At 46.8% G+C, this 72,089-nt stretch overlaps 2 protein-coding genes across 2 annotated transcripts in view; both read left to right on the top strand.

Moving 5' to 3' along the window:
• LOC141154279 (5-aminolevulinate synthase, erythroid-specific, mitochondrial-like) overlaps positions 1–15,555 on the top strand; it is a 22,040-nt gene extending 6,485 nt beyond the window's left edge. The window contains exons 2-11 of the mRNA XM_073639925.1: positions 3,087–3,282; positions 3,431–3,598; positions 7,015–7,155; positions 7,235–7,457; positions 8,373–8,557; positions 11,339–11,518; positions 11,849–12,013; positions 12,328–12,596; positions 12,684–12,846; positions 14,499–15,555. Of these exons, the coding sequence (XP_073496026.1) occupies positions 3,105–3,282; positions 3,431–3,598; positions 7,015–7,155; positions 7,235–7,457; positions 8,373–8,557; positions 11,339–11,518; positions 11,849–12,013; positions 12,328–12,596; positions 12,684–12,846; positions 14,499–14,662 (1,836 nt within the window). The 5' untranslated portion in view covers positions 3,087–3,104 and the 3' untranslated portion in view covers positions 14,663–15,555. The remainder of the gene's footprint in view (positions 1–3,086; positions 3,283–3,430; positions 3,599–7,014; positions 7,156–7,234; positions 7,458–8,372; positions 8,558–11,338; positions 11,519–11,848; positions 12,014–12,327; positions 12,597–12,683; positions 12,847–14,498) is intronic.
• Positions 15,556–21,404: 5,849 nt separating this feature from the next.
• Positions 21,405–68,382, top strand: ABCD1 (ATP binding cassette subfamily D member 1). The gene is made up of 10 exons (XM_073639924.1): positions 21,405–24,370; positions 38,762–38,942; positions 41,013–41,155; positions 42,176–42,344; positions 44,345–44,439; positions 47,771–47,916; positions 49,360–49,505; positions 50,902–50,986; positions 56,985–57,110; positions 61,295–68,382. The coding sequence occupies exons 1-10, from the start codon at positions 23,453–23,455 to the stop codon at positions 61,521–61,523; spliced, it is 2,238 nt and encodes a 745-aa protein (XP_073496025.1). The 5' UTR covers positions 21,405–23,452; the 3' UTR covers positions 61,524–68,382.
• The last annotated feature ends 3,707 nt before the right edge of the window (positions 68,383–72,089 follow it).

The raw sequence follows: 72,089 nt of genomic DNA, 5'->3' as shown, positions 1-72,089 counted from the left end.
ATAAAAATACCGAGAACCATTTCTTCTCCTCTAGTCACACAGACTCTTGTACAGGACAGCCTGTGATCTGCCCCATGATCTGCTGGGTGTGACATGGTAGCACCACAGATAACACACTCTATTGGTGTTATCTCTTATGAACACTCTCATCACCCCAGTGAAAACTGCTGCCTCTGTCACTAAGATAGTCCCAGCCCAAAGATCTATTGCCACCTAAATAGCAAGGAAAGCATTTTGTCATACAGATTGTTTACATGGTGAACTGAGAACAACATTGATTTGTTGCTTCTTTGTGCCCATTTTGGTGCTGCTGAAGATAAACTTTGGACAGAATCAGTCTCCAACCCCTTCTGGCAGCAAACCATATAGTCTTATCTTATTTCCTTTGCAGAAGAAGTGTTCTTAGCTATACGGCCATGCTACTGCAGAGGCTGTGCTCCTTCTCTGATAATCATGGCAGAAGATTATATCTCTTGCCTACTCTGTAGTGAACAGAGTATCATTATTTAGGTACCTGGCTGTAAGGAGAATGACCATGTGTGACCAGCACTCAGCTCATTAGGTGGACGTGCACATTGCTCAACACTTTACACAGCAGGTGGCGCCATACTACACTGACCAGCAAAAGGGTAACAATGTTTTGAACTTTTGACTTTCAGGCTCCATATTTCACAATCTTCTACAGGTTTGAACGTGAGACTACCATCATTTTATAGACTTTTATCTTGGCTATCTCATACATAAATTTGACTTGCAACTATTTTGCATATGATTCTTGTCATGTCATTGTATTGTTACTGTTTTGCTCCATGGTGGTGGAAAAATCTTTTTCTACCTGTATACTACAAATTACAACCTGTTCTCACATTCCCTAGTAGCTCAGTGTGTTATTAGGTTGATTCCCAAGCGAAAGGTCACTGGCGCAAATTGAGGAGCAGCCATGAAGAAGATTTCCCAAGAAAAGAGAAACCGCATTATCCGGCTCATCGATAGCGGTCTCTCAGTCAAGAAAATTGCCAAACTGCGTCATGTGAGCGTCATGACAGTAGGAACAATATGAAATTAAGTCCATCCATTCAAAACCCAAGAGGTGGACAGCTAGGCAAAATATCGGAGTCAACAAGTCGGCTCATCACAAGGTCTCTCAGTTCTGGGGAGACAAACACAGCAGTGGAGGAGGCTTGTAAGCTTTGTAATAGTGAAATCACAGACGTCCATACAAGCACCATCTGACGCACGTTACACAAGTCTGGAATGGTGGCCCGAAAAAAAGGTGAAGAAGCCTCAACTTCAATATCGTCATAAGAAGCGTCGGCTCGAGTGTGTAAATAAGTAAGAAAAGTGGAAAGTGGAAGATTGGAAACGGGTGATTTGGAGCAATGAGACAAAAGTCAATAGACAAGGCTCTGATGGGTGCAAATGGGTCTGGAAGAAACAAGGGAAAAAAGGGGCTAATGGATCAAGAAATTTAAGGAACGGTCAAGTATGGTGGAGGAAGCCTGATGATATGGGGTTGTATCACAGCCAAAGGCGTTGGATACTTGACCAGGATCGATGGTGGTCTCAATGCTGAGCTATATGTGAGTATCCCACAAGACGAGTTACTTCATAAACTCGAGTACTATGGGTATGAAAAGGACGACATAGTGTTCCAGCAGGACAACGACCCGAAGCATATGTCGAGATTGGTGAGGAAATGGTTCAATGATAATAAAGTAGAGGTGCTGGATTGGCCACCACTGTCCCCAAACCTCAACCCAATCAAACACATGTGGGTAGAGTTAAAGGAAAAACTGTATACATATCCAAGTGAGTCGACCAGTTTGCACCAATTGTGGGAAGATGTAGAAGAGACCAGGGATCGGATTTCGGTCGAGACAAGCTTGAATCTAATTGAGAGCAAGAAGGATTCAGGCAGGGTTGAAAGCCAAAGGTGATTTACAAAATACTAACAAAAATTAAAATTTAGATTTTCAGGAGCAAAACAGTAACACTGCAGTGACATGACAAGAATCTGCATCATTAATCATATGCTAAATAGTTGCAAGTCAAATTTATGTATGAGATAGCCAAGATGATTGTCTATAAAACGATGGTAGTCTCACGTTGGAAGCAGTAGTAGATGATGAGATATGGAGCCGGAAAACCAAAGGTTCAAAACATTGTTACCCTTTTGCTCGTCAGTGTATGTAAGTAAATGTCATAACTCCATAATGAGTAAATCCATTACAGAGCGTTATGCAGCCCTCAATCGTCTCACAAAACATGATTGAACCTTTAAGATCACCCAACAATCTAATATATACAGTAGGTGTCACAATTTTACACTGACAGCAGATATTGGGGGAAAGAACGATGGAGCATGTTGTATTTTAGCATACATAATCCATACTTGCCAACTTTTGAAAATTGCCTAGTAATGCAGCCAAATGTTGGTGATCTTTGGTTGACCACAGACATATCGCTACCAGAGTAAGAGACAGAGCAGGGAGCCGATGGCTCTCTGTCCCACAACACTTTCCAACTGTATCCGCGTCCATGGATGCAGATAGAGTTGAAAGTCCGGGAGATTTGACAACTCCTTCAGGAAGAAATAAATAGTTGGCAAGTATTGCATAATCCTTTATACCAATGGGAAAAATAACTGCTTCTAGGGGCTGCCATTTTAATTTATTCAGAGAAGAGCAGGAGAATCTAGTCGGTACGTGAGTGTAAGTATACGAATTGAATAAATGCAGTCATGTGACTTCCCAATCGTGGAGCGAATACATTGCACATTGTCACGATTCTGCTGTCACATGCAGTGACTGCAAACTTTTCTTTTCAGACCACAAAACCCTTTAAAAGAACACTGTAAGCACAACCTGTACACTGTGTTATGCCCAATACAAGACATCTCTAATAGCCAAAATGTGTAACCACAAGCTGCTATGGAGCAATGGAGGTATTTCCTCTACTGTTTGTGTTTTCTCAATGGTTGTCATTTCAAAAAAACTCAAAACTATTACTCAAGGCTCCACACAACACGTGTAAGACACTAGAGGATTTGTTGTAATATCTAATGCTGTCACTGCTTCTTATTGCAGACACCGTAACGTGTGAACATGGCTTCTCTCATCAAACTCTGTCCCTTCTACACCCGGGACCCCTCGGTGTTCCTGCGGGTCGCTCAACCAATGATCCTGCGCAGTGCGGAGCGTTGTCCAGTCATGGTGACCCGTGCCTTGGCTACTTCTGCCACTAACCAGCAGAAGGTCAAGGACACTACATTGTCCCCTGGAGGTAAGGCATCTATCTTTGACAGTTATATTGTGACTTTCTTCAGTCCATGGACTTTACTTATGCTGTCCTATTGTACTTTATTAACTGAAATGTGCCCATCCAAATTTATATTGTCCATGATCGATAACATCAACTTTTAACGTTTCAGTCTCTTCCGGAGCCTCCAACCGGCGCACTCTGGCACAAGCGGCTCCTCAAGCTGCCACTGCCAATGCCAAGTGTCCTTTCATCGAGACAGAGATGGAGAAAGAAGACAGTTTCATCGTCCAGAAGGCCGGTCTGGAAGTTCAGGAGGATCTAAAGGCTTTCAAGACAGGTACAAACATTGCAAATGGAGATTGGATGGATGTCATAAAATGAGTTATGGCTAGGACGGAAAATATGGAAAGAAAATGTTCAAGATGAGATTTAGTATAGTGAGTGACCATGCCAAGACTCCACAGGTGCATGGATATTAGGTGGTGCCACCTAATCTCTATAGTGTCAGGTTACATCAGGAACCATTCTTGGTGCCATCCATGTTGGAATGAAGGGGTTACTTTATTAGATTGACATTGTTTTTTGAGGGGAGGCTTGTATATTTTGGATCCTAGGTGTCGTTAGTCTATGACCCCAGATCTAAATCTACAAACACGGTCAAACTGAGATGATATTAATTAATACGACTGTACCAGAGGTAGATGGACTGGCCCGCCAAATAAACTTATGGTGGGCCCAGTCTTTGACACAATAATGGATCCCAAAGATCCATCAGAAGACAACACCATTTGTAACTGACTTTAGAGCCAATCGTTTTCCAGTATGGTGAATTCATAAATAATCTACTATATGTTATGAATTGTACATGTTCTTTATAGAGGATAGACCCTCAGATTTATTTCCTCTGGTGGAGCTAGAAAGTATTTACCTACCTACAGGGCCGGATCCAGGTTTTTGTGGGCCCAGAGCGGAAGAGTCTCAGTGGCCCCTTTAACACATATCACGATTCATGATGCACAGATAAAGCGGACAAATATAGGTATACAACACAGGGCCCAGCCTGCCCCCTCATCCTTCACATATGCAGACATGCACGCACACACAGTACGCAGACATGCACGCACACACAGTACGCAGACATGCACACGCACACACACACAGTACACAGACATGCACACACAGTACGCAGACATGCACACGCACACACACACAGTACAGACATGCACACACAGTACGCAGGCATGCACATGCACACACACACAGTACACAGACATGCACACACAGTACGCAGACATGCACACGCACACACACACAGTACAGACATGCACACACAGTACGCAGGCATGCACATGCACACACACACAGTACACAGACATGCACACACAGTACGCAGACATGCACACGCACACACACACAGTACACAGACATGCACACACGCACAGTACGCAGACATGCACATGCACACACACACAGTACGCAGACATGCACATGCACACACACACAGTACGCAGACATGCACGCACACACAGTACGCAGACATGCACGCACACACAGTACGCAGACATGCACACGCACACACACACAGTACACAGACATGCACACACAGTACGCAGACATGCACACACACACAGTACAGACATGCACACACAGTACGCAGGCATGCACATGCACACACACACAGTACACAGACATGCACACACAGTACGCAGACATGCACACGCACACACACACAGTACACAGACATGCAGACATGCACATACACAGTACGCAGACATGCACACGCACACACACACAGTACGCAGACATGCACATGCACACACACACAGTATACAGACATGCACACACACAGTACGCAGACATGCACACGCATACACACACAGTACACAGACATGCAGACATGCACACACACAGTACGCAGACATGCACACGCACACACACACAGTATACAGACATGCAGACATGCACACACACAGTACGCAGACATGCACACGCACACACACACACAGTATACAGACATGCAGACATGCACACGCACACACACAGTATACAGACATGCACACACACAGTACGCAGACATGCACACGCACACACACACAGTATACAGACATGCAGACATGCACACACACAGTACGCAGACATGCACACGCACACACACACACAGTATACAGACATGCAGACATGCACACGCACACACACAGTATACAGACATGCAGACATGCACACACACAGTACGCAGACATGCACATGCACACACACAGTACACATACATGCGCACACAGTACGTAGACATGCACACGCACACACACACAGTACACAGACATGCACACACAGTACGCAGACATGCACACCCACACACACACAGTACACAGACATGCACACACAGTACGCAGGCATGCACACGCACACACACACAGTACACAGACATTCACACACAGTACGCAGACATGCACACGCACACACACACAGTACACAGACATGCAGACATGCACACACACAGTACGCAGACATGCACACGCACACACACACAGTATACAGACATGCAGACATGCACACACACAGTACGCAGACATGCACACACACACAGTACGCAGACATGCACACACACAGTACGCAGACATGCACACGCACACACACACAGTATACAGACATGCAGACATGCACACACACAGTACGCAGACATGCACACGCACACACACACAGTATACAGACATGCAGACATGCACACACACAGTACGCAGACATGCACACACACACACAGTATACAGACATGCAGACAAGCACACACATGCACAGTACGCAAACATGCACACACATACGTTATGCAGACATGCTCAAACACAGTACACAGACGTGCACACTCAAGCAGGCATGCACACACATACACAAATGCACATGGGACACAAATATTCACAAATACAATACGCAGACACGCACATACACAAACATATACACAAATACGTACACATACAGACATATATACATATTTGAACACAAATTCTTAAAAACACATATAAAATAGACATAAATATATATACACAGTCATACACACTGACATACACAGACATTCACATCACACATGCACACACACACACACACTAGAAATATTTTTAATATGGGGATTGGGGAACCTGGCAACAAGCCTCGCTCACCTGCCCCCCACCTGTGTCCCATCCAGCTCCTCAGGCATGTGGCTGTGCAGGGCCGCCGGCGCATGTTTGATGGCTGTTACAGACATGGCCCTGGTCCATCAGGGGGGCCTGCTCACCGTTGGGGCCCGGGCCGCTCCCCCGGCATCTGTGCAGGACCGCCGGCGCTGTTTGAGTGCTGTCACTTTACCAGACATGGCCGTGCGCAGTGCGCTGTGCGGCTGTGGCTGGTAGTAATGACGCAGTAGGGGCGACACACAAGCAAAATTAGAGGTGAAGTGCCGACCCTGCCGTATCATTACTACCAAACACAGCCGCACTGCGCGCAGCCATGTCTGGTGAAGTGACAGCACTCAAACAGCACCAGAGCTCCAGCACAGATGCTTGGAGAGCAGCCCGGCCCTCGACGGCAAGTGGACCCCCCTGATGGTCCAGGGCCCAGCACTTGCCCGGGTGCACCGGGTGCTGATGCCGGCCCTGCTTACTTATAAAAGTCTGATAGTCAGCTGTTAAAAAAGGTATGGTAATAGATAAAGAATCAATAAAATGATCTATACTTCGATGAGCAGATCAAAACGTAGTTTAACCCTATTTATCTGTTCACCAGATGTTCTAAGTTCTCTGCTGTATGAAGTCAAGTCAAACTTGAAGAAGAAGTTCTATGGTGACTTGGACTCCCCCAAAAAAGTGAACCTTGGAACTGGGGCTCCTCTCATCCCAACTCATCTGATTAAAGAAAACATGTCAGGTATACTAATAGTGTTCTCAAAAAAGTTGTCGGTAAATCAGAATAACCGAGTATTGATGACGTTTCATTTGCTCATCAGGTGGAGCTGCCTTTGGCTACGATGAGTTCTTTAACCGGAGGATTGAGGAGAAGAAACAGGACTACACGTATCGGGTGTTCAAGACTGTGAACCGTAAGGCCAATGCCTACCCGTTTGCTGAGGATTTCTCTGACCTCCAGGGAAAAAAGAAGGAAGTGTCCGTTTGGTGCAGCAATGATTACCTGGGCATGAGCAGGCACCCTCGGGTGCTTAAAGCTATTTCGTAAGTACAGAAAGGCATTAGCATTTGTCCAGGAGGACTGTACATAAAAAGGTGATTGTGTATTGTAGTCCATTCACACTTTTGCTTGACAAGCTCGTTGTCAGATGGAAATCTATGGGTCACACAGGTTGTTTTTCTTGCAAATTTTGGAGGACATTCCAATTCCAAAATTTTCCCTCCCATTCAACTCGCTGTTCAAATGACACAGAATTTTCAGCAACTTATTTAATATCTGCAACGAAAAAAAGAAACAGTCTGTCATTTTTTGACCCGGATTTCATGCAAATCTTTCCCATTTAACACAGGGATCTAAGGAGTAAGGTTTCTCCTTGTGGAGAGTGACAAGTCAGATCTGGCATGCCAGTATGAGGAGACTTAAACGCCTTCCTTGCTCCTTTGGGAAATTAAATATACAAATTGTCTCTTCAGAGAGGAAGAGGACTTAAACTCCTATAGCGCCATCTATTGGAAGCAGCAATCAATATCAACCCTTTAACGAGCCTTGCCATATGACTTAGGATAACAGCCAAACCAGAATCCCAATTTGCAGACACAGTGTTTCGGGGTATTGCCCCTCATCAGTGCAAAGTAGATCACCTAGCCAAGTTAAGTCTCATATTTTGCACTGACGAGGGGCAATACCCCGAAACAGTGTCTGTTTTTAGCCCCTATTAGATCAATTGGAAAATCTTGTTAAATATCCACTTGTGAATGCTTGTTTTTTTATGCTGATTCCCAGTTGGAAGAGCACAATCTGTTGCACTAACAAGTGAAATATGGTGCACTCCGGAACACGTCTGTTTCCGTATGGGTAGAGGCACTTGATTAACTATTATATGCCATCTTGCTGGAAAACTAGTGATTAGTTCATAATGATAATTGTAATATTATGAAATCTCATTGTTTTCTCACCAGGGAGACTCTTAAGGAGCACGGAGCTGGAGCAGGTGGAACTAGGAACATTTCTGGCACCAGCAAATACCATGTGGACCTGGAATGTGAATTAGCGGATCTGCACCACAAGGACGCAGCGCTGCTCTTCTCCTCCTGCTTTGTAGCCAACGACTCCACTCTGTTCACTTTGGCAAAGATGTTACCAGGTTGGTAAAATGCGTCTGCAGACTTCACTACTATGAATGTTCCCCAGTCATCATATTATTGCACAAGATAAGGTAAACTGAGTCCTTTACAGCAATTTGCAAAATTAAAAGTGGTAAACTCCAGCATGGTTAATCTGTTGCCTTCATGATAGTAAGAAATAATGAAAAGGGAAAGGGAGGAGAAAGAAGAAGAATTGAGGGAAGAGTAGAAGGTAAGGGAAAAGAAAACAGACGAGAGAAGAAACGACAACAGAAGGGAGATGGGGAGAAAGGAGAAGGGCTGTGTGGAGAAGAGAGGAGAACTAGAGGATAAGAAGGGGAAAAGAGGGAAGAAGAATTGAGGGAAGAGTAGATAGTAAGAGAGAAGGCAGAGGAGAGAAGAGGAGAAGGGATGTGTGGAGAAGAGAGGAGAACCAGAGGATGAGAAGGGGAAAAGAGGGAAGATGGATTGAGGGAAGAGTAGATGATAAGAGAGAAGGCAGAGGAGAGAAGAGGAGAAGGAATGTGTGGAGAAGAGAGGAGAACCAGAGGATAAGAAGGGGAAAAGAGGGAAGAAGAATTGAGGGAAGAGTAGATGGTAAGAGAGAAGGCAGAGGAGAGAAGAGGAGAAGGGATGTGTGGATAAGAGAGGAGAACCAGAGGATATGAAGGGGAAAAGAGGGAAGATGGATTGAGGGAAGAGTTTATGGTAAGAGAGAAGGCAGAGGAGAGAGGAGGAGAAGGGATGTGTGGAGAAGAGAGGAGAACCAGAGGATAAGAAGGGGAAAAGAGGGAAGATGGATTGAGGGAAGAGTAGATGGTAAGAGAGAAGGCAGAGGAGAGAAGAGGAGAAGGAATGTGTGGAGAAGAGAGGAGAACCAGAGGATAAGAAGGGGAAAAGAGGGAAGAAGAATTGAGGGAAGAGTAGATGGTAAGAGAGAAGGCAGAGGAGAGAAGAGGAGAAGGGATGTGTGGATAAGAGAGGAGAACCAGAGGATATGAAGGGGAAAAGAGGGAAGATGGATTGAGGGAAGAGTAGATGATAAGAGAGAAGGCAGAGGAGAGAAGAGGAGAAGGGATGTATGGAGAAGAGAGGAGAACCAGAGGATGAGAAGGGGAAAAGAGGGAAGATGGATTGAGGGAAGAGTAGATGGTAAGAGAGAAGGCAGAGGAGAGAAGAGGAGAAGGAATGTGTGGAGAAGAGAGGAGAACCAGATGATAAGAAGGGGAAAAGAGGGAAGAAGAATTGAGGGAAGAGTAGATGGTAAGAGAGAAGGCAGAGGAGAGAAGAGGAGAAGGGATGTGTGGATAAGAGAGGAGAACCAGAGGATATGAAGGGCAAAAGAGGGAAGATGGATTGAGGGGAGAGTAGATGATAAGAGAGAAGGCAGAGGAGAGAAGAGGAGAAGGAATGTGTGGAGAAGAGAGGAGAACCAGAGGATGAGAAGGGGAAAAGAGGGAAGATGGATTGAGGGAAGAGTAGATGGTAAGAGAGAAGGCAGAGGAGAGAAGAGGAGAAGGAATGTGTGGAGAAGAGTGAAGAGCAGAAGATAAGAATGGGGGGAGAGGAAAAATGGATTGAGGGAAGAGTAGAGAATAAGAGAGGATAAGTCAGATGAGAGAAGTAACCACAGCAGAAGGGAGAGGGGGAGAGAGGAGAAAGGATGTGTGGATAAGAGACAGAGCAGAGGATAAGGAGGGGAGAAGAGGGAATAAGGATTGATGGAAGAGTAGAGGGTAACAGAGGAGAAGGCCAACAAGAAAAGAGACAACAGCAGAAAGGGGAGAGAGGAGAGAAGAGGAGAAGGGATGTGTAGATAAGAAAGGAGAGCAGAGGATAAGAAGGTGAGGAGAGGGAAGAAGAGGGATGAAGAGTGAAATAAGGAATGGAGAAGAGAGATGGGAGAGCTGGAGAGAAAAAAAAGAAAGGAAGGAGAAAAAATGGGAAGTACTGTAGATTAAAGGATAATGGAGAGGATAAGGGAATAAATGGATGAGGAAAGGAGAGGATAAAGGAAATGAGGTGAAGGGTGGATATAAAGTCAGAGGAGAGGAGAGAAAAGGGAACTAGAGGGGTGGAGAACAGGAGGGAATGTAGGAGAGTTGGGAGGAAGAGAGAAGAATGGAAGAGAAAAGGGGAATAAAAGAGGGAAGTAGAGAAAAGGAGAATGGAGAGGAGAAGAAAAGGGAAGGAAGAAGAGTGAGTGAGGAGTGGAGAGGATCTGTCAGTATCTTCCGCACATTATGAGGCTGGAGTCCCACGTAGCAGTTCACTAGCACGGATCCGAGATGTGACTGCTACATAAAAGTCGCAGGAGCCTTCCGCTGTATCATTAGAAATTAATTGTAAATTGTTTGCTCATCGTTAATAGCCAAACGAATCTGCAGAAACCACGTGGCCATTACCAGTAAGCCAGCCATCTGTAATTCATTCCTAACAATACAGCGGAAAGCCTTTATAAAGTAGCCACATCTTAGACGCGTGCATCCACCGCTGCATGGGACCCCAGCTTCGAGACGCTTCTGCTCCCCCCAAACACAGGTGCAGTAGAAGGCTGCCCATATAATGTTAGTTTGATCTGCAAATAAAATGGTCACTAAACAAAAACGTGAATGTTTATAATTACAAAACAGGTAAAATATCCAGTAAAGCCGCTAATATAATCCTGGGAGCAATAGCCACAGTCAGGTGAACAGCACAAGAAAGGAAACGATCCGCTTTAGTTTTTGTTGTTCTCATTTGTCCCTTTCCATTTCGGAGATTGTACTAAAATAAAAACTCGTGTTTGTCTTTGTTTTCAGGCTGTGAGATTTACTCTGATGCTGGAAACCATGCGTCTATGATCCAGGGCATCCGAAACAGCGGGGTGACAAAATACGTCTTCCGCCATAATGACCCCGCACATCTTGAAGAACTGCTCCGTAAATCTGACCCTAAAACGCCCAAGATTGTCGCCTTTGAGACTGTCCACTCTATGGACGGTATGTTCTCAATACAATGACAAATTATGCTTTCTATTTCAATGCCAGTGAATACATATTTAATTTCTCAGATATTTATCAGCTTTCCTGTGAATAGGAGATAATAATGCATTATGAGATATCCCCTTTTAATTACTGCAATATCACAAAAGTGCAATGTGGTCGTATTTCTGCACCTCAATTACAGCAGCAGATCCCGGACCAACCGCTGGTTTGATCACCCAAAATACCATCATCAGATTTCTTTACGATGCCGTTGATCCCTCTGTCGGACCAGGATTCGTAATAATCTATTTATTGCTTAACCATCATTTCTTACATGACTTCCAGGAGCGATCTGCCCCCTGGAGGAGATGTGTGATGTAGCGCACAAATATGGCGCCTTGACATTTGTGGATGAAGTGCACGCGGTGGGGCTTTACGGGGTGCGGGGTGCAGGAGTGGGAGAAAGAGACGGCGTCATGCACAAGATGGACATCATCTCGGGAACACTGGGTAAGTTAAAGTGTAATTCCTAAAGTATTAACTTACTGATCGCTGACCACTGGGACCCCCAATGATCCTGAGATTGGGGCCCCAAACCCAGACTCTGCAGAGCCCAGTCTTGAATGGAGCAGAGGTGCGCATGTTCGATGTACTCCTCTCCATTCATTGTCTATGGGACTGTGGGAAATAGCACTGCACTCGGCTTTCTCCGACAGTCCCATAGACAATGAATAGAGACAATTGCTTGCAATACAATTCCATACAGCTTCTGTATAGACTTGACCCTCATTGCTACCACTAACGCTCTACTGTTCCTCCTCCAGGGAAGGCATTTGGCTGTGTCGGTGGCTATGTGGCTAGTACAGCTTCCCTCATAGATACAGTGCGCTCTTACGCTGCCGGATTCATTTTTACAACCTCTCTGCCCCCAATGGTGCTCGCCGGAGCTGTGGAGTCTGTGCGCGTACTGAAAAGTGAGGAGGGACAAGCTCTGCGCCGTGCCCACCAGCGCAATGTCAAGCACATGCGCCAACTGCTCATGGATGCTGGGCTGCCTGTCATCAACTGCCCCAGCCACATCATCCCCATACGGGTAAGAGGGCGCCCCTACAGGTACGGCTCTGTATAGCACTATCATACGGGGATGAGTGGATGGATAACTCATTCTGTTCCACACCAGGTTGGAAATGCCGCGGTGAACACCAGGATCTGTGACATCCTTCTGTCTGAGTACAACATTTACGTCCAGGCCATCAATTACCCGACCGTTCCCCGTGGAGAAGAGTTGTTGCGGCTGGCTCCTTCCCCGCACCACACTCCTGACATGATGACTTATTTTGTGGGTAAGAAAATAGTCACCAGTAGGAGTGCGAGATCAGACTACACAGTTTTGTTTTAACCTACACCTGGATATTGAGTATCTAAAAACCACTCGCAGAAAAGTCTAAAATCAATTATATTTTATTGACAACACTACACTAAAAATCATGCATCCCAAAAAATGATACATGTATAGAGATGAGGATTATTCAAGTCAAGAAACAAGTAGTGATGGTAACCAAGGTAAGTTTCCAAATATACTGACAGTCAAATTTGCTTATATCCGTACAAAATCTGAAAAGTAGCCACCAGCAGACTATAATGATTGTTTAATCTCTAGTGGACATCAGTCGATCAGGCGTAATTACTTATAAGCAATGGGTACATCAATATCCAACTTACCCATAGTGGTATGTGCGACCACCACAACCATCCCGACGCACGTTTCGCACTCAATGCTTTCTCAACAATATATACGTTTTGAATATTTGCATAAGTACACAGTTTTGTTTGTAGTCTGTAACCATGGAAACTTATAAGTCTGCAGCTGTATACACAAAACGGCAGTTGTTTTCTTGAATAACTCAAGGCTATTTGTGTACACACTCTTTAACCCTTTAAGGACCCAAATATTTTTAATTTTTGTCCCTTCGTTCCTTTCATCTCCTTCTTTTTAGGGACCTTTTCGAAAAAAAAATTGTGTTTTATCTTGACATTTTCTGAAAACCGGAACCTTTTTATTTTCCCATTGACAAAGCGAGGTTTTGGGGTTTTATTTGTGTACTGAGCTGAAGCTTTTACCGATACCATTTTGGGATATACATTACATTTTCATTGCTTTTTATTGTATTTTTTTCAGGGAAATATGAAGATCAAGAAAAGCAGCAATTCTGTAATTTTGATCTTTGTTTTTTCTTTTAAGTGTTTGATGTGCAGTTTAAATAATTTTATATTTTTATAGATCGGACTTTTTTGGGCTCAACTATACCAAATATGTTTTTTTAAGTATTATTTTTTTAATGTCTTTAGTTTTTTAATGTGGAAAATGGATGCGATCTAAACTACCGTATATATTTTTTATTTTAGTTTTTTTTACTTTATTTTTATTTTTACTTCCTTTCTTTTTTTTTAGTCTCCCTAGAATACTTGAACCTGTGATTGTTTGATCGCTTATACTATATGCTGCAATACCGTAGTACATGCAGTATATAGTTAAATCAACATTCTCCTATGAAGCCCTGGCACACATTTGGCTTCATAGCAGGACCAAGGTGGCAGCCATGGGGGCCTTCAGCAGACCCCTAGCTTCAAAGGGAATTCATCTGAACCAAAGGACCTCCTCCTCACAGGGGCCGATGAGTGCCAGTGCAGAGTGATTGACAGCAATGGTTAAACAGCAGTGATCTGAGTTGGATCTTGTTGCTGCTGTTACATGCAGATGCAGCCTATCTAACACAGCCCGCATCTGCTGGATTTAGTGCAGGCTCAGTTCCTGAGCCTTCACCGTAAACCCCCTGCAACCATATGACATAAATTTATGTTATTTGGTCATGAGGGGATTATTGTGGTGCTGCCAAAATATCATCTGTCAGGAAAGACCCCATAAATAATAGATGTTCGTCCTACAATAACCCGATGTGCATAGTGGCCTAAACTTTTTCATTAATTTCCACAGAGCGTCTGGTTGAAACTTGGAAGGAAGCCGGGATGCCGCTACAGTCACCATCTGCTGCTGAGTGCAACTTCTGCCACCGCCCCCTACACTTTGACCTGATGAGCGAGTGGGAACGTACATACTTTGGAAACATGGAGCCTAAATACATCACTATGTATGCATAAGCCTGCACGGAGAGCCTCTACACACCGATGCTAGCAGTCCTTCTACAAAACTGCCCCTACCTACGTACACAGTCCCATTGGCTAATCAAAGTATTGAAATCTGAGATACTCAGCTGACTGACGTGGCTATACTGCAACATAATCTGTTAGGTGGCTTAAAGGGGACCTGTCACGTGCCAAAAATATGTATATTTTTTTACTCGGTGTAAATGCCGCTGTTCTCCTGAATCTGGCGATGTTTTTCTTTTCTTCCTGCGCCTCTCCATTCCTGAGATATGGTTTCCTCTTCTCCTTATATACATTTACTCTTGTTAGCTAAGTGGGCGTGGTCATCCACTATTCTCTGTGGGCGTCTTCTTGAGTGTCACGCCCACTTTACTTACATGGAAGAAGGGGTCATATCTCAGGATCGAAGAGGCGCAGGAACAAAAGAAAAACAGCACCGGATTCAGGAGAACAGCGGCATTTACACCAGGTCAAACAATTACATAATTATGGCAAGCGACAGATCCCCTTTAACACTTAGTGGACTCGTTTAGTCTAACATAATTGCTATTTTTTACCTTCTATCACCACAAATACCAAAATATTACAATCTAGCGTCAGTAGTAAGGTATTTGCATATAGTGCGGCCGATTTATCAAAACTCACAGCTGCCCATGGTAACCAATCACTGTGCAGCTTTCATTTTTACTAGCAATATATAAATTGAAAGCTGAGCTCTGATTGGTTACAATGAGCAATAGAGAGACCTTTTTTTTTTTTTAGACAGTTTTGATAAATGAGTTTTGATATGAATCAACAGCATATAATAGATGGATCGCCACGTCTGGGCTGCGGGTGTGTTTGAGATGTTCACACGTCAACTGACAATAAAGTTTTCTGCAACATTATTGTGATTGTGTGTGATAAGGGATTATATAAAGGGAAACACCTCTTATATGTCATATCATTATAATAGCCTTAGTGAAAAGGAAACCGTCAGCAAGATTGTGCTGCCCTATCTCTGAGGGATTCAGAGTTTCATGTTCTGTGATCAGAGAATGTGGGAGATCAGGTGATTAGAGATAAGCTGGTTGGGAACCCCAGGAACAAACTAAAACCAACCATTATTAGTTAGCACTGTATGGTGGTATTATTTTGGAACTCATGTCAGTAATATGTGGGCTCTTTAAGGGTGTATTATTTGCTGCAGTGTAAAATTTGGGCACTAATTGGCGATATTATGCCGGCTGCATATTTAGTAGGATTTTTTTAGGACTAAATGGCAGCATTATGTGAGCTGTATGTTTACTTGTATTTTCATGGCACTAATTGCAGTATTATATTAGCTGTGTGTTTAGTAGTATTTTCTTGACACTCAGTGGCGGTATTATGTGGGACATATTTTTACAAGTATTTTCTTGACACTCAACGGTGATATCATATGGGCTGTATATTTAGTAGTGTTTTATTGGCACTGATGGATGAAAAATGTGTACTTAAGGGTGTATTAGTTGGATCCAGCTTAAAATTTGACTACTAAATGGCAGTATTACGTGGGCTGAATATTTAGTAGTATTATCTTGGCACTAATTGGTGGTATTATATGCGCTGAATATTTACTACTATTTTTTTGCACTAAATGGCAACATCATGTGAGCTGTATATTTAGTCGTTTTTTTGCCACTATATGGAGGTATTATCTGAACTGTATATTTCGTAGTAGTTTCTTGGCATTATATGAAAGTACTTTGCAGGCTGTACACTTTGTTGTATTTTCTTGGTACTTATGGAAGTAGTATGTGTACTCTTTAATGGATTCCTTGGTCTCAGCTTTAAGTTGGAAACTAAGTGGCAGTACTACGTGGGCTGTATATTTACTAGTATTTATTGGGACACTAAATGGTGGTATTATTGGCTGTTTACTTAGAAGTATTTTTCAGCACTAAACAGTAGTATTATGTGGGCTGAATATTTACTTAGTATTAAATGGTGAAGTTATGTGTATTGTTTATTTCAAAATATTTTCTTGGCACTAAATGGCGGTATTATGTGGGTTGAGTATATACAAGTGTTTTCTTGGCACTAAATGGCGGTATTATATGGGCTGTATATTTAGCAGCACTAGACCCTCCCCACTCCACACCCTGCACATAGCTATACTTAGTCATGCTACATAGTTTTTGCATTATCTGCAACAGCCACAAGCCTCCTACAAATGATTTCCATCACGGGCCGGGGGGATCAGTGGGGACATTCAGCGCCGACACTAGCAGATAAAATGTGAGCAGAACCTGCCACTGAGGCTTCCTGACATTGTCATTTCCAACACACCAAGCTGGATTTAGGACAACCCTTTTAATAAATTACAGTAAATAATTCTCAGCTAACCACCAGATGGCGTTCTAAGATTTAATGGAAAAAAAAACACACAAAAAAACGAGACCCTTCCAAACACATACAGCAAAGTCTGATCCCCTCGATGAAGAACAATAAACTTTTTTTGTTTGTCATTTTCTTCTAAATAGAAGCCAGAATGAGAGAAGAAGGCACGAGGTGTCAGCGGTGCTATGGGGACTCACAGAGACCCCCCACAAGGTCCACAACATTTGCTGTTCAAACATTTCTAGAAAAAGTTATATCTAGAGTAGTTGTCAGAGGGGCCCAGACACTGATATACAGGGTCACTAGGGCGCAGGTGTTTTAGTAGAAGAAAAGCACATAGTTTGCGATTTTCAATTCATCAAATCTTAGAATATTGAGATATGAGAGAGATGAAGACATCAAATGCAGAAACAGCAGGAACACAATGGAAAAGGACTTTGGGAGGCATCTGTACATATACATTATTATAGGGATATCAGGGGCAGGCTCATTATTATGGAGATATCAGGGGCAGGAGCCAGTTATGGAGATATCGGGGGCAGGAGAACAGTTATGGGGATATCGGGGGCAGGAGCCAGTTATGGAGATATCGGGGGCAGGAGAACAGTTATGGGGATATCGGGGGCAGGAGCCAGTTATGGAGATATCGGGGGCAGGAGCACAGTTATGGAGATATCGGGGGCAGGAGCACAGTTATGGGGATATCGGGGGCAGGAGCACAGTTATGGAGATATCGGGGGCAGGAGCACAGTTATGGGGATATCGGGGGCAGGAGCCAGTTATGGAGATATCGGGGGCAGGAGCACAGTTATGGGGATATCGGGGGCAGGAGCACAGTTATGGAGATATCGGGGGCAGGAGCACAGTTATGGGGATATCGGGGGCAGGAGCACAGTTATGGGGATATCAGGGGCAGGTGCATTATTATGGGGATATTGGGGCAGGCGCATTATTATGGAGATATCGGGGGCAGGAGCACAGTTATGGAGATATCGGGGGCAGGAGCACAGTTATGGAGATATCAGGGGGCAGGAGAACAGTTATGGAGATATCGGGGGCAGGAGCACAGTTATGGAGATATCGGGGGGCAGGAGAACAGTTATGGAGATATCAGGGGCAGGAGCACAGTTATGGGGATAGTGGGGGCAGGAGCACAGTTATGGAGATATCTGGGGCAGGAGCACAGTTATGGAGATATCGGGGGCCAGAGCCAGTTATGAGGATAGCGGGGGCAGGAGCACAGTTATGGGGATAGTGGGGGCAGGAGCACAGTTATGGAGATATCGGGGGCAGGAAAACAGTTATGGGGATATCGGAGGTGGGAGCACAGTTATGGAGATATCGGGGGCAGGAGAACAGTTATGGAGATATCGGGGGCAGGAGCCAGTTATGGAGATATCGGGGGCAGGAGCACAGTTATGGAGATATCGGGGGCAGGAGCACAGTTATGGAGATATCGGGGGCAGGAGCTAGTTATGGAGATATCGGGGGCAGGAGCACAGTTATGGAGATATCGGGGGCAGGAGCACAGTTATGGAGATATCGGGGGCAGGAGCCAGTTATGGAGATATCGGGGGCAGGAGCACAGTTATGGAGATATCGGGGGCAGGAGCCAGTTATGGGGATATCGGGGGCAGGAGCACAGTTATGGGGATAGTGGGGGCAGGAGCACAGTTATGGGGATAGCGGGGGCAGGAGCACAGCTATGGAGATATCGGGGGCAAGAGCTAGTTATGGAGATATCGGGGCAGAAGCACAGTTATGGAGATATCGGGGGCAGGAGCACAGTTATGGAGATATCGGGGGCAGGAGAACAGTTATGGAGATATCGGGGGCAGGAGCACAGTTATGGAGATATCGGGGGCAGGAGCCAGTTATGGGGATATCGGAGGCAGGAGCACAGTTATGGAGATATTGGGGGCAGGAGAACAGTTATGGAGATATTGGGGGCAGGAGCACAGTTATGGAGATATCGGGGGCAGGAGCCAGTTATGGAGATATCGGGGGCAGGAGCACAGTTATGGAGATATCGGGGCAGGAGCACAGTTATGGAGATATCGGGGGCAGGAGCACAGTTATGGAGATATCGGGGGCAGGAGCACAGTTATGGGGATAGCGGGGGCAGGAGCTAGTTATGGAGATATCGGGGGCAGGAGCACAGTTATGGAGATATCGGGGGCAGGAGCACAGTTATGGAGATATCGGGGGCAGGAGCCAGTTATGGAGATATCGGGGGCAGGAGCACAGTTATGGAGATATCGGGGGCAGGAGCCAGTTATGGGGATATCGGGGGCAGGAGCACAGTTATGGGGATAGTGGGGGCAGGAGCACAGTTATGGGGATAGCGAGGGCAGGAGCACAGCTATGGAGATATCGGGGGCAAGAGCTAGTTATGGAGATATCGGGGCAGGAGCACAGTTATGGAGATATCGGGGGCAGGAGCACAGTTATGGGGATAGCCGGGGCAGGAGCACAGTTATAGGGATAGCGGGGGCAGGAGCTAGTTATGGAAATATCAGGAGCAGGAGCACAGTTATGGAGATATCGGGGGCAGGAGCACAGTTATGGAGATATCGGGGGCAGGAGCACAGTTATGGCGATATCGGGGGCAGGAGCACAGTTATGGGGATAGCGGGGGGCAGGAGCACAGTTATGGGGATATCGGGGGCAGGAGCTAGTTATGGAGATATCGGGGGCAGGAGCACAGTTATGGAGATATCGGGGGCAGGAGCCAGTTATGGAGATATCGGGGGCAGGAGCCAGTTATGGGGATATCGGGGCAGGAGCACAGTTATGGAGATATCGGGGGAGTGCCAGTTATGGAGATATCGGGGGCAGGAGCACAGTTATGGAGATATCGGGGGCAGGAGCACAGTTATGGAGATATTGGGGGCAGGAGCCAGTTATGGAGATATCGGGGGCAGGATTACAGTTATGGAGATATCGGGGGCAGGAGCACAGTTATGGGGATAGCGGGGGCAGGAGCACAGTTATGGGGATATCGGGGACAGGAGCACAGTTATGGAGATATCGGGGGCAGGCTCATTATTATGGGGATATCGGGGGCAGGAGCACAGTTATGGGGATAGCGGGGGCAGGGGCACAGTTATGGGGATATCGGGGCAGGAGCTAGTTATGGGGATAGCGGGGGCAGGAGCACAGTTATAGAGATATCGGGGGCAGGAGCACATTTATGGAGATATCGGGGGCAGGCGCATTATTATGGGGATATCGGGGGCAGGAGCACAGTTATGGGGATAGTAGGGGCAGGAGCAAGTTATGGGGATAGTGGGGGCAGGCGCATTATTATGGAGATATCGGGGGCAGGAGCACAGTTATGGGGATAGCGGGGGCAGGCGCATTATTATGGGGATATCGGGGGCAGGAGCACAGTTATGGGGATAGTGGGGGCAGGAGCTAGTTATGGAGATATCGGGGGCAGGAGCACAGTTATGGGGATAGTGGGGGCAGGAGCTAGTTATGGGGATAGCGGGGGCAGGCGCATTATTATGGGGATATCGGGGGCAGGAGCACAGTTATGGGGATAGTGGGGGCAGGAGCTAGTTATGGGGATAGCGGGGGCAGGCGCATTATTATGGGGATATCGGGGGCATGAGCACAGTTATGGAGATATCGGGAGCAGGAGCTAGTTATGGAGATATCGGGGGCAGGAGCACAGTTATGGGGATAGCGGGGGCAGGAGCACAGTTATGGGGATAGCGGGGGCAGGCGCATTATTATGGGGATATCGGGGGCAGGAGCACAGTTATGGAGATATCGGGGGCAGGAGCACAGTTATGGAGATATCGGGGGCAGGAGCACAGTTATGGGGATAGTGGGGGCAGGAGCTAGTTATGGAGATATCGGGGGCAGACACTTTTATTTTTACTTTTGTATTTCTATATATTTCTGTAACTTACAGGAATTTTCTGAAAGTGTAAAAAAGAGTGCTCCTGAAAAATGAAAGCTGTGCTGTGATTGGTTGCTATTGGTTACAGACATTTTTTTTAGAGTTTTATAAACTTTCCCTGAGCTCCAAAAGCTATGAGAGAGTTACAGAACTTTACACCTTTAAATCAATCTTCCCCATTACAACCCCTTTCTGTTTTTTTTTTCTCACCACTCCATAAACACCGCCTACAGTGCGTGACGTCACCTGTTGCTCAACGTTCTTTTCAATAAAGTTAAGCGACATGTTCCCCCAGAAGTGGAACTAAGTGGGCGGAGCCTTCGAAGCCAAACACGACACCATGTTGCCTGGCAAATCCTCGTTATTAGTAGCCCAGGCACACGTAGGTCACCGAAGCTCCGCCCACTTGTGGTTCTGACTCCTCCCTTCGACGCCTCCTATTCGTCCGTACTGCTGTCAGCTGTCTGTGTGGGCGGGGCTAGCCGCCGGCTCCGTTACCAGCAGTGAGTGACGGTGACAGTTGCTCAGGGGACAAAAACGGGAAGTAGTGACACCTGAGGCTCTGGACAGCGGCTGCTGCGAGCAGGAGGGCGGCAGGGGACAGGTACCGAGGAGGGACAAATACACTCACACACACGCTGCATACACACTTATACATATAGGAGCAATAGAAGTAATCGTGCAGCAGTGCTGGCGGCTGACGTGACTGCTTCCAGCGGCAGCGGTGCCCTTCTGTGAGCCCTCCATAGCCAGGCACGTGTGCTGTGTATAGAAGCACAAGGCGGAGCTGACTGCAAGCTCCTCGGCCCAGGAGAAGCCTATATACACGTATATGTATACACATACACCTGGTCATGGCTGTGCATAGTGCACACAGGGTGGTACATACACCTATAGTGCACACAGGGTGGTACATACACCTATAGTGCACACATAGATCTGTATATACATCTATAGTGCACACAGGGTGGTACATACACCTATAGTGCACACATAGATCTGTATATACATCTATAGCGCACAGATAGATCTGAATATACACCTATAGTGCACACAGGGTGGTACATACACCTATAGTGCACACAGGGTGGTACATACACCTATAGTGCACACAGGGTGGTACATACACCTATAGTGCACACAGGGTGGTACATACACCTATAGTGCACACAGGGTGATATATACACCTATAGTGCACACATAGATCTGTATATACATCTATAGTGCACACAGGGTGGTACATACACCTATAGTGCACACATAGATCTGTATATACATCTATAGCGCACACACTGATGAATATACACATATAGTGCACAGATAGATCTGAATATACACCTATAGTGCACACAGGGTGGTACATACACCTATAGTGCACACAGGGTGGTACATACACCTATAGTGCACACATAGATCTGTATATACATCTATAGCGCACACACTGATGAATATACACATATAGAGCACAGATAGATCTGAATATACACCTATAGTGCACACAGGGTGGTACATACACCTATAGTGCACACAGGGGGGTACATACATCAATAGTGCACACATAGATCTGAATATACATCTATAGCGCACACACTGATGAATATACACATATAGTGCACAGATAGATCTGAATATACACCTATAGTGCACACAGGGTGGTACATACACCTATAGTGCACACAGGGTGGTACATACACCTATAGTGCACACATAGATCTGTATATACATCTATAGCGCACACACTGATGAATATACACATATAGAGCACAGATAGATCTGAATATACACCTATAGTGCACACAGGGTGGTACATACACCTATAGTGCACACAGGGGGGTACATACATCAATAGTGCACACATAGATCTGAATATACATCTATAGCGCACACACTGATGAATATACACATATAGTGCACACATAGATCTGAATATACACCTATAGTGCACACAGGGTGGTACATACACCTATAGTGCACACAGGGTGGTACATACACCTATAGTGCACACATAGATCTGAATATACATCTATAGCGCACACACTGATGAATATACACATATAGTGCACACATAGATCTGAATATACACCTATAGTGCACACAGGGTGGTACATACACCTATAGTGCACACAGGGGGGTACATACATCAATAGTGCACACATAGATCTGAATATACATCTATAGCGCACACACTGATGAATATACACATATAGTGCACACATAGATCTGAATATACATCTATAGTGCACACAGGGTGGTACATACACCTATAGTGCACACATAGATCTGCATATACATCTATAGCGCACACACAGGTATATAGATCCATATATATCTGCCTTTGCACAGGATATAGTGACTGACGCCTACATTTCCTATGTAAAACCTCTGGGCTCGGACTCTCGGAGGATTTCCATATCCACAGGCTTTCTTGTACAATATGTATACACACCCAGCCCTGTAGTGTGGAGAGCGCCCCCTCCTGCTCATACACCCCAGGGGATACCCACACACTTACAATGATCCAGGTGTGTCCATCCCCTGTTACCCGGGCTGCGGTCCTGAAGCGAGTTGCAGCGCTGGCAGTGGCAGCCTATGGTGCCCGCCGGCTGTACCCCGTGTTGAGACATCTCTACCTTCACTCCTCAAAAAAACATAAAACTCCTAATGGACTCCAGAAAAGTGAAGGCGCCTTGTCTCCTGCCCCTGGCCAGTCCGGGTATGAGAGGACCGGGGTGAATCGGGTGTTTTTCCGTAGACTCATCCGTCTGCTCCGGCTGCTGTTCCCCAAGTTGGCGTGCAAAGAGTTTGGGTTGCTGGTGTTGCACTCGGCCGCCCTGATCTCCAGGACCTTCCTCTCGGTGTACGTGGCTCAGCTGGACGGACGTCTGACCCGATGTATTGTAAAGAAGCGGCCGGCAAGTTTTGTTTTTCAGCTGCTAAAATGGTTGTTGATCGCCTTGCCCGCCACCTTCATCAACAGCGCCATCCGCTACTTGGAGGGTCAGCTCAGCCTGGCCTTCCGCACCCGCTTGGTGGCCCACGCTTACAAGCTGTACTTTGGAAACCAGACTTACTACAGGGTGAGCAACATGGACGGACGACTGCGTAACCCTGACCAGTCTTTGACAGAAGACGTGGTGGCTTTTGCCAGCTCCGTGGCCCATCTGTACTCCAACCTGACCAAACCGGTGCTGGACGTCGTAGTGACTACTTACACATTGCTTAGTACGGCCAAATCCAAGGGAGCCAATACGGGCTGGCCGTCTACCATAGCAGGACTCGTGGTGGTCATCACAGCTAAAGTGTTGAGGGGCTGCTCCCCGAAGTTTGGGAAGCTCGTAGCAGAAGAAGCGAGAAGGAAAGGAGAGCTGCGGTACATGCATTCGCGAGTGGTGGCCAACTCCGAAGAGATTGCCTTCTATGGAGGTCACAAGGTGAGGTGGGCAACCTGTGATGGGGTATGTTGGACTTACAATATGCACACCTGCCCACAGCAGAATATGGGCTTTTTTTTTTGTTTGTTTCACCTGTTTTACAGCCAATTGTCTTAGCCATAGCTATAATCCGGGTTTTCAAGACCCAAACTGAAAGCTTGGATCATTAAGGAGGTTGTCCGGTGAAATCAATTTATCACCTATGTGCAGAGTAGGTGATAACTGTCTGATCGGTTGTGGTCCGACCACTGGGACCGGCACAAAATGGCAAAACGGGGAATTGTTATCCCTGACGGGGAACTTCTATCCCTGTTATAATGGAGCGGCAGGTCGGACACCCGACCACCTTGGTGATCATTCTCTACTGGGCTGCCGGAAAAAGCTATGCACAGCACACCGATAGCAAATGAAATGAGCGGCGGTTAAGTATTTGCACTGTCGCTCCGCGGTGGGTCGTAGCCCCGCGTCTCCGCGGTGGGTCGTAGCCCCGCGTCTCCGCGGTGGGTCGTAGCCCCTCTGATCCCTGTGGATAAGTGATGTATTGCTTTCACCGGACAACCCCTTTAAAGAGGTTTTTTGGTTATCACAAATGGGCACCTAGTCACAAGATAGGTGATAATGACTAGATGGGACTCCTGTGACCTCTTTGTGAATGGAGCCTCTGCGTTCAAGCGCTGTACCCATCCATCCCGGCCAGACCCACAGACACTGATGAGGAAGCTCATGTGTAAATACTGCTTCTCTCAGAGACATAAAGCACAAGTCCTGCGCTCTGGCAATCTATAGGGGGTCTCAGCAGTTAGACCCTAACATATTAGTAGTTCCTGCGTGTCCTGTATATATCTGCTTTCTTTCAACCTGTCACCAGGCAGGGGCCATTAGCTGTATTATAGGAGCAAAAATATGTCCGTGCTGCTGCTGCTGTGAGACCAGGTAAAGCATAGACGCAGGGGGAAATGTCCAAATTAACAGATCAGCGGATCATCCTGGCACATATTATAAAGGTTGTGTCGGTGCTTTTTGGAATATAAATTAAGGGGAAAATATATATATTACGTGTTGTCTTTCTGTGTCTGCTACACCAGTGACAGTGGTTTATAGCAGGGTGGCGGGATTATTTTACTTTTTTCATAACTTGGTCATCGTTTTGTCTTATCAAGACATTCTTCTAAGTTTGAAGATGATACCCCCCTCAAATTATTTATTTTCCATCCCCTAAGCATGATGCTGCCACCACCATGTTTGATGGTGGGATGGTGTTTTCAGGGTGATGTGCAGTATTAGGTTTTCCACCATACATAGCGTTTTGCATTTATCCCAAAAAGTTCTACTTTGATCTCATCTGACCAGAGCACCTTCTTCCACATACTCCCTGTGTCCCCTTCATGGCTTTTTGCAAATTGAAAACAGGACTTCTTATGACTTGCTTTCTTCTTGTCACTCTTCAATAAAGGCCAGATCTGTGGCGTATATGACTAATAGTCCTGTGGACAGATTCTCCCTCCTAAGCTGTGGATCTCTGCAGCTCGTCCAGTGACCATGGGCCTCTTGGCTGCTTCTCAATTAGTGCTTTCCTTGCTTGAGATGTTAGTTTAGGTGGACGGCCATGTCTTGGTAGGTCTGCAGTTGTGCCATACGTCTTCCATTTTTAAATGATGAATTGAACAGTGGTTCGTGAGATGTTCAGAGCTTGGCCTTTTTTTTTTTTTATAACCTAACCCTGCTTTACTCTTCTCCACAACTTTATCCCTGACCTGTCTGATGTGCTCCTTGGTTTTCATGATGCTGTTTTATCCCTAATGTTCTCACACAAACCTCCGAGGCCTTCACAGAACAGCTGTAGTTATACTGAGAAGAAATCACACACAGGTGGACTGGGTTTACTAATTGTGACTTCTGGAGGCGATTGGTGACTCAGGATTTTATTTACGGATATCAGACTACAGGGGGCTGAATACAAATGCACATCTCAATTTTCAGATTTATATTTTTAAAATAACTAGAAGAATCATTTTCTTATACTTTATGAATTCTTTCTACTTTATATTGACATCACATAAAATCCAATAAAGTACATTTAAGTTTGTGGGTATAACGTAAAAAATGTGGAAAAGTTCACAGGGTGTGAATTCTTTTTCAAGGCACTGTAAGTTATCACATATTCACAGGATAGTCGATAGCTTATTGATCGGTGGGGTCCAACTGATCATCAGAAAAGGGTACTTTTATCCTCGACAAAATGGAGGAGTAGTGCACATGTGCTCAACCACCGCTCCATTCATCCTCTACAGTGGGGTTCCCCAACTCCAGTCCTGAAGAGCCACCAACAGGTCATGTTTTTAGGATTTCCTTAGTATTGTACAGGTGATGGAATCATTGCCTGTGCATGTGATGTAATTATCACCTGAGCAATGCTAAGGAAATCCTGAAAACATGACCTGTTGGTGGGCCTTGAGGACTGGAGTTGGGGACCCTGCTCTACAGGATTGCCAGAAAAAACTATTGCAGTCCCTTAGGCAATGAATGGTGCGGCGGTCAGGCGTGCGTACTTCTGCTCCATTCTAATATTGGTAAAAGTGCCCCTTTTGATAGGTGTTGGTTCCGGCTCACAGATCTGTAAGATATCGCCTCTCCTGTGGATAGGGGATGACTTCTTCTCACTGGACTTCCCCCTTAAGGTCAGTATTAAAGCAGACACATTGATTGCTCCATATTGATAAGTCTAGCACAGCCATATGGATGAAACCTAATCTGGCAACCAAATAAGTAATCTTAACCGAAACCGTAGCTCGTTGGGTGAAACAACCGATCATCTTGGCCCATTGATGAACAACCATCACCTTTTGAAAACAAGTCATACTTGTTTAAAAAAAAAAAAAAGCTTTTGTGTTATAAGTTTCTTGCCCATGAAAGGACATTCTTCCCCCAATGATCGTTCGCTCAACGGTTGTTTGACCATCTAAAGTAGATCTTCTGTGATGGATTTCCCTGACGAGAAGAGCGTCTACCACCATGGCCAAAAATATACTTCTATTGATCCAACATCTCTTCCGTCAATGATTTATTTGGTACTGCTCTTCCTCGGTCTCACCCAGATGTTGTGTAATGCCAAGTGTTAATAATTCCATCAGATATTGAACATAACACTCCATTACTTCGCATGAGGTCTCCGTAAATGTCCATAACCAACCTCTGATCTTCTAAACTCTGAATTTAGGGACTGAACTTGACCGCAGGGAGTGTTCATCCAGATGCTTCTCATTTGTCAGGATGTTTAAGGTTTTAATTGAATTATCGCTCCTGTCTCTAGTGGTTATTCGAGTAAAATGAAATTTTTTGAGGGAAACTGTAGACTTGAAACGTTTGTGGTGCTCAGCCGGCATCTTCCGTCTTACCAGCAGCAGACTGACTCTGGGAATCACACGTTAGCTTTGATGCCTCCAGAATAAGAAAGGGCTAATTAGTTCATGGAAAAACGAATCTGGTTCCAGTTTCTCACAGATTAAACTTCTCCAATTTTCTTTTTGCAATCAAGGTTATGATCACGCAACTTGGAATTACTGCAGATTTTCCATCTGGATTTGCAGATAGAAAAATCCTCAAAAAGGTACAAAGTGGTTAAGACCTAAACAACATGGAAATTTTCCAGGCAGAAAATTGACCTGGGGTGTGGATTTCTAAATGAGCATGTCAATTCCTGGTGCGGTTCGTTCTTAGATTTCCTCCATTCACTGTACTGTAAAATACAGCGCTTTTGCCGCAAAAAAAAAAAAAAAACAGCAAAAATTTCCTGAGGGTTCAACGCGTTTTAGAGGCTTCTTGAAAAGCCCCTTTCTCAAGTGATAGAGACCAGATAGCTCTAGCTATGTCAATGGAAAAAGGAGCCTTTTTGAGCCCTGAAACGCATTGTGTTGTAGAGATTGCTTGATTATTTTACTCCCGACTCTTAAGCTTTGCTCAGCTGTGGGACGAGGACATTTGCAGCATGATGGACATCTGATTTTGGCCTTCAGTGGAGTTGTGCTCACCAAAGCACAACCCCATAAATTGAGCAACCTCACTTCCCTTATATGTTCTACCTTCTCTCCTCAACGTTCTTGCTCCATGTTTGCCTATTTTTTGACTTTTTTTAATGCTTCGTCTATGCATTAAAGTGACATGTCGCCTCGGTGGTAAAAAAAATGACCAAAAAAACTTGTCTGAATAACAACGTTGAATTCAATAGAAAGGTTATTGGAAGAGGATTCGAGACGGTTATTGATGTGTGAAGTTTGAAGCAGATCTGCTTCCAAATCAACGTAAGAAAACTTGGTGTGAGCATTCCCTTAATATGACCATAGGAGATTAAAAAAAAAAAAAAAAAAATGTGCGATGGAGTAGTGCCGCCTCTGCGTGTCCCACCAGATTGTTCAAGAGCTGAAGATCTGTGTAGTTGGGGATGTACCTTCCAATAAGGCCATACTGCAACTGTCTGTAGTTGCACTTACACTCCCAAAAATTGTCATTTATGGTGGCACATAGATGAAGCTAGATGCATGTGTAATCAAGTTGTATCCACACAATAGCATCCATTGGGATCCCCATCGATCCATTGGAAAAATGAATCTTATCTTGAGCCGCTCCGCATCCACAGCCTCCGATCACACCAGTACTTGCAACATACAGTGGTGGCCAAAAGTATTGGCACCCCTGCAATTCTGTCAGATAATACTCAGTTTCTTCCTGAAAATGATTGCAATCACAAATACCAATTATACAAGGTCGTAAGGCTCACGGTCTATGAACCTCGACATTCAACGTATCCTGGTGAGATAACTGATATCTGGGAACCTGTAAAGTTTTTCCCATAAAACAGTATAATATATTCTCAATTGCCCTATGACTTTCTATGAAGTTTATCCTAATCACCTGCAATTTACGATCGATATCGTGTTTTGCACTTTTGCCCACTTTTTGCTGTTTTCATGGACTATGTGTCCTGGGCACCAGGTCAAGGCTGAAGCTTCATTTCTTCACCAAGGGCAAATTCCATCTAGAAAACTTCTATTATTTTTTTTTTGGGGGGGGGGCAGCTGAGGGTTACTATAAATGAGTTTTCACCATTTTAAGACATGAATGTGGAGAGAAATAAAATAACTAAAAAAAAAGGATGAGATGGGACCAGCCATGGTATTGAAAGCCACCGACGGTTTGGTCACGTGCACATGTTGTCTGGCCAAATGGACATGTCATTTTAATGGGCAGGAAGGAATGAACGGCTCCCTCGGACACAACTTATGTCACATGAAAGGATCAGACTGGTTGAAATCTCACCTGGCCGACCTAAGAACGGGTGGACTGTCCCCATGCATTCTACAATCGTAGATGGTGAAGTCTGGAGGGTTCACTAACACGCATGGAATGGACCAGAAAATGGTGTGATAAATGAGAAGGCAAATAGACTTGATGGTCTTTGGTTCATTTGACCAGCAGTAGTTGGAGGGTCAGGTCATTTCTAAGCTGTTCCCGGAGAATTTGCAATATAGTCCGTGCTAAACCTTCCAAAATAATGTTTGACTTGGGTCCTCCTAAAGATGGCGTTGTGCCCCGTCTGGCCAGCCTACGACAAGAGTACAAAATGTTCAGGTGACACGATGACTGGATATGACCTTCAATAAGTCCAGTGATACATGGAGATTCGCCTGACCAAAAAAAATATCACCTCCTGACTATTTTAAAATTGCAGTTTAGCTGTTAAAAAACAACTAAAGTCTTGGTACTAAATCCTCATCTCACCTTGGGGAGTATTCCTTTCAGTGTATTCTTCTGACTCTTGGAGTGAGTAGTTTGCACTTAGTGCCGCCATCACCTCCTCCATCGTGCCTTTAAATAGCGTTCGTGGAATTATTCGTTCCTCATGTTACAGAAATATGTTGCCGATCTGGATGGACCTGTTTGAGTCGTTAAACCTCCTGGCTCTTCCTCAAAACTTCCTTTGGCAATTAGTTTCACAAATACTTATTCAAGACCTGTAGCTTACCTAGGGACATAAGAGGAGCAGGGCTGGATCTGTGCCGATTTGGCAGCTTTTTGTGTCAAGTGGAAACCGTTCAACAATGTATTAAACTGTGCGGGAACCTCTTCACTGTAAAAAATGTGATCTATGGGGGGTATATGTGGCATCTTCTAACTCAAGAACAGGCATCATTGCCCCTTTCATTCACACATGGCTCTGGTCACGTGCCGACACCGAAAACACTCCTGTGTGGAGCACAAGTTGGAAGCGAAGCTCCCAAATCCCGAGGCTGAGAGTGATGGATCAAGATGGGGGCATCAAATGTGTCCCAATCCCCTCAGTAATACTAAATAAACTGACCAAACTATTAAAGTATTCTAGACATTTCCCCGAGGCCTAAAACTGACCGTATGTGAGAGATTTCGGACTGAGTGTGGGAATGACGAACACCGAGCAAAAACGAAAATCTATGGGGAAACTTGATCCGCCATGGTTTTGTTTTGGTTTTTTTAGCCATTTAGCACGTTCAGTTGAGAATATTTGGAAAGTTGTTCAAATGTGTACCCCTCCTCCACCACGGATCAAGAGACTGATCTGTTATTTGTGAGTTATCGCCTTATCTTTGACTTAAAGCGTTGTGTAATCCAATGAAGGGGTCGCTATGCTTCGCTTTTCAATGTTGGGAAGAACCCTTCATCACCTCCACAAATTGAAAGAGATAACTTGTAGATCGAGCAGCAGCTGGCCAATCTCAAGAACTACGCCCCGTAGGAATAGATAGGAAAAAGAGAAGGAACCACCGAAAAAAAAGTATATATCACATGGAATGTATGTTAGAATCCAGTCTCTGGCATAAAATCCAATTAATGGAGATCAGCACAAGGACCATGGAATGGCAGACCATTTGGTATAAATGCACTAAAAGAAAAGAAGAACTACCGAACATCCAGTCCCTAGATCAATGAAGAATGGAAGGACAATTTATAAATGATAAAATACCTTTATTAACATAGTGGTACACCATAAAAAAGAGAGAATTACGTACGCAAATAGGCATATGAGTTGCTTCAAAATGTAAACATAAAAGCAACCAATTAGGACAAAAGGTCCTCTATCCATCCTATCCTCTAAGTTAGCAAGAAGAAAATAGGGCAACAGACAATACAATGGTCTAAACAAAGGGGGGGGGGGCTGGATAATGGCAGCCAAGCACAAAGAAAAATGCTTGAAATAGATAGTATAATTATACCGTCCCAGGTATTTTATTCCAGATTGCACTTTTGTCACCTGTCCTATAACTCACATATATGCCCCATTATTGACACTCCCCTCTTCACTTTGCTGGAACGCAGAGCTCCTGCTAGTTGAACCGCAACACATGATTCTTCCTTCTTCCGGTCATTGGAATGCCCCCTTCCTTTTTGCTGGAACGCAAAACTTCCAGTGGTTGAACCGCAAAGCGCGACCGTCTCATTTACGCGGTATATTCCCTTCTCCTTACACTACCTTGGAACGCAGACCTTTGGCATGTGAACGTTGAGACGTGCCCTGGACATTATACTACGCTCCTCCCTCCATCCATGCATCAAACCACCGATTCCCCTATTTAAAGCATGTACACTCTATTAACATCACCCCCTGACGAAGGACGGCGGTCCGAAATGCGCGTCGGGGTTTACGCTATGCGGCTGGCTTACTACCCACAGGTATGAGAGGACATGAATAGCTGATTCATTGACTATTGACCTCTGTCCACTCCTCTTTAGTCTTAGGACTAATGCATTTTTGGCACTCCTTTTTTTGGGAATATGACTATACATATCCTTGGAATACTTTGTGTGACTTTCACATATGAATTGCAGCATTGACATATTTACTCCCTATAAGCATATTATTAATGTAATAGTCTATTTCAAGCATTTTTCTTTGTGCTTGGCTGCCATTATCCAGCCCCCCCCCCCCTTTGTTTAGACCATTGTATTGTCTGTTGCCCTATTTTCTTCTTGCTAACTTAGAGGATAGGATGGATAGAGGACCTTTTGTCCTAATTGGTTGCTTTTATGTTTAAATTTTGAAGCAACTCATATGCCTATTTGCGTACGTAATTCTCTCTTTTTTATGGTGTACCACTATGTTAATAAAGGTATTTTATCATTTATAAATTGTCCTTCCATTCTTCATTGATCTAGGGACTGGATGTTCAGTTGTTCTTCTTTTCTTTCCCGTAGGAATAGAGTGGTGGCTCCATTTATTCTCTAAGGGACGTCTTCTTTTTCCATACTGAATGAATATACAGTAGAGGTGGTACTCGTTAACTGCCACCTTTTCATTCTGACTGTGCATTCAGAGCGCCTGTCACGGGTTTACCGCAACAGAGAGGGGGGTCAGAAGCTTCCCAGCTTGGATGATCTCAGCTGTTCAGTATTGGCCACTCCACTCTCCTATAGATAATAATAATCTGGATTGACAGTGTTAAATCTTGTACTACCTAGTGAGGAGTGGAGCATTCGGTGGTTGGTAGAGGCGTTTGGAGTGTTTATTGGTGATTGTTGCTTGGTGTTTCAGCTGTGTGCAATCCCTTGTCCTCTCCTATTTAGTTTCCCTACCTTTTCTCCAAGGTGTTCCTCTCTGTTGTCTGTGAGTGCATATTTGTATGATGGGTATTTTCATTTATCCCTGTACGTCCTCTCTTGTTAGTCTGTTTTGTGTATATTCATACACTATTCCTCTCCACTTCCCTGGGCGGGGGAGGGGGACAGATATAGGACTAATTCAGGAGTTCAGCAAGGTGCGTGGCTCCAGCGTCTTCACCATCAAAAGTAATCTGGGGAGCAAGGATAGCTAGCGCACCCCTAGTGTTAGGGACAGGGAAGGAGTGCCTGGCCTGGATAATCTGACAACAGATTTGTGACAGCGCTATTGTCGAGCTCAGGTCCAGTTCCACTTCCAGTGGTCGGACTCCTACCAATCAGTTATAATTTTCAATGTTGGGAATAACCCATTAACCAGCCATATGTTCCCTTCATGCTAGAAATCAGAAGCGTCCCGGCACCACTTACTACTATAGGATTACCCTTCTAATGGACTCTAATTTGGCAACTGTGCCGTAAAAATCCTGCGGATATGAACACTGTGTGCAGCCAAAAAAACTATTCTCGTCAATTTCCGCCAGACTATGACTAGGAGCCGTGGTGGTAAAAAGGGAAATTACACCATCACTTAAGACATGGTTAAAACTTTAGTTCTCCGCCACTTTGCAGGTCTCAAGGCAATCAGGTGATCACCGCAACAATTGCATTTTGAAAGGACCTGTCTCTGATAGGTTGCCTCGTATTTAGGGGTAAAATAAGGTGGCCAAATATAGAAATAAGATACACACAGGCCATCATCATTTGGCACTAGTCTTACTTAGAGGGGTTCTCCAGGATTCAGATTAAAGTCTGCAGTCACTGCCAAACCCCTTTAAGGCAGAGTAGGGCCCTTTTCTCCCTTTTTGAACCAAATTTTGTAAAATAGTTTGCGCATTTGATCCCTCATTCATGTTTCAGCTTTCACGGGTTGAGTTTTTTTCTGAAGTGAAAAGATAATCTAGGAATCCTCACAAACTTTTACTACGACTGATAAGACTAGTTAGTTATGTTTATTTTACGATCTATCTTTAAAGCCGACGTCGGCCGCGTGCCGTAAAGCTGCTCGATATACCAAGTTCTGGAAACGGAAGAAGGAGAAATTTGAAACCGCTGGAAAAAAAAACCCAAAACACAGATTTGCAGTGGAATCCACAGCAGAGACTGACGATAAGATGTGTGCTGTGGATTTGCTCCATTCATTGACGCTGATCCGCGTGTGGTCAATCGCTGCATTCTCCATCTGGAAACTGCTTCAATAAGTCACTTGCCTTTCTAATCCCAAAAATCTGCAGCTGTTTGAAGGAAAATGTGGATTTACCATTGACAGCAATGGGAAGCGGTGTGTGAGCCTTAGCAAGTCTTTGCTGTAAAATACACAGAGTCTAGAAGCTTAAAGGGGTTTACTGCTTTCAGAAAATCCCTGTCCCCTGGCTGCAGTCTTTGTCACCTCTGAGCTAGTGAGTGGAGACTAGCTGCTATGATGTCTCCTATTCCGAGCACACACAGACATCGGGGACTCCTGCTCTCCTGTCTGTATGTAGCGCATGTACAGCTGCATGGAGCGAATTATACCATGGTACTGAGCAGTGTAGCTTTGAATCCAGCTCTGGGGTGAGATAAACACTTAGTTGAAAGCAAGTGTCTATCTCCTACTCTGCTCTCCCCTTCTTCTCTTTCCATTTATAGGCAGTGCTAATGTGATCCCTCAGTTTGCCCGCAGTAATTCTAGCTTTAACCATATGAATATTAGCAGTTTTTCATAGGGAATGATGAATTCAGGAGGGGAATGGGACGAAGAGTGGCCCCAAGTGGAGACAGGATCAGTCAACTCATGGGCTAGTTGACAGATGCAAAGTTTGCGCATGGAGATAACAATTTCTATTGTGACTTCGTTGTGTGGATGGCATGGTGAGATCTTCATTGTCAGCCTTTTTCTTGACATGGCTTCAGTTTGTTTCATTTTTCTCTATCTTCATCTTTTAGTCGTCTCTGAGCTAGTGAGTGGAGACTAGCTGCTCTGTTGTCTCCTATTCAGAGCATGCACAGACATTTCGGACTCCTGTTCTCCTTTCTGTGTGCAGCACATGTTCAGAAGCAGCATGGAGTGAATTATACAGCGGTACTGAGCAGTGTAGCTACGAATCCAGCTCTGGGATGAGATAAACACTTACTAAAGCAAGTGCTTTTCTGTCTCTTACTCTGCTCTTACCTTTTCTGGACATTAATGGGTAGTTGTAATCTGGTCCCTCAGTGTGTCGGCAGTACTTCTAGTTTTGAGCAATCTCGAGGGGAATGGGAAAAGTGGCTCATAAGTGGAGAAAGAAGCAATGAACTTATGGGCTAGTTGACGGATGCAAAGTTAGTGCATGGGGATCACAAATTCAGATGTGTGGATGGCATGCAGACTCCATCACTTCCAGCCTTTTTCTTGATGTCCCCATAGAGCAGCTTCTCGGGCAGCGAATAATAACGAACAGGAAGCGCCTAAATCCAGATATGTGGGGTTATACATAGAAGCTGGGAGCTGCTTTACCTTTCCCCCACTTGGCTGGGAAGCTGCTGCTGTCTTTTGTGACCTATGTGAATGTTTTACTCCACTCATCAGTTTTGCTCTATTATAGGACTCGCCGATCTGTAGGCAACAGCGAGCGTGCGCCGCCAAATCCACAGCTCTCCGTTCAGGATGAGCGGCGCTCTGTGTAGGCGCGAGACACAGATATGGGACTTGTATCTATCAGACATATGCCATAAGTGTCCGAGATGACAATATCCCTTTAAGGAAAAATGTACTTATTAACATTTTGGACCTCTGATCCTTGAAGAGAGCAGTTAGGGCACCACATTTTTTGAGGGATGTTAGAGGGAATCTGTCAGAAGGATTTTGCTATAGTAGCATGATGTAGGGACAGAGACCCTGATTCTAGCAACTTGTCACTTACTGGGTGCAGCAGTTGTGATAGAATCACAGTTTTCTCTGCTGCAGATCTATCAGAGCTCAAATGCAGAGCTGTGTATAACCCCATCCACACCTCTGGCTGCTTTCTGTATACACTGTGCATAGGCAGAAAGTTGCCAATCAGAGGTGAGGGCGACGTTTGGCCAGGAGGCACAAGACACCTAGTCCTGTAGTGATAATCTCCTGCTGATAAACGCTGATTGTATTGAAACAGCAAGTGACACATTGCTGGAATCCGTGTCTCTGTACCTATATCAAGCTGCTCTCAGATAACATAGCAAAAACCTGCTGACTGTTTTCCTTTAAAAGATATTTCTAGTAGGGATCTGACTCCCGGGACCTCAGAGATCCGGTGAGCACAATGGTTGACCCCCTTATTTCTGCTCGTCAGTGGATGTTTTGGGGGTTGGAACTCCACCAATTATACATTTGATAGGTGATGCCTATTAGATTGATGTAAATTTGTGATGTGTAATCCCACCTTTTGAACATCATTTTACATGTAGAATCATTCTACATAACGAGTCACTTTTCTTGAACGGATCCTAAATGATCCCCTTTTGTTACATTTCAGAGCTTCATTCATAATTCTGCAACCTTCAGAGCTGAAATCTCCCTGCATTCCTGATAATTTGTATAGTGGGACAATTTAGGTACTGGTGCCTATATCAGTCACCCAATATAGAAATTTGTATCTGTCTACCGCTTATGGGAGCTCAGCTGCTGCGTTCATGGCACGTCTCCTGACAAGCTTGTTGATGGTTTCCAGCCATGGCCTGCAGAATGTAATGTATATATTGGCAGATATCTGGGGAAAGAAGAGGTGTTTGTGGTGGATTTTGAAGTCCCCAATCCTTTGGTTTGTACTTGAGATAAGCAGCCACCAGCGGATTGACAACGCTTATTCCCCTCGCCATGCTTGTGTATGGTGGAGAGGGAGAAATCTGACTGCCAGTTTATCTGAAGTGAGACCTAACCAAGAAAGGACTTGATAGAAGAGGAGCAGTATGTACCATCATCAGCCCTTTAACCCTCTCATGGATTTGGAGTGCTCACTTACACTCAAGTGAGGCCCGGGTGAGGTGCTTCAGTTTGCTCTCAGCAGCAGCGCTCCGATAAGCGATGGTATTTTGCAGCCCTTAATCTCTCCAGAGCATTTCTTGCTCCAAAGGAAAGGTTACTATAGGACATTGCTCTCACCACTTTTCTGCTTTGGTTACTAAGAGGCTAAACAACAAAAAAAAAGGCCTGATATCTTCAGCGGACTTAACCCCTCCACTGCCAGAGCGCCTTCATTCACTATAGAAAAAGTTCTCACGTTCAAAACTGAAAGCAGATCCAATAAGTACAGCGAGGCACTTGACATTGGATTTAAAGGGAAACTCTGCTTTTTTTTTTTTTTCTCAAGACATTAAGAAAAAAAAAATCTTAAAGGGCATCTGTCAAAACTTCTGACGACGTTAAATACATGTATTGTCATCAAATAAGAAACCTGGAGCAGCTTTTCTTTCATTCCTGCATTGTGCCGTTCCTCTGTTATTCATGCTCGAAATTTGTGAATAAAGGTGTTACTGTTCCTCTTGTCAAGAAAAAGGGGTGTGTTCCGGCAGTCTGATGATATCCACAGCACTGATTGGACAATGTCGAACTGTTCATAGAGACACGCCCCCCCCCCTCCCAGCTGGTGACATTCAATTGTCAATTTATTCATATATTTCCAGGAGGAGTAACAGAGGAACGGCACAATGTGGAGTGATGGGAAAAGATGAGAAATTGCTAATACAGAGATGTGAGAGAGTGAAGAGATGCTCATTATTATCTTTTTTAAAAACCTGGAGTAACTTGTAACCTGTTAGCAGGGCGTCATGGAAGCCTGAGGTGATGGGTCACATGACTGACTGACTACACAGTATGAACCGTTGTCTGTTTCCAAGGGCAACCAATAGAATTTTGAATTCTGTAAGAATTAGGATCCGGAACCCAGTCGTGTACAATGGGGGAATATAGCAAATTGCCCTTTGTCTGTCCTTGTGGGTCTGAGGTTAGTGGCGGGGGTAATGTCAGACACTTGAGGAAGAAATATCCAGGCCATTGGTCACACTGCGCTGTCACATCACATGAATCCTCTGGAGCTCGCGGAGTCCTTCACTCCTGTTACACTGAGCAGCTCTGACGTGTGGCCTTTTTAGTGTTTTTAGCTTTTCTTTCTTTTTTTTTTATTATTTTAGCCGCCCGTAATGGTAATTTGTTTAAAAAGAAAAATTTTGTTTTTATTTTTTATTGTCTGAAACCATCATTCCTATTTTTTCTTTTTCTTTTGTTGTTCAGAAAATCTTTTTAGTAGTCTTCTTTCTCGTATCTATTTGGCCGCCTCTGCTTCTCACAGAAACTCGCAACTTAGCACAGAAAGCCACATGAAAATCTGGCAGGACGTGCACTGGGGGCGTGGCAATCCAATTGCACCGCGTCTTCCTAGTGCATGGACACGCCCCCAGTGCACTTCTTGACTGATTTGCATATGGATTCTCCACTTGATTTCACATGACTTACATATCGGATCTGTACAAAAAAGTATGATTTTTATTGGGGGACAAACGCCTAAGCTGCCCTCCCGCTACTTCCATAAAACGTGCTGATGGGTTCCCTTAAAGGGATTGTCTAATATTGGAATTTTTTTCTTTTTTTTTCTGGAAGAGGCGCTGGGTCTGGTGTTGCATTTCAGAGTAATAATTGTTATCCTACTAATTTCACGTCGCACAGCCCTGTCCGATCATTAAAGCTCCCGCTTTCCATGTCATCTCCATTCACAGGTGGAGTTGTCCCTATTGCAGCAATGCTACAAGGACTTGTCCTCGCAGATAAACCTCATCCTGCTAGAGAGGCTGTGGTATGTGATGCTGGAACAGTTCCTGATGAAGTACGTGTGGAGCGCCTCCGGCCTCGTCATGGTGGCCGTTCCCATCATCACTGCCACTGGATATTCGGAGAGCGGTAAGGACCATCCACATCTCCTCCACCAGATTGGACTTTTACACTATGTGCAATGCTACGTGGGGTTCTCTTTCATGACCCATTTATACCCTGGACAGAGGGCAGCCTCAAGGATATCTTCTTTCTATCTGGAGGACTCAACATGCCCAGAATGGTGTAATGCTTCATTTTTCCTCTGGGAGTGCTGTGGGGAAATTGCACATTTGCTAATTACACTGCTGTCAGCCATAATTTGCAAAGAGAAGTATTTTGCAACTTTTTTTTTTAAGCTTTAGAAATCTGTTAAAAAAAATTCTTGGGTTTGAGACTACCCCATTTTTTTATGTAAAGGTGTTTTCTCCAATGCTTGGTTCTTGGGGAGAGTTTGGGCCTGTATTAGTTAGTGCACCCCTATAGGCCGTACAAATGGCATCTCTATCTTCATGACGTCACGTACTCAGTGATACAGTATACATAAACAGTACAGACCAAAAGTTTGGACACACCTTCTCATTTAAAGGTTTTTCTGTATTTTCATGACTATGAAAATTGTACATTCACACTGAAGGCATCAAAACTATGAATTAACACATGTGGCATTATATACTTAACAAAAAAGTGTGAAACAACTGAAAATATGTCTTATATTCTAGGTTCTTCAAAGTAGCCACCTTTTGCTTTGATGACTGCTTTGCACACTCTTGGCATTCTCTTGATGAGCTTCAAGAGGTAGTCACCGGAAATGGTCTTCCAACAATCTTGAGGGAGTTCCCAGAGATGCTTAGCACTTGTTGGCCCTTTTGCCTTCACTCTGCGGTCCAGCTCACCCCAAACCATCTCGATTGGGTTCAGGTCTGGTGACTGTGGAGGCCAGGTCATCTGGCGTAGCACCCCATCACTCTCCTTCTTGGTCAAATAGCCCTTACACAGCCTGGAGGTGTTTGGGGTCATTGTCCTGTTGAAAAATAAATGATGGTCCAACTAAACACAAACCGGATGGAATAGCATGCCGCTGCAAGATGCTGTGGTAGCCATGCTGGTTCAGTATGCCTTCAATTTTGAATAAATCCACAACAGTGTCACCAGCAAAGCAAATGTGGACTCATCAGAGCAAAGCACAGATTTCCACTGGTCTAATGTCCATTCCTTGTGTTCTTTAGCCCAAACAAGTCTCTTCTGCTCGTTGCCTGTCCTTAGCAGTGGTTTCCTAGCAGCTATTTTACCATGAAGGCCTGCTGCACAAAGTCTCTTAACAGTTGTTGTAGAGATGTGTCTGCTGCTAGAACTCTGTGTGGCATCGACGTGGTCTCTAATCTGAGCTGCTGTTAACCTGCGATTTCTGAGGCTGGTGACTCGGATAAACTTATCCTCAGAAGCAGAGGTGACTCTTGGTCTTCCTTTCCTGGGGCGGTCCTCATGTGAGCCAGTTTCTTTGTAGCGCTTGATGGTTTTTGCAACTGCACTTGGGGACACTTTCAAAGTTTTCCCAATTTTTCGCACTGACTGACCTTCATTTCTTAAAGTAATGATGGCCACTCGTTTTTCTTTACTTAGCTGCTTTTTTCTTGCCATAATACAAATTCTAACAGTCTATTCAGTAGGACTATCAGCTGTGTATCCACCAGACTTCTGCACAACACAACTGATGGTCCCAACCCCATTTATAAGGCAAGAAATCCCACTTATTAAACCTGACAGGGCACACCTGTGAAGTGAAAACCATTTCCGGTGACTACCTCTTGAAGCTCATCAAGAGAATGCCAAGAGTGTGCAAAGCAGTCATCAAAGCAAAAGGTGGCTACTTTGAAGACCCTAGAATATAAGACATATTTTCAGTTGTTTCACACTTTTTTGTTAAGTATATAATTCCACATGTGTTCATTCATAGTTTTGATGCCTTCAGTGTGAATGTACAATTTTCAAAGTCATGAAAATACAGAAAAATCTTTAAATGAGAAGGTGTGTCCAAACTTTTGGTCTGTACTGTATATTCTTGGCTTCCTTCACCCCCACAGTATGGCGGCTCCTGCTCCATGTAGGGGGAAGGCTGCACAGAGTGTTACTAACTTTCTTCTTCTTTCTTGACCTCAGATTCAGAGGAAGTGAAGAAGGCTGCGATGGCGATGAAAGAAGAGGAACTAGTAAGCGACCGCGCTGAAGCCTTCACCACCGCCAGAAATCTCCTGACCGCAGCGGCTGACGCCATCGAGAGAGTAATGTCCTCCTACAAAGAGGTGAGTCACGCCTCAGTGAGTCGCTCCGGTCCCATTCTAATCCTGTCCATAAATCACTGGAAACAAAATGACTGCTTCCTCCAGAGAAAGCGCCACTCTTCTCCACTAGTTGTGTTTGGTATTGCAACTCAGCTCCATTGACCACAATGGGCCTGAGCAAGTTGCAATACCACTCCCAGGCTGTGTTATGATGTGGCGCTGTTTCTGGAAGCCATGCTTTTTTTTGCCCTGTAATGATAATTTTTCGGGAAAATGTCTTCACTTGTCCAGACCAGTTGTCACGTCTGTCCTTTTTGGCAGCTTATACAACATGCATTGCTCAGCAGGCGGCGTCCATTTACAAATGATATCTTCTTCTGTCACATTTCTAACTCCTAATACTATGGAGGCACAGAGCTTGCAGTACCGTTCATGGCCACTTCACGGTGTATGGAGCAGTGTCCCTTCCGGTGCTCCACATCCCCTTTAATCAACTGATCGGTGATGGGATTCTGACCACCCATGGATATAATACTGAGAACTTATCCTAAAAATAGGTCATCATGGTAAAGTCCTAGGGGGGGGGAGACTTTTGACAGTAAGCAAATAACAAAGTAGACCCCTACTGGGACCTTTAGTGATCTGATGTATGCTGTGGGGGAACCTGGCAGCAAGTGTATAGTTTCACTACAGCACCTCCGCAGGGGAAGTGAAGTATTACACACTGTCCACACACTCTTCACTCTGACCAAGAAATAATAATCCTGAACAGAGGACTCTTCTCCGTTAACCCAGAATTCACCTATATGTATATGAGGTTTTATAACAAAAAAAAGGGGGGGCAACCCCTTTAAATACCTTTTTTTTGGAGATCGTTTCAATGTACATTTCCTGAAGCTGCACTACGTCCGGGTTCTGATTTCTGAGAGACCCATGTGTGAATCCAAATCACTAAGTACATCAGTATCTACCTAGGTCATTGATTTCTGCTGGTGTTGTCGCCCTCCATGAGATAAACATACCCCAATATGTTACTGGCAGGTGACCGAACTGGCCGGGTACACGGCTCGAGTCCATGATATGTTCGAGGTCTTTGAGGATGTACAGAAAGGCGTCTACAAGCGTCCTGGAGAATTGGAAGGAGGCAATCCCAAGGAAAGCGATGTTATACAACACGGCATTCGCATTGAAGGTCCCCTTGAGATAAGAGGTAAGGAAGATGTTCTGCATCCTACTGTACCATTTTGTGTATGACCCTTGTACTGACAATGCAATGAGGTTTCTCATCCACACAAACATACCTGGCAAGAAAAAATCCAGTATTTTTCGGCCTCCAGTAGTCTGGATCACATATTTTAGGGGAAAAAAATTCAATTCATGGATCGCTTAATTGTAGTCAGGCCCCCCATTTGTTTGTGTTCAGTGGTTTGCTCCACCACAATGCAGTAAGTGGAAAAGTCATGGGTTGAAGGCCAAACCACTGCGCACAGATAGGGAGGGGTCCTGACTACGGTAAATGTGATCATAAATCTTAAATATCCATTGCTGCCCCCGTACACGTGCACTCTCTGTTTGGACTCGTCTCCCCAAACCCTGTCCTGCCTGGTAAAAACAGTGATTGTCCAAAGCAAAGCATCAGGGCAGGGCAACGGACAACCTGCCTAGAGCAAACATTTGGGACACATTTTATGGATCTTCATGTTGTTGCTTACACCTGTAGTCCAGCTTAGAAACCAAATATTTTATTAACCTTATTAGGGAAGTCCGAGGCCATGGACCCGGAGGTCCCTGATTTGAGTCCATTCAATTGGCTAAATAACTCTGAGGTCGTAGAGGACCTAAGATGTCCTTGCATTGGGCATCATGCAATGCTACATTTTCCCTGCGGGGGCGCTGCAAAAAGATTGGAATGTTGGGAGATGTTCTAGTAGCCGAGAAGCTGACACATCTGCCTGGAATCCAGCTGTGCGAGAAGCCGAGTGGTAACACACCCACTATGTCATCCAGGTACACCTCGTACAGGGCAGGGACAGGATCCATAATTACTATATACTTAACTCTTCGGCATGAATGAATGAGTAGAAGGCAAATATCACATGGACGACTAAGTGGATTAATACACGTGGGCAATTATGCATTCAGCCTGATTAGTATACAAGTAGCCAAACAATTCCCAAAGCCCTGTTATTGTCTCAAAGCGCCCCCTGCTGGAAGTACACCACCATGACAGTATGACCGACTAACTTTTCAGTAGATGTCGGCCACCACCGATCAGGTACTTGTGTAATATGTCCACTCAGATCTAAGGTAGCCACTTCGGTGGATTTCTTTCTAAAGTATATGGCAAGGTTTACGGACAATGAAGGGTAAGAGATGGAAGCACTCGGCTTTGTCCACAGTTTCAATGATGAAGATCAGGATCAGGGACAAAATAGTTTTGGGCTTTGAAGACACTTACTGGAATTAGATGACTCCTTCACCTTTTGAAAGTGCTTTTTTTTTCTATGACTTATCTTCTTGCAATAGGAATTTGTAAAGGCCGGAGTGGCGTTTTTTAAAATAAATTTCCATCTTTTGCTTGTATGTCATTTTTTAGGTTCAAAATTAAGTGCTGATTTAGTTTCTCAAAATTGAGTTGTCTGAGGGCTTCAGATCCTCTACCTACATGTAACGAGAGTAAAGAGTAGTTAGGATATTTGATTTTGCCTTTGCACTTGAACTAGGACAGTCTTCACTTCTGCAGCTGGAAACCTCAACCTCGCATCCCCAGCGCCTCTTGGACTTACTTAGCCCCATGAGGTCAAGACTTCTTGTGAGGCCTAGTCACGTGATGTCATGACATGTTGCGGGGCCTAGTAAGAACAAGAGACCCCGAAAATGCCAGGCCCAGGTTTTTGGCTGCAGAAGTGAAGACTGCCTTGTGGGGGACAGTGTAGGTCTTTCGGGAACAGCGGCTGTTACAGGGGCTACAGAGTTTGCCTTGTGGCTGCAAACAAGCTGTTACAGAGGGAACATTAAAGAATTAATCCAATCTTCGACATTTGTGGCACATTCACTGGTTATTCTCTAGATGTCTGGTAGATGGGGGATCTCCAAAATAGGCTTGTCTTGGCTCTTTCTATTCACTTCTATGGGAGTCTCGAAAGTGTAAAACTTGAGATGTTAAATACTATATTAATGCCTTTAATTCACCCCCCCCTTCTTTTACAGGACAAGTTGTGGATGTGGAGAACGGCATCATATGTGAGAATATTCCCATTGTCACCCCAACAGGCGACGTGGTTGTTGCCAGTCTCAATATTCGGGTAAGGGTCCAGAAGAATAGACGGTCGCATAGCACACGGCTCCTAATATTACATACGTGGCAGATAAAGTGGATTCCAGTTCTCGCAGATGAAGCGTATTCACTATATGGTGAAAGCTCTGCAGTTTTCTAATATACAAAGTATTAGTTCTTCAAAAGTTTTTCAGATCTCTGCTTGTAGTCACTGAATGGTAACCTGCCTCATTCAGCGATGGGATCAGTATTCCCATGTTATCATATGATCAGGACAGATTTTCCATTCTCCGACTATAATCAGAGATGGGGAATAAAAAGATTCTGTATTGCCAGTCGATTTTGGTAAGACTTCCTTTGGGATCTGGTCATCCACGCCCAATACAATTTTTGCAAAATTCCATGCCACAAAAAGAGAAATAATAGGGTCTAACAGTAGGGTTTTGACCTCAGGGACCCCCACTGTTCCTGAAAATCTAGGGTTAGCAGAGGTGGTCCAGTGTGACTGCTGTGCAGCTGGGTGTCCGGGATGTTGCTGTACAGAAGCTATGGAGGGGCCGCGGATATCATTATCAGGGCTTACAGAGGCGGAGTATACCATCACTATATGAGGTAGGAGTACCCCTGTAACTTGTACACCTAGTACAGCTGAGAGGTAGAGATAAATGGCATTAGGAAAGTAAAGAATTGGACAGGTTAATATCCAGACCCCCTGACAGCAGAGTTTGGGGGGGATCTTCCAGCCCCCAGAGATGTTAGTAAATCCATGATCTGACATCTCTCTGCTCCGACCTCTTCCCTACACGATCTCCATGCAGTAAACACCGGTGACTTTCCTCCTGCCTGATCCCGCTGCTTCAATAACTTTCCCTGATATCTTGATAACCGGATGCTGATCGTGCCCCTCGCTCGGCTCCATCCCGTGTAGTTGGGATCAGAATACGGAGGAGACGTGAATGGAGCAGCACAAAGGTCTGCGATTATCACCTAATAGCAGTGATAGGAAGAAGACAAAGTCAAAAGTCCAAGGAGCCGCTGAGGTGTCAGGTCTCACCATGGTACAAGAGCCGCGACCTTAGTCCCCATCGTCCCGGGATTGTGCAGTCATGTACCGGGGCCATGTCAGGGCGGATCTTTGTGTAGGTACAGTCTGTATTCCCTGGTACAGCACACATCTGTAGGCAGAGCTGGAGGACCATCATGTGTATGGAGACCTCCCAACTGCGGGGAGGGGAGAATCAGGTGCTCCTTTATATCTCAGGGAGAGGAGCGGCCACCAGAGGGGGATATATACAGTACAGACAAAAAGTTTGGACACACCTTCTCATTTAAAGATTTTTCTGTATTTTCATGACTGAAAATTGTACATTCACACTGAAGGCATCAAAACTATGAATTAACACATGTGGAATTATATACTTACCAAAAAAGTGTGAAACAACTGAAAATATGTCTTATATTCTAGGTTCTTCAAAGTAGCCACCTTTCGCTTTGATGACTGCTTTGCACACTCTTGGCATTCTCTTGATGAGCTTCAAGAGGTAGCTTCAAACTTTTGGTCTGTACTGTATATATCCCCCTCTGGTGGCCGCTCCTCTCCCTGAGATATAAAGGAGCACCTGATTCTCCCCTCCACGGAGTTGGGAGGTCTCCATACACATGATGGTCCTCCAGCTCTGCCTACAGATGTGTGCTGTACCAGGGAATACACACTGTAAATATATATTGAAAACCGCACCATTTACTAGTTACTCACTGATGGGTGCCAGGCCTCCAAACAGTCTGTCCAAACTGTTGCATATCAAAAGGCAGCACTCCAAATAATTTTTTAGGAAAAAATGGACTTTATTGAGCCCAAAAAGCAATGTTTCGGTTCACAGAACCTTTATCAAGCAGAGTTCAAATACATAAGGTGCAATATATATAGTTACAAACAGTGATTCCATAATTGCAATTAATTCATACAAAACCATGATTTCACAAGAAAAGTGCAAAAGTGCAGGTCTCAAAATAATGTTCAAATTACATACTTAATAATGTATTTTCTAAATCTATCACTATCTTCAATATCATAATCCATAACTCTCATAAAGTGACAAGTGCTTTGATTGATGATTATTAGTGCCTGGTGTACATTGTAAATCATACACATGAGGGTGCGCCTCATCCTGCATAAACACACTTCCTACTTCCTCCACGCTGTCCTCGGCGTCTCAGAATCCAATCTGCACATGTCTCCCATGAGACCCACATTGTTTTGACACATGACCGGAGCAAACTTAGTCCGCCCATATCGTGACGTCACCGGGCATGCGCTTTACACTTGTGACACTACGGTCGCCATCTTTCTAGATGGCAAATACCACACAGAAGATTATTTTCAAATATGAATAGAATGTGCACTATATTAATATAGTTTATCCTATCCTCTCCTAACCCATAAACTACAGAAACGGCTCCCGGTGCAGACCGCTGCGGTCCCCGCGGCTCCCGGTGCAGACCGCTGCGGTCCCCGCGGCTCCCGGTGCAGACCGCTGCGGTCCCCGCGGCTCCCGGTGCAGACCGCTGCGGTCCCCGCGGCTCCCGGTGCAGACCGCTGCGGTCCCCGCGGCTCCCGGTGCAGACCGCTGCGGTCCCCGCGGCTCCCGGTGCAGACCGCTGCGGTCCCCGCGGCTCCCGGTGCAGACCGCTGCGGTCCCCGCGGCTCCCGGTGCAGACCGCTGCGGTCCCCGCGGCTCCCGGTGCAGACCGCTGCGGTCCCCGCGGCTCCCGGTGCAGACCGCTGCGGTCCCCGCGGCTCCCTATATCCCATTTAGAGAATGTACCATTTATGACGACCCTTTGTTTCCTATCATTTAGCCAATTCCTTACCCATCTGCATATAGTTCCCACGAGTCTTTGCTTCTGTAGCTTCAGTATAAGGCTGATATTTGGTACAGGATCAAAGTCCAGATAAATCACATCAGCCGCATTACTAACATCCAGATCTGCACTCACCTCCTCATAGAAAGGGCATTGATTCTTGAACCCTCTGCATATTCCGACCTTGCAGACTCCTCATGATCAACCTATCTGTGAGCCCAAACTCGTCAACCCCTTTTAAGATGTTCAGATACATTTTGGGACATCTATTTATTTTTGGGGGTCCTAAAAAGCCTTTTTACAATTGGGTTTAATTAAAAATGATGGGAGCATTTGGCTTCTACAATTTATAGCTGGCTACAGAATGAGGCGACAGTGAATCTGTCAGTGAGCTCCTCTGACACCGGGATGTGTAACTCTTATCTCTCTTCTTCTCAGTTGTCTTCTACGCTGATTTATGGTCTCCTCCCCTCATTATGTCACAATTCCTTCTGTAGGTAGAAGAGGGGATGCACCTTCTGATCACTGGACCCAATGGCTGCGGGAAAAGCTCTTTGTTTCGCATTTTGGGAGGACTGTGGCCTGCATATAGCGGCGTGCTGTACAAACCTCCTCCGCAGCATATGTTTTACATACCACAGAGGTAAGGTAGTCATTCATCTGCAGATTGTACCGCGCCATGCACGGCCATACTTGCTCGACTGTCTCCTTCAGTCCCGTAGACATTGAAAGTATCTGGACTTTTTTATCCAATATGCAAATGAAGTAGCAAGTGTCCAGTGGGCGGTCCCTTGGGTTTTCCTAGGTATACCCTGCCCTGTTCTGGCCTCTTGTCTTAATTGACTGCCCAGCCTTTGTCAGTGTCAAGTGCTGAACTTTGGGGCAGTCAATGAAGACCAAGGGGGCGGTGTGGGGGCAGGGATTACTATAGAGGGCAGGAGGGCTCGCTGGGCTCAGGACCCCCCACTGGGGAATTGGCCATTTTTATCATATGGGGTATAAATATGATTTCTTGCCACAAATGGATGCCTGTACTCCTGTCTAAGTACCTTAGCTGCCGCTGCCCTTACTGATGTAGGGTTTACCAGTATGTGCATTGTTGGGTGCAGGTGTATAGGACGGGCTCAGGTGCTGCGCCTGCTCTGTGCTAGGTGGATGCCGGCTGTGTTATACAGGTGGCACCCGCTTCTAACAGCTGCTGTTTTACCATTTAGATGCCGCTGGTAATCTGTGACAGTGGCATTTAAATGGTTCCTGAGTCAGCCATTGCCGCCATCTTTGTACTCCCAAAGTTAATAAATGGCATAAGAAATTATCAAAACGTCGCACGTAGCCCTAAATGGTGACAATAAAAAACTACAGCTCGCCATCCAAAAAACAAGTCCTTACCCAAGTTTTTTTTTTTGTTGTGGTTTTTTTTTTTTGCAAACTTTAAAGAAATTTTATTTTAAACACTATAACAGTGGGAAAAAAATTATACGAGTTTGGTATCTCCGTACTTGTACTGTGTTTCCAGGTCATTCTTACAGCACGATAAAACTAAACCCAAAAAGCAATGGCGGTAATGCCTTTTTCTTTTCTTCACTTATTCATTACACTTGGAATTTGTCATGTTTTTCAGTATATTGTATGGTAAATGGTGTCAGTCAAAAATGCAACTTGTCGCCCCCCCCCCCCCCCCCCCCCCCAAAAGAAAAGAAACAAGCTCTCATACAGCAATGTGGAAGGAAACATAAAAAAGTTACAACTCTTTGAAGAAGAGAGGGAAAAAACAGACTCCATTTAAATGCCTAACATAATTCCGCTTGTGGCCAGCAGATGGCGCTGTTGTACAGTGATTTGCGTAATATTGTGTTTAGTCTGATTTAAAGGGGCGCTCTACATTCTGAATTATATGTAAATAAGGAACAATAAATGCAAACCCTTCATGTATTGTTTATTGTGAACCAGGGAGAATACAAATCAGTGACTGATTAATATTAGAGGGACTTAGCATTCTGCGGCGGCAGCTTCGCTTCCCGTGTAAACGCATTCTGTGATTTGTGCTCACACTTAGGTCAAGCTATTTTTATTTTTTTGCATCCAGGCCTTACATGTCCGTCGGATCCCTCCGAGATCAGGTTATTTACCCTGACACGGCCACCGACATGAGAACGAAAGGCTTCAATGACAAGAACCTGGAGGTCATCCTGCACATTGTGAATCTGAACTATTTGGTGCAGCGAGAGGGAGGTGAGCGCGCCGGCTTTCTAAACTGCCCATTCTAATACTAGCATTCTTCCTTCCTTCTAGAACTTTTGTCATATCCACCAGTCACCTGCATTATGTGAAGAAAAAAACTGCAGAACTGTCAACAGCCACCAGGTGGTGCAATAAGAACATAACTTTTTCATCCTTGTAGAGTTATAGCATTAATAAGCAGGAATAGAATTTTATTCCCGGTTAAAGGGGAACTCCGCAGTTCTCTAGTGCTGTCTATTCATATTCCTTTTATATTGAGGGTTCAATCCTGTTATTATTGATACATTGAGGATTAGCTATGATTCCAGCACATTAAATATGCTGGAAGCATACGTACGATGGGAGGAAGCATACGTATGATGGGAAGCATACGTACCCCGGGGGGTTTCGGTATGAGCGGCACATTTGCAGCATGTGTCACTGACTTAAAGAAGAGTGCCTTTTTGTCTGTCTTTTGACACCCAGTTATGACGCCATCCGGTGCACCCTGCCCGTCTTCTGCATGCAGGCATCAACAACAATCTGTTTATTCCATCACATAATCAGTTTTCTTAACGCCATCGTTGTCCGGGTGCCAAGGTGTTTCTGCTCTGACAAGTAGAAGAAAGACAAGTGTGTGAGGCCGCGCGGGGATGATTCAGTGCGACGTGACGAGATCCAGGGGTGTATGGAGCTGCTGGATCACGCAGGACGCCCCCTCGTCTAGGGAGCCGGTGTCTGTAGTAAATAATGGCGATCACATTAGGGCAGGTCTCCTCTGTCTCATTACTTATGGTGAGTGATAGAGGCAAAACGGCAACCACAGGGGCATCATCCGTGACCTTACTCGTCTACGGCGCTCATTGCCATGGCCTGATAACCGGACTCTCTTGAGCCTGCTCCACACACCACTATCCCCTCCATAACGGATTAAGGAGTTAAAGGTCAATTCTACATATAATTATTCTTTTCATTCGGTGTCCGCCAATAAAATGTACCCATAAAATGAGTTGCTGCTGATGTATTTTTTATAAGGGCCCACTAGGGGGAGCTCACTGCAGAATAGATGCAGCTCCCATTGAACTCAATGATGTGCGTGTCTCCTAAGCTCCCTCTAGTGGCTAAAAGTAGTGTTTGCATCAAGTACAAATCAGTGCTCGGGCAGCATAAACAGCTGACTGCTCAGAATCAGAGTAGGGCTTCAGAGAACAGAGAGGTTACTTTATCTTGTTTTCTGTGTCGCTAAATGCAATGTAATGTTCTCTGTTATCAGCCACTGTGCTGGGTAGCATCCATTAGCATTACTCTGAAGATGTATAGGAGAATCCCTGCTCCCATAGATAACAACATATATATAAGGCAGCGAATCTCTATGTCTACATGACTTCTGTCTTGTGTCTCCGTACAGGCTGGGACTCTGTGAGCGACTGGAAAGACGTCCTCTCCGGGGGAGAGAAGCAACGTGTGGGAATGGCGCGGATGTTTTACCACAAGTGAGGAATATAGAAAATATAGTGGAAGTAAATTGCTTTACTTTCCAGACCGGACCCTCCCTGTATACCGACCCCAGACCTGTTCCCTTCTGTATACAGAGCACCCACACCATTACAGATTCCAAATCAGCCCCCTGTGTACAGACCTCATACCATTTCCCAAATACGTACACACCCCAGACCAGGCCCCCCTTGTATGCAGACCCCAGACCAGGCCCCCCCTTGTATGCAGACCCCAGACCAGGCCCCCTTTTGTATGCAGACCCCAGACCAGGCCCCCCTTTTGTATGCAGACCCCAGACCAGGCCCCCCTTTTGTATGCAGACCCCAGACCAGGCCCCCCTTTTGTATGCAGACCCCAGACCAGGCCCCCCTTTTGTATGCAGACCCCAGACCAGGCCCCCCTTTTGTATGCAGACCCCAGACCAGGCCCCCCTTTTGTATGCAGACCCCAGACCAGGCCCCCCTTTTGTATGCAGACCCCAGACCAGGCCCCCCTTTTGTATGCAGACCCCAGACCAGGCCCCCCTTTTGTATGCAGACCCCAGACCAGGCCCCCCTTTTGTATGCAGACCCCAGACCAGGCCCCCCTTTTGTATGCAGACCCCAGACCAGGCCCCCCTTTTGTATGCGGACCCCAGACCAGGCCCCCCTTTTGTATGCGGACCCCAGACCAGGCCCCCCTTTTGTATGCGGACCCCAGACCAGGCCCCCCTTTTGTATGCGGACCCCAGACCAGGCCCCCCTTTTGTATGCGGACCCCAGACCAGGCCCCCCTTTTGTATGCGGACCCCAGACCAGGCCCCCCTTTTGTATGCGGACCCCAGACCAGGCCCCCCTTTTGTATGCGGACCCCAGACCAGGCCCCCCTTTTGTATGCGGACCCCAGACCAGGCCCCCCTTTTGTATGCGGACCCCAGACCAGGCCCCCCTTTTGTATGCGGACCCCAGACCAGGCCCCCCTTTTGTATGCGGACCCCAGACCAGGCCCCCCTTTTGTATGCGGACCCCAGACCAGGCCCCCCTTTTGTATGCGGACCCCAGACCAGGCCCCCCTTTTGTATGCGGACCCCAGACCAGGCCCCCCTTTTGTATGCGGACCCCAGACCAGGCCCCCCTTTTGTATGCGGACCCCAGACCAGGCCCCCCTTTTGTATGCGGACCCCAGACCAGGCCCCCCTTTTGTATGCGGACCCCAGACCAGGCCCCCCTTTTGTATGCGGACCCCAGACCAGGCCCCCCTTTTGTATGCGGACCCCAGACCAGGCCCCCCTTTTGTATGCGGACCCCAGACCAGGCCCCCCTTTTGTATGCGGACCCCAGACCAGGCCCCCCTTTTGTATGCGGACCCCAGACCAGGCCCCCCTTTTGTATGCGGACCCCAGACCAGGCCCCCCTTTTGTATGCGGACCCCAGACCAGGCCCCCCTTTTGTATGCGGACCCCAGACCAGGCCCCCCTTTTGTATGCGGACCCCAGACCAGGCCCCCCTTTTGTATGCGGACCCCAGACCAGGCCCCCCTTTTGTATGCGGACCCCAGACCAGGCCCCCCTTTTGTATGCGGACCCCAGACCAGGCCCCCCTTTTGTATGCGGACCCCAGACCAGGCCCCCCTTTTGTATGCGGACCCCAGACCAGGCCCCCCTTTTGTATGCGGACCCCAGACCAGGCCCCCCTTTTGTATGCGGACCCCAGACCAGGCCCCCCTTTTGTATGCGGACCCCAGACCAGGCCCCCCTTTTGTATGCGGACCCCAGACCAGGCCCCCCTTTTGTATGCGGACCCCAGACCAGGCCCCCCTTTTGTATGCGGACCCCAGACCAGGCCCCCCTTTTGTATGCGGACCCCAGACCAGGCCCCCCTTTTGTATGCGGACCCCAGACCAGGCCCCCCTTTTGTATGCGGACCCCAGACCAGGCCCCCCTTTTGTATGCGGACCCCAGACCAGGCCCCCCTTTTGTATGCGGACCCCAGACCAGGCCCCCCTTTTGTATGCGGACCCCAGACCAGGCCCCCCTTTTGTATGCGGACCCCAGACCAGGCCCCCCTTTTGTATGCGGACCCCAGACCAGGCCCCCCTTTTGTATGCGGACCCCAGACCAGGCCCCCCTTTTGTATGCGGACCCCAGACCAGGCCCCCCTTTTGTATGCGGACCCCAGACCAGGCCCCCCTTTTGTATGCGGACCCCAGACCAGGCCCCCCTTTTGTATGCGGACCCCAGACCAGGCCCCCCTTTTGTATGCGGACCCCAGACCAGGCCCCCCTTTTGTATGCGGACCCCAGACCAGGCCCCCCTTTTGTATGCGGACCCCAGACCAGGCCCCCCTTTTGTATGCGGACCCCAGACCAGGCCCCCCTTTTGTATGCGGACCCCAGACCAGGCCCCCCTTTTGTATGCGGACCCCAGACCAGGCCCCCCTTTTGTATGCGGACCCCAGACCAGGCCCCCCTTTTGTATGCGGACCCCAGACCAGGCCCCCCTTTTGTATGCGGACCCCAGACCAGGCCCCCCTTTTGTATGCGGACCCCAGACCAGGCCCCCCTTTTGTATGCGGACCCCAGACCAGGCCCCCCTTTTGTATGCGGACCCCAGACCAGGCCCCCCTTTTGTATGCGGACCCCAGACCAGGCCCCCCTTTTGTATGCGGACCCCAGACCAGGCCCCCCTTTTGTATGCGGACCCCAGACCAGGCCCCCCTTTTGTATGCGGACCCCAGACCAGGCCCCCCTTTTGTATGCGGACCCCAGACCAGGCCCCCCTTTTGTATGCGGACCCCAGACCAGGCCCCCCTTTTGTATGCGGACCCCAGACCAGGCCCCCCTTTTGTATGCGGACCCCAGACCAGGCCCCCCTTTTGTATGCGGACCCCAGACCAGGCCCCCCTTTTGTATGCGGACCCCAGACCAGGCCCCCCTTTTGTATGCGGACCCCAGACCAGGCCCCCCTTTTGTATGCGGACCCCAGACCAGGCCCCCCTTTTGTATGCGGACCCCAGACCAGGCCCCCCTTTTGTATGCGGACCCCAGACCAGGCCCCCCTTTTGTATGCGGACCCCAGACCAGGCCCCCCTTTTGTATGCGGACCCCAGACCAGGCCCCCCTTTTGTATGCGGACCCCAGACCAGGCCCCCCTTTTGTATGCGGACCCCAGACCAGGCCCCCCTTTTGTATGCGGACCCCAGACCAGGCCCCCCTTTTGTATGCGGACCCCAGACCAGGCCCCCCTTTTGTATGCGGACCCCAGACCAGGCCCCCCTTTTGTATGCGGACCCCAGACCAGGCCCCCCTTTTGTATGCGGACCCCAGACCAGGCCCCCCTTTTGTATGCGGACCCCAGACCAGGCCCCCCTTTTGTATGCGGACCCCAGACCAGGCCCCCCTTTTGTATGCGGACCCCAGACCAGGCCCCCCTTTTGTATGCGGACCCCAGACCAGGCCCCCCTTTTGTATGCGGACCCCAGACCAGGCCCCCCTTTTGTATGCGGACCCCAGACCAGGCCCCCCCCTCGTATGCGGACCCCAGACCAGGCCCCCCCTCGTATGCGGACCCCAGACCAGGCCCCCCCCTCGTATGCGGACCCCAGACCAGGCCCCCCCCTCGTATGCGGACCCCAGACCAGGCCCCCCCCTCGTATGCGGACCCCAGACCAGGCCCCCCCCTCGTATGCGGACCCCAGACCAGGCCCCCCCCTCGTATGCGGACCCCAGACCAGGCCCCCCCCTCGTATGCGGACCCCAGACCAGGCCCCCCCCTCGTATGCGGACCCCAGACCAGGCCCCCCCCTCGTATGCGGACCCCAGACCAGGCCCCCCCCTCGTATGCGGACCCCAGACCAGGCCCCCCCCTCGTATGCGGACCCCAGACCAGGCCCCCCCCTCGTATGCGGACCCCAGACCAGGCCCCCCCCTCGTATGCGGACCCCAGACCAGGCCCCCCCCTCGTATGCGGACCCCAGACCAGGCCCCCCCCTCGTATGCGGACCCCAGACCAGGCCCCCCCCTCGTATGCGGACCCCAGACCAGGCCCCCCCCTCGTATGCGGACCCCAGACCAGGCCCCCCCCTCGTATGCGGACCCCAGACCAGGCCCCCCCCTCGTATGCGGACCCCAGACCAGGCCCCCCCCTCGTATGCGGACCCCAGACCAGGCCCCCCCCTCGTATGCGGACCCCAGACCAGGCCCCCCCCCTCGTATGCGGACCCCAGACCAGGCCCCCCCCCTCGTATGCGGACCCCAGACCAGGCCCCCCCCTCGTATGCGGACCCCAGACCAGGCCCCCCCCTCGTATGCGGACCCCAGACCAGGCCCCCCCCTCGTATGCGGACCCCAGACCAGGCCCCCCCCCCTCGTATGCGGACCCCAGACCAGGCCCCCCCCCCTCGTATGCGGACCCCAGACCAGGCCCCCCCCCCTCGTATGCGGACCCCAGACCAGGCCCCCCCCCCCCTCGTATGCGGACCCCAGACCAGGTCCCCCCCTCGTATGCGGACCCCAGACCAGGTCCCCCCCTCGTATGCGGACCCCAGACCAGGCCCCCCCCTCGTATGCGGACCCCAGACCAGGCCCCCCCCTCGTATGCGGACCCCAGACCAGGCCCCCCCCTCGTATGCGGACCCCAGACCAGGCCCCCCCCTCGTATGCGGACCCCAGACCACATTCTCTGTGGCCTCTTCTGCTGCTGGGGAACAGATCTGTAGATCCATTATCTGAGTTAGAAAACCCACTTGATCCTCATCTATGAATCATAGAGTAGCAGGGGTAGGAAGAACCTTTCTCACTCTGGAGGACCTGGTGTGTTATTGCATTACATAGGCGGTACATTTATTTCAGTGAGCAGCATGTAATGCCTCTTCTCTCCAGTGGAGGAGCTGCAGGATAATCAACCACTTGCTGTTGTGTTCTTCCACAGATTACCTATGATCGCTGGGAGTGGAGCGCTCCGTGGTCAGCCTATTCGGTTGTAAAAGAAAGGGATTGTCCACAGCAGACAACCCTTTCAATATGGCTCCTATTTAACCATTGGAACCATATTCAAATCAATAGCAATAGCGCCACCTAGATGAGGAGGTTAAGAATGAGAAATTAATTGCTCCTATTAACCCCTTCCCACTACATAACGTACCAGTACGTGTTGCAGCCGGTGCTGGTGTATCTGGTTAACGGCAGCTACCGGAGCTAGCTCTGATTGCGGCTGTTTAACCCCTTAAATGACAATGGCATGTAAAGCACGCTGATTTTGCGGCTTTTTTTTGGTGCCTCCCCTTCGTTGATCCCTGAATGCACCCCAGAATGGTATCAATAAAAACACGGCTCCTCGCAAAAGATAAAAAAAAAAAAAAGTTACAGGTCTCGAAAAATGATGACACACACCAATTATTTAAATTTTTTTTTTTTTTTTTTTGCATACTTCGGACATTTTTTTAAGACCCTAAAATAATAAAAAGAAAGAAACCTTATAATATTTGACTTCGCTATAATCGTACTGCAGGTAAAAGCAGAATCCCCCCACGGCAGAATTGCTTTTTGTTTTGTTTTTTTTCATCAGTCCACCCCACTTGGATTTTTTTTTTACCATTTTTCAGTATAATTTACCAATTTTCCCGCATGAAATAAGCCCTCGTATGGCTACGTCAGCAAAAAAAACTAAAAAAGAAGGCGAGGAAAAAAAAATTAAAACGAAAAAGGAAACACTTATGGCGGATCTTACCTGGCCCCATTATGGAGATCCTATTCCTCCATTGCCCAGCAATGTCTATATGGGCAGAGAATGTAAAACTGGACTCGTGGCCCAACATCATGACTCCTCGGGGTGGTATGACCACCGTGATGTGTGCCTCAAGTCATACGTTGGTGAAAATGAGCTTGTGCCTGAATTACAGCAACTCTCCCCAAACAATCCAAGAGCTCTTCTCAGGGGTCAGTCAGCTGCCAGTGGGGTGAGATGTCTGATAAGAAAAGGGGCTGCTTCTTAACAATGTGATTGTCATCTCTCCGCAGACCGAAATATGCCCTCCTGGACGAGTGCACAAGTGCTGTCAGCATCGACGTGGAAGGCAAGATCTTCCAAGCTGCCAAGGACGCTGGGATCGCCCTACTGTCCATCACACACAGGCCATCTTTATGGTAAGCCGAGGGTAACGTCTGGGGGAGAGGTGGATTGGGCATGTTGAATCTTCATGCCTCATCCTTTCATTCCCAGGGGAGATTAGCTGCCGCCAGAGATGAGGTTCAGCTTCTCCTGCACCATGTGCAGAACTGATAATCTATGAGTGTGGGAGAGCTCCAGCCAAATACTCCTCCACCCTACAGCACCGCGGGTCTCCCAACCCCAACTTATAGCCTTATAAATCCGTATCAAGCTGTTAATTTGGGCAGGGAGAATTGTGATCCATATACGGACCATGAAATACACCGTCCAGACACGGTCTAAGGTGACCTCTCACTATAGCTTCTCTAATCCAAAGTCATTCTTGTTGCTTTGGTAAGCCTTTAGTTTTAGAGTGGTTTTTTTTTCTGTTTTTTTGCCTAATTCACTATATGTTTTGCACCGTCTTTATCTTTTTCTGCCTCTTTTTGTTCATGGCCGTGATAGCCGACTCCAGATGTTTTTGTCTAATTTCTTATTTGTAAGGTCTTTTGCACCAATGTACTCCACTACCCGGCTGGAGTATTTTTTGTGCAGACTAAGGTGAGGATCATGCGTCTTTTAATGCTCAAAGTAATCAAAAGAGCCCCTCCCTCCCCCAAAGAATAAAAAGTTAAAATGTTTCAATTTGTGCCAAATTCATCAAACATTCTGCTCCTAATTTGATGCAAAATTTCTCAAGGGAAAAAGAAAGACAAGACAATTTACTTTAAGGGGTTGTCCAGCCTTGGGGTAGAAGTCTGCAGTCAATATATGTGACTGCAGACTTGTGAATCTTCACAGCGCACGCACTGTTAAGCTTCTCCGGTGCCGAGAGCGGGCAATCATGTGCGATATGTATACTTCCAGCCACATTCCGACTAGACATGTCCGGCCTTGCTCAATACGCATGCATTGAGTGAGGCCGTGAACGTCTAGTCTGCACATGACTGCATGAATGCAAATTGCACACCTGCTGCTCCTGCACCGACACCAGAGAATCCACACTGTAAGGATTCACAAGTCTTCAGTCACTTAGAGCGACTGCAGACTTGTACCCTACGGCCGGACAACCCCTTTAAGGACCCGATTCATCATCAGTGTTTTTGTTTTGTTTTTTTAAGCCTGAAAGGGATGATATAAACATAGTTAAAGAGTGGGTACTATCCCGCTGTAACCCCGCGGCTCCGGTGGTTTCAGATTGGACAGGAAGCGATGATGTGCACCTGACCTTTGAGGTTGGTGATAGGCTGCGGCGGTCAGGTGATTGGAACATTGACTCAGGTGACATCCCGTTCCAGGTTTCCGGACTGGAGCGGTTGGGTATGCATTCTATTATTATTTTTTACAGTTTGATAAGGTCGGATTACCCCTTTATTCTCAAATCGCTGCTAGAAATGTAACAAAAAGACCTTTTTTTTTTTTTCCGGAGTCATTGTTTGATTCAGACTTTGCACAGGGCTAATACAGAGGACCGTGCAGTGCAGCGGGCAGTATAGCATCCAGACCCCTAGGAGCGCCCAGAGAGACTGTGAGACCCTCCGGTGCCTCGGTGCCCCCCTCGCTATGAATGCTGCAGCGTATGACTTGTGTCTAATGGGGATATAATGGACATTCATGGGCACAAGGCGCTATTATATGTGCAGCCTGTGAAGTCAGTGCCTCCGGATCGCCAGGCATCACAATACTTCGCGGGGTTAGCACTTCAGGCAGCATCGGGGTTAAACAGCATCACTGCTGCTTTAAGTAAAGGATGTATGGCCATTCTCCGAGATGACCCCCAGCCGCCCTTTTGTGCCCCACTTCTGTCCCCTTTTATCGTCACAGATGGGGAACTTGGATGGTTTCCAGCCTTGGCCTCCATGAAGGGGACAGTGGAGGACAATGGAGGCTTGTTCTTCCCTCCTCTGCAGTCCGTCCAGTGACATGCAGCACAGAGACGACGAGGGCATTCACCGCACTGCTTCCTCTCGTCCCCCATTCAGCCCGTCTCTGCCGGGCACTGTCCTGCCGCCTCTGCATCTTCTCTGACGTCTCTGCGCTCTTTTAACATTGCCCGGAGCCATCAGCAGGATTTATATAGGGCATTTATTTCCTTTGTAGGGGAAAGGGGTCTTCCCATGTCAGCACATAAGTCATTTATTGTAAAATGAAATGCTAGAAAAATATTCTAAAACACTTTCCAACATAAATCATGGCACTCCAGATCTCTGCTTGCTGTCATTTAATGGGAATCGTTATTATTACCCATCCTGGTGATGTGATGCACACACTGCTCTCCCCCGGTCCAGCGCTGAGTCTCTGCCGCCACACCATGAGCAAAACCGCTCATACTCAAGTCCAGTTTGGGTATTGGGTTTCCTCAACCCCTTTAAATCACAGCAGAGATCTTCAAAACTATACAGAGAATATACTGTAAAGTTGTATAACTTTTTTACATTGCACAAAGAATAATGTTTAAACTGATTAACGGTCCATTAAATGATGGGGATGTACTAAGAGCATTTCCACCATGTTTCTTTCCTGTGAGAGGTGGTGTGGCCAATGAGTAACCATGATGAACATATGTCCTCTATAATTAGTTATTTGCACCCCATTAAAGGGGTTAGCTCCTGAATAACATTTACCATGTATCTACAGGAGAGGTAATAACTTACTGATCACTGGTGTCCCCACCAATCACAGGAACGGGGGTCTCATTGTTATTAGAGTGTTATTGTGCTTATGTTACAGCCACTCTATTCTATGACTATGGGAGTAGTGGTCACACATGCTCACCGCACCATTCCGTGGTTATGGGAGTAGTGGTCATACATGCTCACCGCACCATTCCGTGGTTATGGGAGTAGTGGTCATACATGCTCACTGCACCATTCCGTGGTTATGGGATTAGTGGTCACGCATGCTCACCGCACCATTCCGTGGTTATGGGATTAGTGGTCACGCATGCTCACCGCACCATTCCGTGGTTATGGGATTAGTGGTCACGCATGCTCACCGATCCATTCCGTGGTTATGGGATTAGTGGTCACGCATGCTCACCGATCCATTCCGTGGTTATGGGATTAGTGGTCATGCGTGCTCACCGCACCATTCCGTGGTTATGGGATTAGTGGTCACACGTGCTCACCGCACCATTCCGTGGTTATGGGAGTAGTGGTCACACATGCTCACCGCACCATTCCATGGTTATGGGAGTAGTGGTCATACATGCTCACCGCACCATTCCATGGTTATGGGATTAGTGGTTACACATGCTCACTGCTGCATCCTGTAGCTATGGGAGTAGTGGTCATGCATGCTCACCGCTCCATTCCGTGGTTATGGGATTAGTGGTCATGCGTGCTCACCGCTCCATTTCGTGGATATGGGATTAGTGGTCACGTGTGCTCACCGCTCCATTTCGTGGTTATGGGATTAGTGGTCATGCGTGCTCACCGCTCCGCTCCATTCCGTAGTTATGGGAGTAGTGGTCATGCGTGCTCACCGCTCCATTTCGTGGTTATGGGAGTAGTGGTCATGCGTGCTCACCGCTCCATTTCGTGGTTATGGGATTAGTGGTCATGCGTGCTCACCGCTCCATTCCGTGGTTATGGGAGTAGTGGTCATGCGTGCTCACCGCTCCATTCCGTGGTTATGGGATTAGTGGTCATGCATGCTCACCGCACCATTCCATGGTTATGGGATTAGTGGTCATGCATGCTCACCGCACCATTCCATGGTTATGGGATTAGTGGTCATGCATGCTCACCGCACCATTCCGTGGTTATGGGATTAGTGGTCATGCATGCTCACCGCTCCATTCCGTGGTTATGGGAGTAGCAGTCATGCATACTCACCACTCCATTCTGTGGCTTTGGGAGTAGTCGTCACACTTGCTCACCGCTCTATCCCATGGCTATGAGAGTAGTGGTAGTGCATGCTCACCGCTCCATTCCGTTGTTATGGGAGTTGTGGTTACACATGCTCACCACTCCACTATGTAGCTATAGGGGTAGTGGTCACATTGGTTCCCCCCTCCATTTACATAGGAGTTTGTGCCCCCTGTTCTCAGGATAGACCCCTTCCATATTTGGCATCAGGACAAAATATGGTTCCCTCTTCGGGGTTCAGAATTTTGTCACGACTTTGGTGCACAACCGCCCCTTACGTCCTGTGTATAACCTTCTCCTCTTCTCTGTAGGAAATACCACACTCACTTGCTGCAGTTTGATGGTGAAGGAGGCTGGAAGTTCGAGAAGCTGGACTCGGCCGCTCGTGTCTCGCTCACGGAGGAGAAGCAGAGACTGGAGCAGCAGCTGGCCGGTGTGCCAAAGATGCAGCAGCGCTTCAGTGAACTGTGCCAGATCCTGGGCGAGGATTCAGAGCTGTCCGGCGGTGAAGACGGCCAGAAAGCCGAGCAGCCTGTGTAAGGACTCTTCTACCTGGTCTCGGCAGCCATTGCTGTTCCATGTCCATAGCCTCACCAGTACCTGCTGGGTAGCACCTATTACCCACACCCGCCTTTCTGCTATTTTTATTTTTCCTATGATTTAGATTAATTGTCCAGACCATAATAACGCAAATCATCCTGGTGAGCAAGGAGTTAACGCGCACTTTGAAGTCAATGGACTTCCGACGCTGAATGTGGTCGTCCTGCAGGCTGCGGTCAGCCATAGGCAGGAGTCATTTCTGTCCTTCTGTGGAATATATTGTGGTTTCAATCCACAAAATGTGAAGGAAATGGGGCGTGGGGGTCCCCAAACCTGTAATGTTAAAGGGGTTGAATACTTTTGGACAATGCCGCCCTTGTCGTTAAGGATAGTTGCCTCCAAAGGGAGGATGAGTTGTCCTAGACCATATGGCTGTGCGCAACCGTCCCGGAGGTCATCAGTTTGTGAAAGTATTCAATCCCCCCCACCTAAGAGTCCATATCTATTCTTTAGAATAGCAATTTTACTTGGTAACTTTCACGTTCTGAGCCATAAAGATAATTCTATCATGCTTTCAGCTCTGGAGAGAGGGAGATTTTTAAAAAAAACAAAGTTCTTCTTGCTGTCATTGAGTGGAAACATTTTTCTTTTTGTTAAGAGGCTTCATTTTATTTTAGTCACACCGCTGCGACCATTTTTAATGCTTCAGAAATGGCAAGTAGGCATCTTTGCAAATACTTTTGATTTAAGAAATGCTGTTGTTTTGTGTACACAGCTCCAATGCTGAGCATTGCATCTTTACAGAAAGGCATTGCAGTACGTAAGGGATCTTTACACCAGGCAGTGTACAGCAATCTAATGGAAAATTAACGAACCCCATCCATTATGGTGATGACATATTCTTCAACTGTTTCCAATATCAACCAGCAGAATACGGAGTGCAGCTCCGGAGTATAATACAAGCTGTAACTCTGGATCGGTACAAGATAAATCCTGTATATACATAGTGGTGTCACCATTTATGTATTATATATATACAGGCCCTAAAATGAGGTTCCCTGGTGGACAATACCACATTTATATGCACATGTTGATGATGTAGGCAGTTTTGTTGTTGTCGCCCACAGCAACCAATCACAAGTCAGTTTTTATTTTGCCAGAGCAGGTTTAGAAATAAAAGCTGAGCTCTGATTGGTTGCTATGGGCAACACAGACATATCTTTCTTTATAGACAGTTTTGATAAACCTATTTTTTGCTAAATTTCTATTGTCAGTTCCTCCATTTATGTGGGGTGGGCCCTGAGGTAATACCATCTCACGAGATAACCTCATGGCGCTGAAAGAGTAGAAGCGTGGCGGAAACAGTTTAGGGAGATTGCATCTAATCACTTAAGCTGGACAGATTTACAGGCCTGCACATTCCCCTGAAGCCCGTGTGTGCCTGCGAGGCGCCTCCACTTGTACATTATCCTCCTCCTGATCCCATGTCTGATAAAACACCCAGCAGAGCTGTTGACAAACATCTGTATATAGTATATAGTCAGGTGACCTCCAAGATGGCCGACCTAGCTACTTGTATGATATTATATATTGTGTATGAGGGCAGTGTACAGACTGGAGGGAGCTGGGACACATCTTATGAGCAAGACAGTGAAAACATGGCCGCCACAGCTGAAGGGAGTAAGCATGGCCGCCACAGCTGAAGGGAGTAAACATGGCCGCCACAGCTGAAGGGAGTAAGCATGGCCGCCACAGCTGAAGGGAGTAAGCATGGCCGCCACAGCTGAAGGGAGTAAACATGGCCGCCACAGCTGAAGGGAGTAAGCATGGCCGCCACAGCTGAAGGGAGTAAACATGGCCGCCACAGCTGAAGGGAGTAAACATGGCCGCCACAGCTGAAGGGAGTAAACATGGCCGCCACAGCTGAAGGGAGTAAACATGGCCGCCACAGCTGAAGGGAGTAAACATGGCCGCCACAGCTGAAGGGAGTAAACATGGCCGCCACAGCTGAAGGGAGTAAACATGGCCGCCACAGCTGAAGGGAGTAAACATGGCCGCCACAGCTGAAGGGAGTAAACATGGCCGCCACAGCTGAAGGGAGTAAACATGGCCGCCACAGCTGTAAAATGTAAACATGGCCGCCACAGCTGTAAAATGTAAACATGGCCGCCACAGCTGTGAGAGTAAACATGGCTGCCACAGCTGTGAGAGTAAACATGGCCGCCACAGCTGTGAGAGTAAACATGGCCGCCACAGCTGTAAAATGTAAACATGGCCGCCACAGCTGTAAAATGTAAACATGGCCGCCACAGCTGTGAGAGTAAACATGGCCACCACAGCTGTAAAATGTAAACATGGCCGCCACAGCTGTGACGGGATCTGGCTGTTTGCTCGGTCGGCCTGGCAGAACAATAGTAATGTGTACAGAGACCACAACATTAGATAGTCACCCCCTGCCCTCAAAGAAACCACAGCTGCCATTTTATTTATTCCAGTCAGCCTTGTAGTTTCTTCTGTCACAGGCATTAAGGAAGTTGAGATTAGGGGTTTCTTTAGGCCTCAAAATGGTGAGAAAGGGGCATTGAAGGGAATGGTGAACCCAGCAAACAGCTCCCTATATCTCAGCGTACGCTGGATTCACACATCTATTAGCCACGTACTGACTACGGGTGTCCTGATGCGGTCCGTGACACTCGGAGGTGTGAATGCTGCCTGGTGACACCCGGGTAAATTCATATAGAAGGGATTGGGAAGGGAATTTCTCTGGCTTAAAAGAAATATTAAAATATTTCATTATTAATATTCTTCCTTATTTATTTATAGACCAAGGGGGGTCGTCTATTTTTTTATATTTTATTTACTTAAACACATATATATTTGGGGCTAAAAATCAATTTTGCAAATGGGTGTCATTTAAATTGTTCCACTTTTTTGGCTGCAGGATGACTTAACTGAGAATTTGTCAGTGGGCTCCTTCTGTAATTCTCTTTTATCCGTCTGTTTCTGAGCTCCTCTGATCATGTGAAAGTTAAGCTCAACTTTTCATTTGGTCTGTGATCATGGGCCAACAAAGAGCAGGTCAGAACAACACAGATAAGAGAGAAACTCTGCTCTCAGAAAGGAGCTCACTGATGGACTCCCCGTTGACTTCTTCTGCAGCCAGCAATAGACCGCACAATACAGCGGCTATTGAAGGCAAATAGTGCAACATTTTTAATGAAACCTAATTGTAGAAATTATTTTTAGCCTTAAATACCTAGTAATGATTTCATGGAGGGTAAATCTGTCCGGTTGCGGTTTTAGTACCATGTGCTCTAGCTCGAGTAGGTAATTTTTTATTTTTTTGTCTTTCGGAGAAGAAAAAAGAGGAATTACACGTGTAACATCCAGTCATGGACATCACATGGTGTCTGGTGTGACTGTAGACACTTCCCCTTTGCTTAAAGGGAATTTGTCATCAAAAAATAACCTTTCTTTTAAATCAGGTTTTTGTGTTAAATGTATTTCTTAAAAATTAGGATATAGGGGTAAAAAATGTTAATTAAAACTGAAAATAGAAATCTTGCAATTCTCACACCGGCTACTGGGGAGAAGGGGGGCTTTTAGACTCCAACTTCCTGTTGTTTCAGGAAACAACGCATGTACATTAGCAGTAATGAACGGATGCCGGACCTATCTTTATATTAACGCATCTAATGAGTGTGTGCAAAGGTCATTGTCAAGAGAGGGGGAGGAGGTGAGATGTGACATCACGTATTGTGATTGGTGGATCCTGTGTTATCAGCTGTATATAGAGGTGTAACCTGTCCTTGTAATCCTGCCTTTAAGCAGCCTGCCAAAAACTCTTCCTAAAAGGACAGTAACTATGAGAATAATAACAAAAAACAGTGGCCAGTTTGAACATTACAAGATTTCTAATTTTGCTTATTCTAGAATATGGATTGTGATATAAATAAAAATTGGCCCCCTAAAAATGAATCACAAAAACTTGACATAAACAACAGGTCATTTTCTGATGACACTTTATTTTTTAAAAGTTGAGTGTGAGGACGTCTAGTGAGTAATCGCAGTTCTGTTATCAGCTCCTCCACTGGTGCAATACCAGACACAGCCAAGAGGAGTGCTGTTCTAATTTCATACAACCCAATGAACAGCGTCGGGAGATGGAAACCTGTATTTTATCATATTTTTCTTCATAGAGATGTAGGGAACTCATTTTTATCTGCACAAAACATAATCTTAAGGACAGATTTACAGTTTAGGAGTATGGGAGGTGTCTTGGTAGCCATCTTGGTTGTCACCTATCTTTTTTTTTTTTTTTTTTACTTTCTAAGTATCAGCAGGGAACGGGTTAACTAAACTTTTCTAGTTTTATTTTGTGGGGGGGACCATATTAATTACCGACCCAAGGCTCGGAGTCAGGTTACACAAGCGCAGTCCTCTCCCAGGTAATAAATACACAGCTCCCTTTGTGTGAATGTTTCATCATGCGACACTACAGCCTCAGTTTGCACCCGCAGGGCAGATCCAGGGGCGTCTCCAAGGATGAAGCCTTTTGTCTTAGTTGTTGGATGGAGAGGGATAAAAACGCAGATTATTGTAAAACATAAAGGCATCTGGGAATAAAGCAGCTGTAGGACGAGCAGACCTGTTCTAGGACGATCGGCTAAACCGACGGATACAGTTACAAGGCCTTTGATATTGTAGCTACGCCCTGCTCAAATAAATGAAGCGACGCTGCAGTACCTAACACAGCCTGTAGTCAAGAGTGGCGCTGTTTCCTTTTCCAAAAGCATAACTCTCCTAATCCTCGCCAAGTCATCACTGTCACTCTGGTGGTCCCCTGCTTGTGACTGCTGCTGCCAATCAGAGACTGTACCATTGTACTGGCATCGCCGCTCAGCGATGGAAGCCACTATGCCAGTAGTACAGCACATGACCTCAAATGTCACTGATTGGCTGCAGCGGTCATGTACCTGTTATGTGTAAGGAAAGACAGCCGGATCATCAGCCTTGCATTGGTAGGGATAGGAGAGGTAAGCACTGTTGTTTTTTTGTATGTTATTTTTTCATTATTTTTTTTCAAATGCTGGATTACCCCCTTTTAAACACATCTTCCATTTTGGCTGCTGTCCTTTGCTTTTCACTTCGCTCCACCCATGGCATTTCGGCACTTCGCTCACCACTTACATATTATGTTATATACTAATTATAGAGTGATGATCAACGGTTTAATATATTCTGATATCAAACATCGTATAATCGCTTCCTAGACTGTCAGAAGATTAGGGTAAAATGTTCTTTTTTTTTAATTAGCCTGATGATTGGGCCAAGATGAGATCAACATCTTTCCAAAGTGTTTCTAAAAGCTGGTGCTGACAAAAAGGGTCGGTGATGCCAATTTCAGCCAATCAGGTCACTTCTTGTATGTTCAAATCTGTAGTAAAAGTTGATACTTGGAGCCCGATTGCAGTTTTCATATTATATTCCATTTTCCTTAAAGGGTATGTCCATCTTTGTAACCATTGTTTTAGGGATTTTTTTTCCCTCAAAAGCGCCTAAACTAATAAATGAAATAACATTGGAAATATTTTTGGTTAAAAAATGTCCTGTCCTTTTGGGTATACAGCACCAAAGTGACCTCTCTTCTACTATGCAGTGTGTTCCTGCAGTCATATTGCCAACCATCTGTCCTCTGATTCATGCTTGCCGAACAAATGTGCAATAGTAAGAAGTTGAGAGAGAGGGAATTTGCAGGGTCAGACTACCCTGGGTTTGTTTGTAGTCTAACCATAGAGATGCATAAATTGGGAGAGAGGGAATAGGCAGGGTCAGACTACCCTGGGTTTGTTTGTAGTCTGTAACCATAGAGACGCATAAATTGGGAGAGAGGGAATAGGCAGAATCAGACTACTCTGGGTTTGGTTGTAGTCTGTAACCATAAGGGCCATGAATTGGGAGAGAGGGAATAGGCAGGGTCAGACTACCTTGTGTTTGTTTGTAGTCTGTAACCATAGAGACGCATAAATTGGGAGAGAGGGAATAGGCAGAATCAGACTACTCTGGGTTTGGTTGTAGTCTGTAACCATAGAGACACAAGTTGAGAGAGAGGGAATATGACTGCTGGGTCCGATTACTCTGTGTTTCTATGTAGTCTGTAACCATAGAGACGTGTAGGTCTACATAGGAGTTGTATACACAAAACAGTAGAACATTTTAGGTAAATGAGACCAAATATTATAAGCAGAATTCCACTAGCCGCAGTCGTACCAAAGGGGTTGTTCTTTCTATAGGGCGATGGTGGTACAAGATCAGTTATCAGTCCTGTATCTACGAATTTTCCAGGATTTCTGCTTTAAATGGCTACAGCAGCGTTTCTACATGTGATGTATTGTCCCCAGTGGGGCACAGTTTTCTGGACCTGACCACGCTTCCTGCCCACCCATTTCCTAATGTTCTCTGCCCAATCTCGGCCGGACCTCTCTCTGCTCAGGCGTTTAATGATCTCTTCTTATCGGGTATCGTGATCCGCACAGGATCAGCCGACACAGGGGCTACATGTACATTACTAATCAGCTATTCTTATACCAGAGCACTTAAAGCTGTACACAGTAACCAAGACCTTTCCTATGTTATATCGGTCTAATATACTAGAATTGACCTATCGGAATAATGTATTGTAACCCTGGATAAAACCGTTCACCTATCACTGCCTACCCCCAATAACCAAGTGGATCTTCGAATATTGTGCTTGTTCTAACTATGCAATCGTCCAGTAAATCAGAATATGTGCCTTAATTGTCGGTTCCAAGACCAAACGACTTTTGTTGGTTATATACTAATAAATGTATGATTTAGAGATGCCGCGTTTTGTGTCGTCTTTCCTTCTTGCAATTTAGAGGCAGAATCGGACACGGTCAGCCTTCTTCACAGTCCCGGATTGGACTTGGTCTTTCCAGAACATCCCACAACCATATGGGGACTTTGAGGACAAGTCATCACCTTGGGCTCTGTAACGTTCCTCAAACCACTCCTGATGGAGAGGTGCAATAATCCTGCTGGAAAAAGGGCGCTTTTATTAGAGGATTTCATTAGGTAGTACATCATTTGTACAGTGTTTAGGTAGGTGACACGTGTCACATCTACAGTACATGATACCAGATGCAGCAGAACATTGCCCCATCACGATGTCTCCACTGGCTTGTCATCTTCCCGTAAGGCATCATGGTGCCATCTCTTCCCCAGGTAAATGACTGTCCACACGATGTAGAACGTGATTCATCAGACCAGGCCACGTGTCTCTATTGCTTCATGGTCCAGTTTTGTCGCCCACATGTTCATTTTAGGCTCTTTTTGGCTTTGGACAAGAGTCAAGATGGTCACCCTGACTTGTCTGCGGCTACACAGCAGATGTCCATACACCCTACATGCATACATAGTAAGCTACAATGCTTTGTGTGCTCTGATACCTACCATAATCGACAATATATTATTTATCTACCCGTCAATTAGTTATGGGCCCCAATGAACTTTGGACCACTTTTAGTAGGTGGATACCGGCAGCACCCCACAAGACCTGCCGTTTTGAAGACAATCTGACCCATTTGTCAAGGCTACTCATCCTTAAGTTTGCAAATTTTTCCTGCTTCCAACACAACTTCAAGAACTGTATGTTTACTTTCCACCTATTATATTGCACTTTTTTTAGGTGCTGTCAATAAAATAAATGTCGTTCACTTCACCTGTCAGTTCTCACATTGTGGTTGCAGCATGCTGCCGAAACAACGACTACATGTTTGGTCACTGGCTGCACAATTTTACATTTACTTTCCAAATCATGCAGCCAATAATTTTTAGTTTACTATCTCCGCTCTGTAACTAATCTCTTCCACGGCACCCAGCGTCTGCCCCCTCCATGGCACCCAGCGTCTGCCCCCTCCAAGGCATTCAGCGTCTGCCCCAGCCCTGTAACTAATCTAGTCCACGGCACAGTGGTTTGTTGGTGTCCCTCTGTGGCACCCGGCGTCTGCCCCAGCCCTGTAACTAATCTAGTCCACGGCACAGTGGCTTGTTGGTGTCCCTCTATGGCACCCGGCGTCTGCCCCAGCCCTGTAACTAATCTAGTCCACGGCCCAGTGGCTTGTTGGTGTCCCTCCATGGCACACAGCTTCTGCCCCCTCCATGGCACGCAGTGTCTGCCCCAGCCCTGTAACTAATCTCATCCACGGCACAGTGGCTTGTTGGTGTCCCTCCATGGAACCCGGTGTCTGCCCCAGCCCTGTAAGTAATATCCATGGCACAGTGGCTTGTTGGTGTCCCTCCATGGTACCCAGCGTCTGCCCCAGCCCTGTAACTAATCTTATCCACGGCACAGTGGTATGTTGGTGTCCCTCCATGGTACCCAGCATCTGCCCCAGCCCTGTAACTAATCTTATCCATGGCACAGTAGCTTGTTGGTGTCCCTCCATGGTACCCAGCGTCTGCCCCAGCCCTGTAACTAATCTTATCCACGGCACAGTGGTATGTTGGTGTCCCTCCATGGTACCCAGCATCTGCCCCAGCCCTGTAACTAATCTTATCCATGGCACAGTAGCTTGTTGGTGTCCCTCAATGGCACCCGGAGTCTGCCCCAGCTCTGTAACTAATCTTATCCAAGGCACAGTGACTTGTTGGTGTCCCTCAATGGTACCCAGCGTCTGCCCCAGCCCTGTAACTAATCTTATCCACGGCACAGTGACTTGTTGGTGTCCCTCCATGGTACCCAGCATCTGCCCCAGCCCTGTAACTAATCTTATCCACGGCACAGTGGCTTGTTGGTGTCCCTCCATGGCACCCAGCGTCTGCCCCAGCCCTGTAACTAATCTCCTCCACGGCACAGTGGCTTGTCGGTGTCCCTCCATGGCACCCGGCGTCTGCTCCAGCCCTGTAACTAATCTCCTCCACGGCACAGTGACTTATTGGTGTCCCTCCATGGCACCCGACATCTGCCCCAGCCCTGTAACTAATCTTGTCCATGGCACAGTGGCTTGTTGGTGTCCCTCCATTGCACCCAGCGTCTGCCCCAGCCCTGTAACTAATCTCCTCCACGGCACAGTGGTTTGTTGGTGTCCCTCAATGGCACCCGGCGTCAGCCCCAGCCCTGTAACTAATCTCTTCCACGGCACAGTGGATTGTTGGTGTCCCTCCATAACACCCGGCATCTGCCCCAGCCCTGTAACTAATCTCCTTCACGGCACAGTGGCTTACTGGTGTCCATCCATGGCACCGGGCATCTGCCCCAGCCCTGTAACTAATCTTATCCATGGCACAGTGGCTTGTTGGTGTCCCTCCATGGCACCCTGTGTCTGCCCTAGCCCTGTAGCTAATCTTGTCCACGGCACAGTGGCTTGTTGGTGTCCCTCCATTGCACCCAGCGTCTGCCCCAGCCCTGTAACTAATCTCATCCACAGCACAGTGGTTTGTTGGTGTCCCTCCATGGCACCCAGCGTCTGCCCCAGCCCTGTAACTAATCTCATCCACAGCACAGTGGTTTGTTGGTGTCCCTCCATGGCACCCAGCGTCTGCCCCAGCCCTGTAACTAATCTCATCCACAGCACAGTGGTTTGTTGGTGTCCCTCAATGGCACCCGGAGTCTGCCCCAGCCCTGTAACTAATCTCCTCCACGGCACAGTGGCTTGTTGGTGTCCCTCCATGGCACCCGGCATCTGCCCCAGCCCTGTAACTAATCTCCTTCACGGCACAGTGGCTTACTGGTGTCCATCCATGGCACCGGGCATCTGCCCCAGCTCTGTAACTAATCTTATCCATGGCACAGTGGCTTGTTGGTGTCCCTCCATGGCACCCTGTGTCTGCCCTAGCCCTGTAGCTAATCTTGTCCACGGCACAGTGGCTTGTTGGTGTCCCTCCATTGCACCCAGCGTCTGCCCCAGCCCTGTAACTAATCTCATCCACAGCACAGTGGTTTGTTGGTGTCCCTCCATGGCACCCAGCGTCTGCCCCAGCCCTGTAACTAATCTCATCCACAGCACAGTGGTTTGTTGGTGTCCCTCCATGGCACCCAGCGTCTGCCCCAGCCCTGTAACTAATCTCATCCACAGCACAGTGGTTTGTTGGTGTCCCTCAATGGCACCCGGAGTCTGCCCTAGCCCTGTAACTAATCTCCTCCACGGCACAGTGGCTTGTTGGTGTCCCTCCATGGCACCCGGCGTCTGCCCCAGCCCTGTAACTAATCTCCTCCACGGTACAGTGGCTTGTTGGTGTCCCTCCATGGCACCCTGTGTCTGCCCCAGCCCTGTAACTAATCTCCTCCACGGCACAGTGGCTTGTTGGTGTCCCTCCATGGCACCCGGCATCTGCCCCAGCCCTGTAAGTAATGTCGTCCTCGGCACCTTTGAAAATCTTATTTGTGCAAGACATTGAGAATGGATAAGGACAGGTGGGGTATCGGTACACAGAAGAGCAGTGATCTATCTTCATTTTCATTTCTGTATTATGGGTTGCCGGACCCCCCCCAATTCAAGGTAACTGAACACTCATCACTATAGGACTCAGTTGAACCCCAGGAGT

Source organism: Phyllobates terribilis, unplaced genomic scaffold, assembly GCF_046119375.1.
Source record: "Phyllobates terribilis strain yellow unplaced genomic scaffold, ASM4611937v1 Scaffold_7__3_contigs__length_470593459, whole genome shotgun sequence".
NCBI classification, from domain to species: Eukaryota; Metazoa; Chordata; class Amphibia; order Anura; family Dendrobatidae; genus Phyllobates; species Phyllobates terribilis.
This window is presented reverse-complemented; position numbering and strand designations above follow the sequence as displayed.

Excerpts from the sequence above, each read along its gene's own strand:
- ABCD1 (XM_073639924.1), top strand. The coding sequence starts at position 23,453 with ATGATCCAGGTGTGTCCATCCCCTGTTACCCGGGCTGCGGTCCTGAAG. Across the intron at positions 44,440-47,770 it reads TTGCCAGTCTCAATATTCGG|GTAGAAGAGGGGATGCACCT; the intron begins GTAAGGGTCCAG and ends TTCCTTCTGTAG. Across the intron at positions 47,917-49,359 it reads ATGTTTTACATACCACAGAG|GCCTTACATGTCCGTCGGAT; the intron begins GTAAGGTAGTCA and ends TTTTGCATCCAG.